At 36.8% G+C, this 72,089-nt stretch overlaps 1 protein-coding gene across 1 annotated transcript; it reads left to right on the forward strand.

The window, feature by feature from the left end:
- The first annotated feature begins 30,970 nt into the window (after positions 1-30,970).
- On the forward strand, positions 30,971-40,382 carry LOC131038493 (TOM1-like protein 1). The gene is made up of 3 exons (XM_057970930.1): positions 30,971-31,726; positions 33,473-33,730; positions 39,748-40,382. Exons 1-3 carry the CDS (start codon positions 31,223-31,225, stop codon positions 40,156-40,158), a joined length of 1,173 nt encoding a protein of 390 aa, XP_057826913.1. The 5' UTR covers positions 30,971-31,222; the 3' UTR covers positions 40,159-40,382.
- The last annotated feature ends 31,707 nt before the right edge of the window (positions 40,383-72,089 follow it).

Genomic DNA, 72,089 nt, shown 5'->3' on the forward strand with positions numbered 1-72,089 from the left:
CCTCCAAATTAGGCTATGTGAAGAATTGTTGTTCATTAAAACCTCCTAATTAGGCTATGTGAAGAATTATTGTTCATTAAAACCTCCTAATTAGGCTATGTGAAAAATTGTTGTTTATTTGCATATTAAGAAATCCTACAGAAATCATTGTTTAGACTCCATAAAGCCCACATGCAACAATAGATCCTCAAGTAAAACCTGCATGCAACAACAAATCAACACTTAAAACTTGCATGCAAATGGATTCATATAATTATTAGATTTTGCATGTTCACATCGGGCTCACCAAGAAAATGTGAGGTAGGAAAATAGGGGAAAGCATCAAAAGCATAAACATTAGGCAACCACAAACCTAATTGCTAATAAAATCCAATCCTAGAACACTCAATAAAGGAACAAAAGCATAACACTAAAACAAAGTTGCAAACCATCCCAATGTGTTGCAATCATTGACCTCCATTGTTATTCTTTCTCCTCCAAATAATGTGGGCTTCACCTAAAAGTGCAAAGCATAATTTAAAGCAAAGTTGCAAAGTGAAAGTGACAGCATGAGGGTACTCGAATTGTGGTTGTTAAAATGATTGAGAAAAGAGTGCTCAATTTATAGACAATTTATCTTCAAAATGACATGAGAAAATCAAGGCAAATGGAATAGGAAAATTGATTCAAAAATGGTATAATTGATATGACAAAATATGACAAATTGCTATGACAAATTGAAGAGAGATTTATGACAAATTAGCCTTAAAATTTGTTCATTGATTTATGACAAATTGAGCACAAAAATAGCTTCATGATTTGAGCAAAAGATGGAGATAAATTAGTGGACAAATGGTAGGATAAATTATAGGAAATGGGAAGCATGAATTAGGGATGACAAATTATGACAAAATTAGGAGAAAATTAAGGGAGATAAATGTGGGAATAATTAATAATTTTTCATTTATTATTAGCCCACAAAAGAGAAATTAGCCAATTAAATAAAATATTTAATTGTGACACAAGACATAGGGTAAATGAATAGGATGTTGGAAAGGATTAATAATTAAAGAATTATTAAACCCTAAAAAGGAGAAAAGGAATGAAATAGGTCAAAACAATGTCATGACACAACTAATCCGATAAATGAATGATGACGATCATGATCAAGAAGATAATTGACAAGGAATAAAAGTTGATTAAATTGATAATGACAGAGACCAATGATAAATTGATCAAAATTGACAAGGTTGATTTGATAAAGGATGATTGATAAAGGACTGATGACAAATCGATCAAGATTGACAAAAATTGATGGAAATGGACAAATATTGATAATGACAAATGATGATTGATTAACATTAAAAGTCGATCATTATCATGAAATGACAATTGAGAATGACATTGATAAGACCCAAATTGAAACAATTGAATAGGATCGAATAGGAAGAGAAAGTAGAAGAATGACATGATATTGACAAATGATAAAGACCAAATGTGCAACATAGAGGAAGTATTAGTAAGATGTGAAAAACCTAAAAGAAGGTACCGTGAACATGTTAAAGTATGACGCCCCAAGCGTTGACCATTTTTAGATGCCTACATAGAGATAAAGCGAGCTTTGAGCAAAGGAAATCGAGCATTATCAGAAAGATAGATTTTCTGCTCAAATGGCTCCAGTTGAAGGAAGCAGTTGGAAATAGGTGGTGGTCAGATTGTCTCATTACAGAAGGTTTTTATCCTCCAAAAGATCTAGAAGAGATAGCAGTGGAGAGTATTCAAGTTATCCCTCGATAATCATCAAGGCAAATTGGGTGAAGGAGGCAAAGAAAGAACATAATTCTTCCAAGAAGGAAGCCTAACCATCCACCTCCACCTTCGAGTAGGTGGTTTGTGACTATGTGGATCGCAGCTTATTAGAAGAATGATAACTTAGGCTGCTTCTAGTAGTAGGGTTTATAGTTGATTAGAGATAGCGACAAATTTTTTGGGGTTTTGCCTACTTAACTTCTATCGTATATTATAGTCATATCAATGTTGTAGATTCGGTTACTTTAGCTATGTCAGTTTTGGTTTGTAGGGAAGGACTTGCTCTTCTAAACTTGACAAGAACTGCTTCTAAATATCTCTGTGATACGATATATACTTCTATTATAAAATTATGCTTAGTAATTATACTTCATGCAGATGCTTTCTTTGAGAATTGGATTTGAATTATATGGTTGTGGTCATTTCCTTCGTGGCTTTTATTCATATGATTTGTAGATGATTGTCTTATCTTTCGTTGTTAAGGGCTTCTAGCTAGTAATAATGTTTTTTAAACAACTTGCGGCTCAGATTACAAAGGTTTTTTGCATCTATAGATTTGTTGAATGATGGTTCATATGATGAAAATTGAATGATAAATATATTATGTTTTTGGCATATTAATATTATGATAGAGTAAATTAAAATTATAGAGTTTTACCTGTTTGTAATCATATTAATCTTATAGTTTTGGACATAATATAATGCAATTTGAATTAGAGGCTTTGAATGTATGTTTTATCTTTGGGTTTCTTAAGATGTTGTGAGATAGGTTGAAGCTACACCTTGTCAGGATGATTTCTCACATAAGGTAAGTAAGGAGGTAACATGTTTGTGTCATTCCATATAATGGTTTAAATAAAGGATGAGATGTGATGAATACAATCTATTAATGGCATTATGGATTATTAGTAATTCCGGGGTAAATAGAACTTCTAGAACATATGTGTTTTTTGGTATAAAATTAATTTCACAGTAACGATTGGTTTAGAATCTCCGAGTTCAATTATATGTGTGAGATCTATTAGAAGACCTTTATGCTAATGTGGTATTTCAGTTTTATAAGTGGTTGAAAGAGAGATTAAAGCTCTTTTGGTCAGGAGGATTTCTTCAAAAGGTAAATAAGCAATACAAGTAATTTCTAACTTCCTCACTTTTTCGGCTTCAGCCTGTTACCCATCAAAAAAAAATGTCTATCTTTATCTAAACTTAGCCTCCCTATAATAATTATCTAAAGAAATGTGAAATCCATAATACTTATCTTACTTTCTAAATTAAAAAAAATTAAAAATAAACTCTTCCTCGCTTTATGCACCTTCTTCCATATTTTTAATTATAAAATTATTTTTAAAATAGAAAATTCTAATATCGAATATGTAAGATTTTTATATTATCCTTACACCTAATTTTTATCTTTTACTTCTCATGTGGAAAAACTTGTATTCATATATTTATTTCCCAAGTCTTAAAACTCTAATTTAAGAACTTCCACCATGAAAAGCTAAATTTCCTATTTTAATTTGCTCTATCCGTGAAAATAGAGGAATTTTTTTTTTTAAACTTCTAAAATTTAGATAAGTAAAAACTTTGTCATATTAAGGTTCTTACTTTTCTTTATAATGGTTATCTTTCCATATAGAATATAGTATTAGTTTTATATACAAGGTTTTTTTTGTTTTTAAATTACTTTTTGTCCTTTCAAAATAAATTGATAATTTTAGGAATAATTTCATATTAAATGAAATTTATAAAGTATTTTAAGTTTATGAATATAATTTTATTTATAAATTTTTTTATTTTTTTTCTATTTGATTCTTTTTTGAAAAGTATACATATTAATTATATATTTATTATTTGAGTTTCTAAAATATTTAATATATTGATAAAAGTATTTTTTTATAATAATAATATGAATTCTACTTCAATATATTTAGAAGTTAAAGAAAGCTTATTAAATAAATAAGTAATAATTAATACAAATTTATCAAATAGGGTCGTGATACAAGGATTCTAAATCTAAGGGTAGCCAATTTTCCAAGATGATTTTTGTGAACTCCTCTTTTTGTGGGATCAAACAAAATAAATTATTGGGAGAAGTTGCTTAGTAGGTGCAAAAGTAATCTAGAAAACTGGAAAGGTAAGTGGTTGTCTTCTCCAGGGAGATTCACCAAGATTAAATTCATTCTCTCAACTATCCCTATTTTCTCCATGACTTGTCTTAAACTCCCAAAGGTTGTGGAAGATGATCTAATCCAGAAAATGAGAAATTTCTTTTGGAATGGTGTGGGAGAACATAACAAGTTGCCTTAGTTGCTTGGGATAAAATCTATCTACCTAAGGATGTTGGCGGAACTGGAATTAGATAGCTATCCATTATGAACATTGTCATGGGGGATAAGCTGGTTTGGACAATATGCAACAACGGTGATAAAAAATGGGTTGAGATTCTTAGAAATAAATACTTAGATTATGTTGAACCCCAAAGGATTCTCATAACCCTAAACCTACCAAGGGGCTCGACAATCTAGAAGTATGCAGTGGAATGTAGAGACATTATTAGTAAACATGTTTCCTAGGATATTGGAAATGGACGAAATGGTTCCTTTTGGAATGACTCTTGGGGGGGGGCATTCTCGACCACAACCATAACCTAGAAGAAGCCAAAGAAGTTACTTTAAGACAACTGGGGAGAAAAGTTTGTGATTATGGTTATATGTCTAAACATAATGGAATGAACACCTGGGTTTGGCGTTCTATGGACAACCTCAATATTAGACAAGAGCATAAGGATCTTCTAAAGACTCTCCTAAGGGATTAAATTATCACGCCCTCAGGAAATAAGGACATTATCAGATGATGTGGATCTAAATATGGAAAATACAAGGTTAGTCTCGGGTATAAACTAAAGGAAGCAGATATTGCTAAGCAAGACTAGCCAACCAAACTAATTTGGAATAAACATTGTCCCTTGAAGGATGGAGTCTTTGCCTGGATGACGGTGCAAAAAAAATCCCTCACTTTTGACAAATTAATAAATTTGGTATTCAAGGGGATGACATATGTGTCTTATGTTTGAATAACTCGGAATCGGTGGATCATTTAATTTTGAGTTGTGAATACTCGACCAAATGTTGGTGGCATTTCATGAGAAAATTAAGCTGGTGCAACCTGATGCCTTTGGGGATTGATGATTGGTTTAGAATGTGGCTCGGTAAGTCCACAAAGGTTGTGTTTGGAGATATATGGTATATATTGCACTCATTACTAATTTGGGAAATTTGGAAAGGACGCAATCGCAAAAAATTTCAAGACAAAAATATGGAGTCGGAGAGACTATGCCAGAAGATTGAAGCACAACTTGTGGAACTTGTTAATGAAGCAGCTAAATTGAAAACACTCAAGAAGAACATATACACCGGATAGGACAACAAAATTAAACTAACCTTTCCTAGCCTCTCCATCCCATCATTGTTTGGAGGCAGCAACCATGGTGAGGTAGTTGATCCTAGATCTACCACACATTGGTGTGTTCCAGAACCAGGGTGGGTGAAAGTCAATTTTGATGGGGCGTCTTTGGGAAATCCTAGTGCAAGTGGTATTGGATGCATATTTAGGTATGACAATGGTATTTCCATGAGGGAGGTGGTAGAACATATTGGGCATACAACAAACAATGTGGCAGAATTTCATGCGGCTATGAGAGGGCTTCAAATTGGATTAAAATGGGGGTAAAATATGTCCATTTGGAAGGAGACTCTTTAACTGTTGTTAATGCAATTATTAGGTTTTGAATCAAATGCTTTGCCTAATTAAAATCATGTTAGATAGTTTGGATGATTTCAAGGTGAGCCACATATACATGGAGGGAATTGAGCTGGCAAACAAGTTGGGTAAGGAGGTTGTGATGAAAGGACAAACACAACATTGAGATCTGATAGAAAAGACTTGATATTTACATAATGGTCAGATTTGGAGGCGATATACTATAATGGCTAAATATGATATCCATCCCATCCCCTCTCATGATGACACTTGTGTACTTGTTATAAAATAGAAATAATCTTTTGTACCGAGATGGATTAATATTTGAGGAAAAGGACACTAGAAATGAGGAATAATTTCAAATCACACTTTGATAAGTGTAACACACACATGGGGATTTGTGTGAAAGAACAATGCAATTAAGGTAAATGATATGGTAGATGATCTACTCGTGAGTTGTGATCATTTCAATTAATGACAATGGATTGTATATAGGGTAAGATGTCTAAACCCCCATGCATTAGCACTATTACCTAAAATTGGCTTGTTGAGATGGAGAGAGTGAGAGGTAGAAGAACTTAGGCATGTGGACACACCCATCTTGTTGGAGGCTACGAAACACCAAATGGCCTTCTTCAGTATAGTCATAGATAAAAGGTTGCTCTCTATTTTGGTAACAAAACATCTACTCATTCTTCATTCCACCAAGAGGGTGCTTGGCGAGGAGTTTCTGTGAGCTTATCATCGCTACTGGGTAAACTTTGATATCCTGGAGATGTTTGTTGTTGTGTTGATATACATGGGTGTGAGTAAAGCTATAACTAAAAAGGTTTTCCATATGGTTTTTCGGCACTCATTTCTGGGAGAAATTGGTGTTGTTTTGGATAATGTTGATGATAGACTGCATTTGCCCCCTCCACAGAACTGCTATATGTCTATTGGAAGGGGAATTGAGGTGAATAAATATGTTGTTGTTTAGACCCTAAATCATGAAAGGCTAGTGGATGAGTGGGGTGTGAATGATTGCAACATAGCCTTCCTATTGCATGTCACTGGCATTCTCTCAAATTTTGGCAATGCATAGAGGAATAGTAATGTGGAAGCAGAGGGCTTGAGTGGGTACCAAGATATTGGCCTTCTAAAGAACGGAGAAGAGGCCCCTGGTAATGACTAGGCCTTGGGCCATGGAGAAGAATGGATATCGAATGACCATCACAATGTTGATGAAGTGGCTGACTTTGAAGCTCATGTGGACTATGGTATGAAGTGTCTTGTGGTGGCAAGAGCAGTGATGGCACGTAGGATGGAGGAGCTAGATGATGACTTGGAAGAGGAGGATGCAGTAGTAGATACAGAAGATGCATAACTCTCACCCTTGTTGTTACATGTAGGGTCGGGCCATTTTTTTCTTTCTTGGCCTTGATATAATTGTTATACTCTTATGCGATATGATAGGCAATAGATTTGTTTTCCCTTTTTTGTCTTGTTTGGGCAAAAATTCTATAGTTAGGAGCTATGAGCAACATATTTTGTCTATGGTTGCCCATTGTTCTAGTGTCCCTTGCTCACTATGCCCAATTTTGTAATGTTCTGGGCTTCATGGATAGACAATTACAACAAGTAGTCTGAAAGGGTGTAGATGTTTTAGTCTGTGGGTGCTGGTAATAGACTTGATATGTAATTAAAACTTTTTATTTTAATACAAAGGTTGTTTCCCCTAGTAGCTATTTAATTATAAAAATAAAATAAAAAAATCCTTGAAAACTTTAGAAAAATAAAATAACTTTAATATATATATATTTCTATATATCTATATGTATGTAGTGATCTAGAATGGAGATCTTAAATACACCTAGCTAAAACTTGGCCCTATGAAGAAGATACCTACCTTTTTATATTAACTTTATTATTTCTGATAAATACACATCAACAAATTATACCTCTCCACATTTATTACATGTTACAAAATTTAATATCCTTTCTTTATTTTATTTTTTGATCGGTAATATTTATGATTTTATTAAAGATAACTAAAATAGTACATGAAAAACCCTCATCCACCCAAAAAACCACCCTACCAAAACCATGTTGTTCTTCAAATAGAAACATAAAAACCCTTCCCCACAACCACTGTAAAAAAGAAGTCCAATTACATCGTGCCAAAAATGGCATATACTGTGCAACAGAAAAACTAAAATCAACTTAATCTAAAATGAAATATTTAGTACCAAGAGGTACCCTTGTTCACCGTATTTCATCTATTAGTCTTCACTCAGCAACATTTGGTGCACTCGAAGCATCCCCCAACTTGTTCAATCCGCCAACCGCACTGCCCAACTCGTTTTGTCTTTCTAACTCTACTGAAAGAAGCTTGGTAATCAGCCGCCTCCTCCACACCTCGTCCAACATCCTAGCTTCCTCTCTCGCTTGTCTGATAATTTCTTCAAACTCCATTATCTGAACATAGATTACTAGACCTTCCCACCCTCTCCTCACATCATCTCTAAACTGGCTTTGACCTCCTCACGGTATCGTAGGAAAGGAATCTTCATGTGTCGAGCCCGAAGCTCTGCATTTTCCTCTGGAATACCTTCAAAGATATTGAAACCCCAACTCGAGACAACCCACTCCAACAAAGACTCCATGTTTAGAATATAATCACTCGGGAATATCATCCTCATCACCTTTCTAACCTCCTCACATGAATAGCCCAAGTCAAGTCCCTAAACCATGATTAAACAGTAGATGTCTACCCTCGAATGATATCTCTTGCCAATCACCGCCACCTCCTCACTAAGAACCAGTTGAACAACCTTCAAAAATAGGGGATCTCTCACCAAAAACATGTTCTCAAGCCTCTTCGCAAGAACAGGACCCTAGAATGCAGGCATCAACTTCGAAGATTTCAGGGTGAAATTAGCTTCCATGTTGGAGGCCTCACCAAACCGTTGAGTTCTACAAAAAAACCGTAATCTTCCCCACCAAACACACTCAACTACCACATTGAATGACTGTAAATTCCAACTTTAGCAATTAAGAAGGCACGCACCACAACCGCTGCCATTGCAGAAATATTCAATATTAATTGCATGTAAAGCATGATCCAGTCTCAACACCTTGAATAAGATGCAGGCCACATGTTGCACATATCAAGTATGCGAAAGTACTATCCTTGGAAGGTTGACTTAACTCCATAGCACATTGTTTTCATTACCATCCCACCACCTCACCTCACCCTTGGACAACTCACAAGCCACGTTTGACAGACCGTCAACAAGAACATTTCCACTTCATTTTACATGGGAACACAAAAGTCTTGGAAAGATTTTAATTTTGCACCGATAATGGTGATGAACTTATTCAATTTCTAGCATAGGGTGTCACCTTTCATAAGAGAATTAACCACCACTTGGGAATCCCCCTCCAAGTGGACTTTTGAAGCTTTCATATTCACTACCAATTCAGTAGCTAACAAAGTCGCTTGTACCTCAACTTCATTGTTAGTTCCATCCTATAATCTTTTAGCACCTTTGAAGAGAATATTCCCTTCATCATCACAAGCCACACACCCCGCTCCTAAGATTCCTGGATTCCCCCTAGAAGCCCCATCAAAATTAATCTTCACCCAGCCCCTCTAAGGTTTTGACCAACTCACCTCTTCGATTCCAAGAACATTGCACAAAGGATTAACCCTAGGGAGCCCATGAATGGGTCTGAGCATAAATAAGACGCCACCTGGCTTGAATGAAACTCACCCAGACCATACATATGTTTCACAAAATTATGATTAACTGTTGATGTAGATACCACTTCATATATAGCCCTCTCCACCCTGCCATAAACTCTATCAAACAATTTCACTTTATCCTGAAATACTCGTCTATTTCTTTCTTTCCATAGTTCCTAGATAATAATGGAAGGCAAGACCGTCCATACATTCGATAAGGCTAACTTTCTGTGCTCCGAAAACCAACTTTTAAATAGATTAAATATATTATCTGGAAGAGGAGTTTGCCACCCTAGTTTTCCTAATAAGAATTTCCACACACCTTGAGCCAAATCACATTGTAACAATAAATGATCCAACGATTCTTCTTTTCTTTACACATTACACACTGGAACGGGCCGTTGAATCCCAATCTCAACATTCTGTCTCTCGTTAGAGTCCTCCTTTTCAGAACCAACCAGGCAAAAACCCCAGCCTTAGGAAGACACTTAGAACTCCAACATAACTTCAAAGGCCAATCTGGTTGGATCTCTGCATTCTCAATAATGTTGTAGCCAATTTTGACTTAATAGTTTCCTGATTTTGAACCACACCATTTGATAACATCATCTTTTGGACCAAGTACTAGAGAGTACTCATCCAAAATATTATGAAACATTAGTTTTTGTTGAGATATAATGGTAACACATCAATATCTTTCTACTGTCACACATCCACTCTGTTACACCATTCTATAAACAATTAATCCTTAACTTTTGTGCCCCACATGGCCTCAAACCCCTGTTTGATTTGAGCTATATCCCCCTTAATAAACAAGGTTGGTTTGCCATCCCATGAATCCGTCTAGAAATTGGCTTTCTTCCCATTCCCTAGTTGCCAAGTGATATGCTCTGTGATCACTTTCCTAGAAGACAGTAAAAAATTCCACACTGCAGATCCTCTCAGAGGATCATGAATAGTAAAGATTCTTTCTCTACCTAATGAGTCCAGATATTTATGTTTCAGGATTTGGACCCATTTTTTATTAGGTTTATCATACATATGCCATATCAATTTAGCATCCATAGCTTCATTCAAATAGCACCACTTTCTCAAACATGTACCTCCTGCCAGTCTTGGTTGACACACTTTATCCCATGCAACCAAAGGAATTTTATCTTGTTCACTCTTGTCATTCCAAAAGAATTTCCTCATGAAATGATTAATACTTCTTACAATTTTGTATAGGACTTTAAAACACATCATGGAGTAAATCGGCATTGCAGATAAAACTAATTTTAACAATAATAACCTACCAGCCGATGTAAGCCATTTACACTTCTAACCATCTAATTTGTTAACATGGCTATCCAGAAGTCTATGCCACATATTCATCCTATTTGGTCCCCCAAACAATGGGGTTCCCAAGAATCTACCCGAGAGTGAGCCAACTTTGACACCCACAATTCTAACTATTTCTCTTTGCATTCTTAGATCAATATTAAAGAAGAATATGTTTGAATTGTTCTAGTTAACCTACTGCCTAGACGCCTCATAGAAAACATTAAGAGTTTTTTTGATGATACGAGCTTCCTTTAGCGAGGCATCTCCAAAGAGGATTGTATCATCAGCGAATTGTTGATGAGTGAACGTGTCAACTCCATCAACAACAAGAACACCTTTCCACTTGCTCTCACATCTCAACTATTGAATAAATCTATCCAGAGCCTCAACAAACAAAATGAAGAGAAAGGGGGAGAGAGGATCCCCCTGCCTCAGACCTCGAGATGCTTGAAATAATCCTTGCGGGCTTCCATTGACTAATACAGAAATCCATGACCCATCAATACACGCCTTCACCCAATTGATCCAGTGGGAAGAGAAGTCAAACCTCTCCAGAATGCGAAAGAGGAACTCCTAGTCCATCGTATCATAAGCTTTTTTAATATCCATATTGATTAACATCCACTCAACCTTTTCTTTCCTAATTGAATGAATAGCTTCATGTGCTATAATGATGTCTTCCACAATAGATCTACCTGGGACAAAGCCACTTTGCTCCTCCAAAATAATAAACTTCAAAAAAGGTTTCAGTTTGTTCATAATAACTTTAGCAATCACCTTATATAACACATTACAAAGAGAAATAGGTTTGAAGTCCCCAAAGGAGTTTGGTTTCTCAACTTTGGGGATCAAAGTAAGAAAAGTATAATTTAGTTCTTTCTCAACTTTAACATTAACCCTTGCCTCTTCTACCACCTGCCAGACATCATGACCAACCACATCCCAGAACTGTTGGTAAAAAAACACAGGAAACCCATCCGACCCTGGAGCCTTGTGATCTGATTTATGAAAACCTTGTCTCCCACCATCGAAAAAATAGACTGTCTCACCTCTTCAAACAAAATGGGTTTGCAAAGGAATTGGTTCTTATTCTCAGAAATGACATGTGGAATGTTATCCAAAAGAGTGTCTTGGTACCGAGAGTCTAAATTTTGATTCTTTGAAAGTAATTTTGTGAAAAATCCACCGCTTCCTTGTTAATGTCCTCCATTTTATCTAAAACAACATTTTCTATGTTCTTGATTGAGGTCAACTTGTTCTAAGATCTCCTGACCTTAACTGAATTATGAAAAAACTTTGTGTTTTTGTCACCATCCTTTAACCATCCTTCTCAAGACTTTTGTTTCCAGTACACCTCTTCTCTGGCCAGAATTTCATTGTATTTGGATTTAAGGGACTTTTCCTTGTTGAATGCTTCCAATGTCATTCCTTGGTCCATGATAGTCAACTCTAGGTCTTTAAGCTCTACCTCAATTTCACTCCTATTCACAAAAATATTCTCAAACTTAACCCTGTTCTATTCCTTCAACTTCCCTTTGAGATACTGCAACTTTTTGAAGAACTTGAAAGCCCAGGATCCGTTGGTCATTGGAGCTTCTCGCCACCAAGAAATTGTTAACTCTTTCAGCATGGAATCATGTAGCCACATCTTTTCAAATTTAAAGGGACAACGAATTGGAGCACTATTTAGACAAATCAAAAGCTCAATACGAAAAATGGTCAGAAGCAACTATCAGATTAACCCAAGCTTCGAAAATTAGGGGTTTAGAAGCCCAATTACCTCCCAAAAAGAATCTATCTAATTTTTCAACTATGTTCTCCCTACCAACTCTATGGTTTGACCAGGTGAAGTCCCCTTTGTTAGTCTTGACTTCTCGCAAACCATTATCGAAAACAAAGTTTTGAAAGCCCACTTGAGAGGCAGTAATTCCCACCTTACCTCCTTTCTTATCTTCAAATTCCAAAATAGTGTTGAAATCACCCCCAAGCACCACCAAGTCCTAAGATAGATTGCTCAAAATCACCGACATTTGTTTCCATGTTTCTAGTTGCAAATTAGCTATTGCTAGGCCATAGACATTAATCAGAAAGAAGTCGCAGTTAATGCCAAAAGAATCAACTTTGCATAATTGCCACAACTGTGAATTTATTAGTTCCTCCACCTGAATGAGAGTAGGGTTCTAGATGATGCCAAGCCCACCTGAGGAACCCACAACACTCTATAAAATCCATGCCCAAGACCTTCAGGCATTCATCCATCCAACAACCTCCTCCAAATTCAACTTGGTTTCTTGTAGACAGACAAGATCTGGTTTCATCTGTTCAAGCCCACGCTTGATTAGATGACACTTGTCAAGGGCATTACATCCCCTGACATTCCATCTAATGAGTTTCATTTTCCTTCAGTAAGGGGGCCTCCCTTCCCTACTGAAAGTTTGGATTGACCTTTAGCATTCCTAGCCATCACAATCCGAATTATATTGGGTTTTTGTCCCCTGGACTTCTTTTCACCTATAGCAGCTTTGTCAAGTTGAGAATCAGACTGCTGGATGGTCTGGCTCTCCCAAATGTCCTCTTCATCAAAAGCTCCCTAATCTTCCTCCTCATCTTCCCAAGCAATAACTTCTCCCCCTTCACCTTACCCAGTCCATGTTTCATTAACCAAGTTGGCACACTGCACCTGTTCTTGCAACCATTCACATTTTGTGGGTCTAACCTTCTGGGATCCTTCAATACTCGCATCAAGTAGATTAATAGCAGCTTCAACCTTATTTAGGGCTTGTTCCACTAACTATGTGGCATCCAATTGATTTTCAAACTGTATCCCTCCTTTCTTGTCATCCATTTGTAAATTTCCTGCAATTGGTCCAAAGTCCCCCTTCTCTGGAACCAGAGAAGCTGAAGCCCCAACATCTAGTATGTGTGCCTGGCCTGGCTCCTTATTCACCCCAACAAATTGTGCCTCTCTATCTTCAGGTGAGGACTCAACTGACTTGCACTTAGGACCTATCAAGCAGATCTCCTTTGAATGTCCATCCTTGTTACACACTGAACACTTTTCCAGTTGATCTTCAATCTTAATCTATTGCAACCAATAATCCACATTTGTATTTATTTCTATCCATGTTGGTAGTGGGAAGTGAGGCTTCCAACCAACATAGATTCTCGCGTACCAGCTAAATTCTTCCTTTTCAATAGCTTCATCTGATTTGAGATAGAACCCTAATTTATTCCCAATCATTTGGAAGATCTCCTCGTTCCAATACTCCCTTGGAAGATTATATAGTCGTAACCAGACATGGACCTCTTCCACAAAGGCCTTAATAGGATTGAAGTTTGGTTCCCAGTCTCTGATGTAAATACCTCTGCCTCCTAGGAAAAAAGGCCCATTATTAAGAACCTAATTCTTGTCTTTGTTATTTTATGTAATGACCAGAAAAAAGCCATTTGGCATCATCTTAATCTCCACATTGAAGGGCCACTTCTCCTCACACCATTTCTTAATACGACACATAGCCGACCAGTCCCTAAAGCATTTCAGAAAAAAAAAAACCCTCTTTTTTAAAAAATGCCACTGAATCATTCCAACTTTTGCAATCCAGAAAGGACAACTTTTGGGATTCCACTGGTTTAGGTTTTACTTTTTCTATTGGCTCCAATCTGTGAATCTTCTTCGGCCTCCATTCCTTTTCATGGATCTTCTGTCAGTTCGTCTAGGTACTTGTCGTATTGGAACTATGACAATTGAGGTTGTGGTGATGATCACTTATGGGTTGAGGAAAATCCTTTCTCCATCTACCGTGCATCCTTGCATCTGTACCAAACCCTGACACTCTATTCTGATCCTCCCAAGCCCACTAATGTTTCGTCCATGCTCTGAAAATGGGATTCGCAAAGAATCTAGGCCTGTCATTCTACCTGAAATCCCTAAACTCTCTGGGTTGCAGCCCCAATCTCCTACGCGATGACATAGTCATTTCACGGGTCTACTCTGAACTAATCATTATATGGTTTTATTCTTTTTTTTATTTTATTATATAATTATTCAATATATTTAAAAACCAATAAAAACTAAATATACATTATAATAGACACTTTTATTCCTCACATTAATATACCCAATACCCATCGCCAACCACTACCCCAAACAAACCTACCTAAATAAAATATACTATATTAATAAAAATATGGAAAAATTAAAAAAAACAACAAATGACAAATAATATCACTTATAATAATATCAAGTTATAGAAATGATGGCCGACTTATATTTATTTGCTATTGACATTGTTTAAACAACTCTTCATAATAAATATGTATAAACATTATCATACGACAAAGGCTTCCAATTGTATTGAAAAATAATGTATAAATATCTTTAATCTTCATAGTAGCAAATTTGTCTTAGTATGAGACATCACAAATTTTCCACAATCTCAAACATTGAATCTAATTGTGAAATCAAAATGATTCCACCAATAATTATCCAACTCATCTCCAATAGCTGCTATATTGTAATCCCATGTTATCCCAAGATTCTAGGTTAGTCTTAAAGAAGAGCTATCATGTTGATGTTGCCCCACTAATGATAATAATCTAATTCTAGTGCAACTAAAAAAGAAATCTGCTTAACCAAATAACATAAATTTATGCATATCTACTCAAGGAATCTCCTAAATGAAATTAATCATTTGTTATTAAGAGATTCATAAAGAGGATGCTAGCCAAACCAAATATGAAATTAGTTGTCCAAGGAATGTCATTGCAGAAAAAAGATTGATATCACATTATTGACACTTTATGTCCAAATGTAAAAAGAATGAATTTGAACACACCTACACATCCACCCCGCTACAATCCACAAAGTGACATCTAAAGATATGCATGTCATCTCCAAGAAGTAATTGTAGTGATCATCACTTGTCAAGGTGAAAGAAATTAATGAATAAATTAAGTCTTACAAAACTCTCTCAACTAGTTTTATCAAATATTTAAAGAGCTCACAATCAATCTACCCATAAATTCTACCAACCAAACTCAACTATGCGATACTCAACTACTAGTGAGAAGAGAGAATTTCACTCATTTGTATATCATGAATTGTAGCCTAGTGAAAACTAATTGGAAATTGGATAACAAAAACATCACCGAATGCAGGGCCACAACTCCAATCTATTGGAATTACACACTCAGAGGAGAATAGTTGATGTTGTCATTGATGGCAACCAACTACTAACATGGTTCACACGTTACACTAGCAACATACATCATTTATCGGCACCGACAGGCACTACAAGTTTATTCACATCGACATCTAGTCTACACCGACAATAGATCACACTGACACTATAAGCCGACATAGAAATAATATTGTTTTGTATTGTAATATTATTTGTATAGCCGACATGATGTATTGTAAAAACATATATGTATGAGATCTTGTAGGTCATTTTAAAAGGTAATTAGGTAATGAATGTAAGCGGTATATGAGAGCAAATAACTATATATGCATTATGATGTAATTATTTTATGAGCGAATAAAAGAAGAGCATAGAGAAGCAAGTTTTATGGCAAAGGTATCTGACAGAGCTTAAACCGGTACTAAATCCAGCATTGCAGATGCTATTTTGAGCACTACATTGTCATTGGATTTAACCATCCAATTGTAGTCAATGGGACTCCTTTTTGTGATTGAGCAGTGAGCTCTAGGTTGTTGGCCTTCCTACATGTGTAGGCCCCTATTGTATAAGTAATATTTATTCATATTGGCCAGTGAGTAAATATTGTGGGTCACAAATCCCGCCAAGGTTTTTCCCCTATCGGGTTTCCTCGCCAAAAATATATATGTTATGGTGTGAATTGATGGTTATACTTTTGTTTTTCTTTACTGCATTATTATTTGCTTACCAGTATATTAATTTGGGTTATAAAGTTGCAAACAAGTTTAAATCCTTTCTAAACCAGTTAGACATGATTCACCCCCCCCCCCCCCCCCCCTCTCAGTGTCTTTGGGACTGATCAAGTATCTAACATAATCCTATCTCAATATCATAATGTTGGACTCTACACCTTGATCCCAAATCCTATACTCAACTTCAATTTCATCATTGAAATCAGAAGGAACTCCGTCGTCCAACTCAAAAAAAGGATTATCACAAGTCAAGTCAGCATCTACCTCAGCCAAAAGATTATCAATAGACTAAAGAATATCTTTAATTCCAAAATCATACCTATATTCCCATAGGTCCAAACTCCTATTATCTAATTTTTTGGGACAATGGTCTAGATGGTAGGTCTCCTATATGCTATCAAGTTTCATATTCACCTCCTTGATTTTTTAGTCCTTCCTTTGTTTTCCTACTCCTTGAAATGATTAGTGACAACAATCTAATTTTCTACTTCTTGTAAGGCTCTTTGCACATCTATCAATTTAGCCTTTGTTCTCTTAAAGCCTTATCTACAACCTTAGTAGCCATATCTCTATCACTTATCCCATGCAAGTAAGTTGTCTTGATTTCTTCCATTGTGTTTTTCATTCTTTGCAAATCAACAAGAGAAATATTACACTCATCTTGGCCTCTTGACACATTTTGAATTATATTTTTCACATTCCAATGTGTGCTATCCATACTAGATAATTTTTTTACCTCATGTTCAACAAATAATAAGAAATTGCTTTTCCAATCTTGATCACACAATGATGAGCTACTATTATGTTTTGCGAAGAAATAGGAATTCCTTTCAATTGTGCTTCCATGGTTGCCTCTTCCCTTTCTCTTCAATGGAAAGCTAAGAATCCAAGTCATCAAGGTCATTAGGACTTTGCTCTAGACTAGCTTCAAGCATAATTTTTATATATTTATGTTCAATAGAAATAATTCCTTCAATTTCATCCTCAATGCATGACTCTTGAGATGAAGGAGGAGTAGCATTAGAATAAAAAGGAACTTTTTCTCCATAGAATCATTCTAAAAGTCAAACCAAAAACCACTCATGCCATTGAAATGAAAGAAAGAATTATATTCCCTTTTGTCTTCAGCATGCCCATTATTAAAAAATGTATTCAATTTTATTTATTTTAGATGGATCCTCATGCATTATCTTAGCATTAATACCTCCTTAAAACTCCATGTCATAGTCCTCATGAGTCAAGAAACCATTCTCATTTGTAATAGAAGAAGCATATGAAGAATAAACCACTTAATCTTCTTGCATATTGCTGCAAACTTCCTAGACCAAAAGCATATTGGAATTTTTATCGTACTCATTAACTGTGATGTCTAGATAGGTAATTAGGAAAGATGTCTATTTCACCTCTTTTTCCTCTTTTATTAAATTACTTTTGCATTAGTGATTAGGCTCCCAAATCCTATTGCATGAAAAGTAGAGAGTTTATCTTCTTAATTCATTTTTGTTTCCTCTCCCGCAACCTTACAATAGAAGATTCATTTTCACTAATTGAAAGGAAACTTGCAACCTCATAAAGACAATTTCCACATAACCTAATTGAAAAATCAAGAAAATAAACACTTAGAATCCACATGTAAATAATAGACAACATAACCATCAAATAATGACATAAGATATACCTTGGGAAAACTCTCACGAGGGATAAACCCAACCTCCAAAAGCATTTATCATCTATATATTATCAACAATGCAACATTACAAATACAATCACAAAAGATTTTGAAACCCCAACCATCAACAAACACTCTATGTGAAAAATCATGTAACCACACATCTCATGCCATGCTTCCAATCTCCACAAATCCTAACCTGGCTAACCCAAACAACTACCCTTATGGTTGCTTTTATAGACACAAGCTCCCACAAAACCACCAAGTGGTATTACATAAAAAACCATGTGCTAAAACCATGGGCTACCTACCCCATTGACCCCACATCTAATATTGGGTACTTTATTAAATTTACCTTCCCCAATATTAAATAATAATATAATATCCCAATGTTACAATACAACTCATCAAGTGGCCTTGAGAAATTTTCCAAAGGAATCTCTACACTTTACATGTCCATGTGCAACTCACATATATTTTTTTTATTACAATTATAAATACTATCATGCAAGGTGTACTACACCTATTTTCCTAACATTCTCCCACTTGTTACAATATACATTGCATAAGAGGCAATAAGTAAGCACAAACATGAACAAGGGAAGAATCCCTCTAGCCACATATACCATCAAGGAATCAAAGTGCTCCATGTGCTCCATCAAGATATGTGGAATGAGAAGCAAAGTGACCACCATCTCATGCATGAATTCTCTCACCCTTCACCATGCCACTGCTACTGCACATATGAGGCCATCCAAAGAGAAAGCCACACAATCTGCCACAATGAATCATAAGTCCTGCCTCAACTAATATCCCAAACACAAACACTCAATACAAAGGTATAAAATACATCAACAGTTGTCAAGGACCAATAACCATAGATGAAATAACACCCACAACAAGTGCTAACACATTCAACAATCCATACCTCCAAGGTATACAAACATATCAAGTGAATCTCATATCATCGACATATACAACCCATAACATGCAACCATAAGCTCCAAGTGCCATACCTATCACATACACAACTAGAAACTCCCACTACATAGGTAATGTCAAATCTAAAATTAATCAATTAATAACATCACATAGAAAGTGTAACCATAACCATGCAGTATCAAGGAACATTCACAACTATATGTATAACATGCAAACTAATAAATTACAAGTGCAACTCTCACAACAAGTCTCCAATGCTCTCTCATGTTCTCCACAACCAACAAAAGAAAAGGATGAAGAAACCTCCACATCATCTCCCACATGACAACAGAGGAACACAAACTAGTGATCACATAACTCCAAACCAATGTAATGTGAAATTGAATATCCAAGAAGATAACCAAGACCAAAGAGAAACACTACAAATCAAAACCTGTAGCATGTCCTTCTACATACACCTCTAAATGCCAACCGTGTCAAGTATGATCTCCTCCATAAAACCCCAAAGAGAATAGCATAAGCAACACCCAAACCCATTCAACCTCTTAGACCAAACAAACATATATATTACATAAACAACATAGATGTAAACCTCCCATAACCAAGAAGATCAAACCAATACCATTCCCAACCCTAGGGATAAGGCCAATAATCCATCTCCTAAAATCAAAATCAATGAATGTCATCATATTAACAACTCAAATGCATAAGGAGATAACCAGTGCCAACCATCTCTCAAATTGAAGCCTCTAGAACTAACCATCTATATAAAGCTCAAGATCCATATCTATGAAAGATAAACATAAAAATAATGCACCTGGAAGGAACAATGGGAAATAATTCTCAAGTGGTAAATCACTAAGTAGACCAAGAGTGGGGAATGATAATGCTCATCAAGCTATCCAAGTCATAATGACCACACTAACAACAATCTCCTCTCAAGTTCATACCAAGTGAATTCTCCCCGGTCTTCCTACTAAAACCATCAACCATCTCAACACATGTCTCTAATCACAAGAGTATAAACCAAAATCACCTATGTCTCCATGTATCCATGAGCACCTATAACCAATCAATCTATGCCAAACTCCAAATGCAACATAGCACCATTATGAGTGAATCAAGCAAATGATCATGTACTCAGTACAAGTATAAGAACCGCCAAGATCAATGTTAAATCTCCAACCATACAATCAAGAACATAAGCATGATAAAATGATCTAACCATCCCTTTTTAGGAGATAAAATGCTCCATATGATCATATCAAATAACCATATTATGACAAAACTCTATTTTAGAATCAAGATTGCACCATGACATAATATCAACCATCCTCTCAAACAAGGATAGCATGTCAAATGAAAGCATAAACCACACCTCAATGAAAGAACTTTGCACGAGTCCTCCAAGATGTCTGCATCTTCAAATATCATAAAGATCACCATCTCGTACAAGTGTACCTGCAAATATGAAAGACCCTTCTGCAACAACAAGATCTAAGATATTCTCCAACATTTTCACACTAAGAAGATCATCCACCATCCAATGGTGAATATACATCATTGCCACAAGCTCCCATTGAACCATGATACCACACTCTCCATAGCATTGTGATAACCATATCCTAAATGAAGATCATCCAGGTTTACACACATGCAAATGAAATGTCAATAACATCAAGTGTAACCATGAACTCCAAGCCAAGAAGATATAAAATCACCAACAAATAAATAGGAACCAATCCTACACTTCCACATCATCACTATCAATAGATCCCACTAAAAGTGTAAATAAGATATCCATGACATCATGATAAAACCATCCTCTAACATGAGAATCAACCAAAGCCATCTAAAAATTAAATAACTCAAAGTGCACATCATGAGCTCCAAAAAGCCAAAGTAACCATGATCCTCAAACAAGAAGATACACCACCATAACCAATCAAGAATCCAATAAAATCTTCACCAATTAAAGCATCTACAAATTCAATCATGTCACGCCAAAATCCCTAAGCATAAGGAACATCTATTACATCATGTTCACATCTATTGAAACAAGCATCTAACTTCCAATGTGTCTAACTTGTAAGCATAAAATAGTCAACAACATAGGTCCTCGATCATGACTATACTTGGTAACAACATCTCTCCTCCTTAACATGAGAACAAAATAAAAAAAAACTAAGTGACTGAACCAAGCCACCAATCTGAATATGCATCAACAACGAAAGGTCTATGGGCATAGACAACCCATATCAAAGACATATATGCAACTTGTAAGTATAGACCACCTATAAATCTGCACAACTTGTAGACCCAATAATGCAACATACACACCCAAACCAAATACTGATAACCATGTCAGCATAAGAGCAATTTGAGATACAATATTGAGTGTACAATGACATAAAATCTAAATCTCTAAGACTAACCATGTCACAAACTCATAATGTCACCATGGTCAAAAGAACTCATAACCAACTCAATCAAAATATCAGCAAATAAATCATGTCACACGTATTCCAAACTCAATCCATTGTGTAGCACTCTCAATGGGCTTTTTGTCGACTATTTGAAGTCCAAAATCTAACTCTATATGCTCAAGTTATGACCTATCGAAATCAAAAGAGAACTCTTCACTTCCAATTGAAATTTCATTGCCCAAACATCAAAATTTGGAAAAACTAATCATACCATAGCATAGTGCTCTTAGTAACCTTTTCAACAACTATAAGAAGTTAAAAAATTGACACTCTTGGGAAAAGTTATGCTTTGTAGAAAAAAATAGCATATTGGGCTATATTTGCAATAATGGACTCCAAATAAATTTTCCAATATGCCATAAAAAATCTTTTTCAAATTTTTTAATAATAAAATATATAATCCCCGAACCTGAACATCTATCAAACATGGCATATAAAATATTGCTGGGTGGATAAATTTTTTCAAAGTTTTTAATTTTAAAACTTTATAAAAAAAGGCTTTTAAACTTTAATGGTAGAAATATTTTTATTTTATTTTATTTTATTTTATGATTTTTAATAAAATATATTTGGGATCCCTTATGGGAGGCTAGGGCCACACCCCATGGGGAGTGTTAGGCCCAATATGGAAAGCTAATGTATTGAGAGGGGAGGGGTGAATCAATACTTCAAAACTTTTCTTGAATAATAACTTTACTGTTATGCATAAACATAATAGTGCAATAACATAAAATAAAGTTAAAGCAAATAGATAACAATCATACATGATTCACTCCATAACACATATATTTTGGTTACGCAAAAACTCTTGGTTAGAGAGAAAAACTGCGGTGGGGATGGCACCCACAACTTCACTACTGCAATTATAAAGAGTGCTCGGTTAGAGCTACATTTTAGCTATTTCTGATAGCTTACCCTGTTAGGAGTAACAAGATCTGTTAGATCTACCTTGCTAAAGGACTTTACAACATTTAATCTGAATGCTGCACCTGGTTAGAGGCTTTACAATTTATAGACTTGATTAGAGTCTTTTACCCTATTAAAGGTTTCTCTTTCAAATTCACAATATTACAATAAAATCATTACAAATATCTGCAACTTTACATCTGAAATGTTATAGCAGATTCTATGTGCTCAGAATAGATTACCTTGCTTATAGCATACCTCGGTAACCCATGTAGTAACTCGGTAAACCCTTTTGTTTACTCTGTTCTTCGACTGTTCTTTGAAAACCTTCTCGGTGACCTCTGTGTCTCTGTAACAGTCTTCTTACACACATATACACCCTTAACTCATGCTGTATAAATAGATCTCTTACGATGGTGATCCAATTCATTGCTTCGATCTTACAAACATGATTCCTCGAATGAATAACTAAACAAATTATTTCATTGGTTAGATTGATCTCAAAATCATACACAATCTTCTGGTGCAATTTCCAATGTAATAACGGTTCGATGTGCCTTGATCTTGTAACACGTTTTCATATGCATGTCCGGGTTCAATGTATCTGGTAACACGTTTCACTCAGTGTATGTCAACTCGGTGTGTCATCTTTACTACTCGGTAGCCATGAAAAGATACTCGGTAGACAGCTCGGTGTGTACTGCGTTCTATGACTACTTTCTTCTGTAACCGACTAGACTGTGCATACCGACTTCTCTGTGTATACCGACTCAATGATTCAGTAGTGCTAACCGACTAGAGTATATAGTATGACTTTGAATATAAAAACTAATGGCAACTTGATAAGTAGTAACAATCTCCCCTTTTGACATTAGTTGAGATGTTTGACAAAAACTACTTTCAAAGTCATAACTCAAAAATCTTTATACATTGCAAAATGACTATACTTGACAATATATACAATAGTCAATGAAATAGTATATTCAGATGTACTCCCCTTATCATTATACTGTACATAGCTCTGATTTTGCATGCTTGGTTCTGTGCTTGTGTGCTCTGCTTACTGTCCTTGGATACTCTGCATACTCTGCTCGATATACTCCCCCTGTATACAATACTCCGAATACTATATCAAAACTGTATCACCAAAACTGTATCACTCCCTCAATATATTATATTACTCCCCTTATATGGTATCACTCCCCCTTTTTGACAAACATCAAAAACTTAATTTCCATCCGAGGGTGGTAACTGATCAAAAATAGATTTATACTTTTTCCGGGCGTCGATGAGAGCGACAGAGAGGGCATCCTTTACACTTTCCATTAAAGAATTTTGTGCTTGAATATCAACCAATAGGGATATTAAGCCATCAAGAGTGCTTCCCTCTTGTGTAGTAGATAGGCGTGTAGCTCGGTTAATATGTTCTTGAACTGATGAAAGATAAGGAAGGAATAATGTCTGGAGTGTCATTATATCCATCCTGATCTTATGTTCTTCATTTCTTAGTTCCAATTGTTGAGCCATGAGCTGTTGAAGCTTTGTATACAAATTCTGAACTGAATTGGGCTCTGTGGTCAACTTATTTGAGAGATTGGTGATCTCTTTCTCAATTGCATCAGTTTTATTCTTGATATCTTTAATGAATATAGAAAATGTGCAAAGTTTCTGAAATAAATAAAGAATATGCTTGAGTTGAGGGGACAACTCAGCAATGAATTTGACAAGCTTGACTTTCCCAATAGCTAGAGCTTTGTGTACCTCTTCTATCATTTTTGCAGTAAGCTCCTTGTCTTTTAACTTGCTCAAGTACTCAGATGCATCAACTCCAGATGTTTCTATTTGATTAAGGAGTTCATCCAGTTGAATGTGGATGGCTGCATCGGTTGACATTGTAGCTGAAGGTAGCATATCTGTCAGCAGTGTCTTCACCTTCTGAAGTACTTTATTCTTCTTTTGAATGGCCATCTGTTTTTCTTGTTCGGCCTTTGCTTTGCATAGTTCACCGAAATCAATAAGTGCTTGCCCCTTTAATTTTGAGATATCCACATTGGGCAACACTATTGGTTTAGATAAATCCACTTTGAAACTATGCTTTTTCACCTTCTTCTCTTTACCTTTCATTGGGTGGACCAAGACAATAGCTTGAGAGGCTTGTTGACCCTCGGTAGGTTGCTCGGTAGAGGCAACACTTTGGTCGATTCCTGTAGCCGCTATGGTGTCTTTTGGTGTCTCGGTACTGGGTGTCTCAACTACTACATTTTCAGTGCTCGAGGGTGCTTGAGAGGTCTGTTCTTGAGTTGTACCTTCTGCTGCTTCAGACTAGTGACCTTCGGTGCCTTGTGTTGTACCCTAAGGAGCTTCGGTAGAGACAGGTTGATTGATCGGTGGGTAAGGCTGAACTTGTTCTAAAATGGATTCACTAGATACAAGTTTTGCATATGTAGTGCCTTCTATCATTTCCTGCTCCGGTGCTTCTGCATCCATGACATCTTCATCAATTTGAATAGTGTCAGTCGGGTCTTGCTTGGTAGCATCAGGACCTTGTTCGGTGACATCAGGATCGTGTTCGGTGACATCAACAATTTCAACTTTAGATTGTTCACCAACATCCTTGATTTTGAAGATTTCCTGCCATTTTGCTTTTGTCTCATTTTCTACATCAATATATAGCCCATTCATCAGTTTTAAGGCTCTTTGTTTGACAAGAAATTTTGAATTGTAGGTTGTCAAATGTTCCTTTATTTCTGCTACAGACATATCAGGAAATAGATGGACTAGACTTCTTTCTCTAATTTGTTTCTCTGAGTCCATTGCATATTTCCACCTATTATCAATATGCAAGTAAAGTTCATTTGGAAGTGACTTTACTAGTTCTAATGGAGCTAGCCGAAACTTTAGAAGTGTGCAGATGACAACTTCTTCAATTTGTCTCTTCTCATCATTATTCCTAGTCTCATACTTGACATATCTAAATCCTCCAAATCCACCATATTCTTTTAGATTGGCATAGAAGTTTTCAACACTATGTATATTTACCTTCTTTGCTCTTTACAATCTAGAATTTGTTTGCATCTTTGGATTCTGTATCACTAGACTCTTTTGCCAAAATGAGTCTCCAAGTAGATTTCTTGTAGGTCTTGGTTACCTTGGGAGCAGTAACACTCTTTTGTTTCTTACTCGGTGATACAGCTGATGCTCTAGTGTTAGGTCTCTTTGTTGGAGATGGAGTCGGTAGGGCCTTTGAAGTGTCCAGTTTCTTTCTTTTCAACACTTTACCCTTAGGCAATTCAATGCTCAGTGTTATACCTGCCTCTTGAGCTTCAGATTCCTCTTCGGTGATGGCAAGAGTGCCTTTGACAGGTGTGGAGGAAGAATCTTCTCCAAATTTCTCAGATAATGCCTTAATCATCTTTGTTGCTTTTCTTGTAGCCTTGGGTACTACAATGCTCATTTTTACTTTTCCCTTCACCTCTTCATAGGTTCCATACCTCAGCTCGATAGCATGCCTTGGTAATGTAAGATATGCATCAATTTGTTGTTGTGTGATATCAAAGTCAATCTCATAACCCATTGGTGGCAAAGATTGAGTTCTTGGTTCCACAACATTCACATAACAGTAATCAGTATCTACCTCAAAGCATATATCATCTTTATAATTCTCTACCAGCTGGGGTGGAATCCGGTACCTGTTGTGCATCTTCTCTTGAAATTTGTTGAAGTAGTCATCCATTATATCATTGAAATTATCTCCCAACTTCTTGATAAAGTCATTAATCTGATGGGTGATTGGTCAGTGTAGCTCCCAAACTACTTTACCGACTGATGGAAAGAATTTCTCAAAGTAGAAAAACATGCATACAAGAAGTGAACCAAACTTCAGTGTATTTGCCGAGTTGTTCTTCTTCGGCTTCCTTATTATGTTCAGGTTCTCAAACAAGTTCTTCAATAACACTTCACATAAGTCAACTTTCATTCCCTTTTTCACAATTTTATAGGCTAAGTCAACTGCTGCACAGGGTACACTATTTTCCCTTGCTGATTGGAAGAAACAGTAACCAATTACTCTAATGGCAAACTTAAGTTTTGCATCAGTGACATTGTTCAGTTTCAGTCCTCTATAATCAGATTCTACTTAGGTTAAACTGATTAACTCCTTCTGTGATATCATCTTCTGAGCTCGTGCATGATCATAGATAGGATAACCGGTGATCACATGAATAATTTCCTTGGTGATTTTGAATGGTTTCTCTTCTAGCCACATGAAATCATCATGAACTCTGCTCAAAACAAACTTAACCCATTGGGGCTTGAACACACGAGGGTAGGTTAGGGCTTCAGTCAATCCCTTGATTCTGATGTGTTCATACTTGCTGTTTAATACACCATCGGTACATAATTCATCATAGGTGTCTCTAATCTCAACATGACCGAGTTCTTCAACACGACATTTGGTGAAGAATCTCACATCTTCAACTAATAAGACTCGATCCGGGATGAGTGAAAAGGCGGTTTTGTCATCCGGTTCAGAGGCGACTTTAGGAGTCAAAGTGTATTTCAGTGAGGGCTTCTCTACATTCTTGACAACTATGGGATCTTGGATCTTGGGCACCATTGTAGATTTCAGGTAAAAACTTAGCAAACTATCCTTAGGGTTTGACGGTTTACAAATGACAAACGCTTCACACTCAACAGATAATAACAATTTGATAAGATCGATAAGCTAGCTTAACAACGTGATGAGATTTGATGTAAATACCTTGAATTTGCTTAGAATGAGGTTTGATCGCCTTGGAATCGCTCTGCTCTACTCTTTCGAAAACTTGGTAAGTGTAAATAACCGTGAAAATACTTTTAAGTACACAAAATACCTTATCGGGCTCCGTGCGGGTTAGGTCAAAGATATTAAATGCACTCGGTTCACCTTTTAACCGATTTACTCTCTTTTTTTTGTTTTAACCGAGTAACCAAATTTCCTTCATTTACCGACTTGACAGGCTTCCTGTAAAGTACTTTTGATAGAATTTCAAACTTACTAATGCATCTTAACTATGTAGATTTTGAATTTAGTACATAGTAGAATAGGAACTGTTATGATTTTAACCTTCAGAGAATGCAGTCCCTTCATACCTTTTCTGATTAATTTGGAATAGGTGCACCTAACTCGGTAGGTAAGGTGCTTTCTTCATTTGACACAATTTCCTTATTTTTCCAAATCATCTTTAATTTCTCTTTTATTTCTTCAATGTCTCCTCTAGGTTGATCTCTGCAATCTCCAGCTAAATGTCCAACTTTGTGACAATGAAAACATACCATACCAGGATTTCTCCATGATCTTCGGTTGTTCATTCCAAACCTTATAAAACAGTTGGCACTTATATGTCCATATCTTCCACAACATTCACACCATATCCTTGTGTTGTAATCCCATGGTACTGCTGCATATTGTCTGCAAGGATCTGTGTGAGTTCGGTAACCTCTAGTGTTTGCTCGATGTGTAGACCACATGTAGTTCTTTTGCTTAAGCCAGCACTTCTCAGTACTATGTCCATATCTATTGCAGTTTCTATAAAACCCTTTGTATTTTGCCTTCTGATAGTTGTTAACAAACTTTGTCCTACATTGGTTAAATGTGTGACCATATTTATTGCAATTGTAACAATAACCATTGGACTTAGTGATATTCAGTTGCTTACCTTTTCTGATTTGGCACATGTTGGCAGTATGACCTTGATTTCCACAGTAGTAGCAAATAGGCTTATTTCTTTTGATGTTATTCATGTTTCCAAATTGCTTTGATGATTCTCCTCTCTCGGTAGTATGAATTCCTTTGTAACCAATTCCTGCATCTTTGTTGGGTCTTCTTGTATTCAATTGCTCATCCAACATCTTTGATGCTTCATAACTCTTCTTCAGCGTTTCTTTGGATTTCTTCTCCGTTTCAAGTTCATCAGTCAACCTTGATACTTCAAGTTTCAATGCTTGATTCTCATCATTCTTCAGAATTGCTTCATGACGTGCATAACCTAGTTGATCTGTCATATTTTGTTGAATCCCAGTCAACCTTATGATTTCATCATTTTTATCAGATACTAAGACTTCAAGTTGTTGTTTCTCTCTCTATAGATCTCTTGCTTTATCCTCAGCTATCCTCAATGCATCTAGATTTTCAGTCATCTGTGTACTGAAATGTTCATGTTCTCTTTTCATTTCTTTTAGTTGATCAACCAATGCTTTGTTCTTTTCTTTCAATACTCCAATCATTTCTTCAGTCTCTTCAGATATACTGTTCTCAGATGATGTCTCAATTTGTTCCACTAACTCTTGAGAATCCTGCAAGTCATTAGATAATCTTCTTCTTACTTTCAGAGATTTTTGCATTTGCCTTTGCATGTCTGCAATCACTTGATTAGCATGATCCAGCTCTTCTTGCAGATATACAATCCTCCGAGATTGTTTATAGCCTTCCATTGATAAGATCTTTCTCTTTAGGTGGTTAAACCCTTTTCCAAGATTCAAGCTTTGATACCAATTGTTAGGCCCAATATGGAAAGCTAATGTACTGAGAGGAGAGGGGTGAATCAGTACTTCAAAACTTTTCTTGAATAATAACTTTACTATTATGCATAAATAGAATGGTGCAGTAACATAAAATAAAGTTAAAGCAAATAGATAACAATCATACATGATTCACTCCATAACACATATATTTTGGTTATGCAGAAACTCTTGGTTAGAGAGAAAAACTGCGGTGGGGATGGCACCCACAACTTCACTACTGCAAGAATAAAGAGTGCTTGGTTAGAGCTACATTTTAGCTATTTCTGATAGCTTACCCTGTTAGGAGTAACAAGATCTGTTAGATCTACCTTGCTAAAGGATTTTACAACATTTAATCTGAATGCTGCACCTGGTTAGAGGCTTTACAATTTATAGACTTGATTAGAGTCTTTTACCCTATTAAAGGTTTCTCTTTCAAATTCACAATATTACAATAAAATCATTACAAATATCTGCAACTTTACATCTGAAATGTTATAGCAGATTCTATGTGCTCAGAATAGATTACCTTGCTTATAGCATACCTCGGTAACCCATATAGTAACTCGGTAAACCCTTCTGTTTACTCTGTTCTTCGACTGTTCTCTGAAAACCTTCTCGGTGACCTCTGTGTCTCTGTAACAGTCTTCTTACACACATATACACCCTTAACTCATGCTGTATAAATAGATCTCTTACGATGGTGATCCAATTCATTGCTTCGATCTTACAAACATGATTCCTCGAATGAATAACTAAACAAATTATTTCATTGGTTAGATTGATCTCAAAATCATACACAATCTTCTGGTGCAATTTCCAATGTAATAACGGTTCGATGTGCCTCGATCTTGTAACACATTTTCATATGCATGTCCAGGTTCAATGTATCTGGTAACACGTTTCACTTAGTGTATGTCAACTCGGTGTGTCATCTTTACTGCTCGGTAGCCATGAAAAGATACTCGGTAGACAGCTCGGTGTGTACTGCGTTCTGTGACTGCTTTCTTCTGTAACCGACTAGACTGTGCATACCGACTTCTCTGTGTATACCGACTCAATGATTCAGTAGTGCTAACCGACTAGAGTATATAGTATGACTTTGAATATAAAAACTAATGGCAACTTGATAAGTAGTAACAGGGAGGCCCTTAGTGGTACCCTGGTACCAAATTTGCATCCCGTCGGTGTGAATCACTAGCTAGGGAGGAATCTTTCACCCCGAAACTGGCCTTTCTAAGAGGCTTTGCGTCCTTGAGACGTTGAGATGGAACAAGTTCCAATCTCTAGAATCACGAAGGTTTCAATCCAAAAGAAAGAATAAACTCAACATAGCTCCATTTAGCCTCTTATTGCTCTTTAATAACCTTGTGAAAAACTCTTCATATCCACCCTTTTAGCTTCCTCCTCTCTTCGCATTTCCCTTTTTTTAATTTCTCACTTTAGCTTGTGAAATAATAAAGTGGCCTACTTATAATTTCTTAGTGACATAAAGTGGTCACTTAACTTAAGAATTAATGACCTCATGAAATAATTAAAACTTTTAATTATTTAATTATATTTCTAAGCCAACTAAAAAAGAAAACATTAGAAAAACAAACCACTAAAATATTTATATTAAATTTGTTACTTATGATAAATACACACTAACAAATTATACCTCTCCACATTTATTACATATTACAAAATTAATATCTTTATTTTATTTTATAATATAATTATTCTATATATTTAAATAATAATTTAAAATAAATATACATCATAGACACTTTTATTCGTCACATTAATATACCCAATGCCCATCCCCAACCACTACCCTAAACAAACCTACCAAAACAAAATATATTATTTAATTAAAAAATTGAAAAAAAAAAACCCAAAAAACAAACAAAACTTGAAAAAAAATCGTACAACTACACATTACACGGTTATCGATGGAAAAAATGTGAAACGTTCTCCACACGCGCTTTTGAGAGCTTCCCTTGTTCTCGAAGGCGTCTAGCTCTAAAAATATTGACTTTCCAAATCCTTATAAACGATAACGAACTCCCAAATGCCCACGAAACTCGTGGAGACAAAAGAAAATCATCCCATTTTTGCATAAGACCGATTTGGATTGCAGATCGGACAGAGAGAAAACAGAAGAGAATAGCACAGAGAATTAAGATTGGATGGAGAAATTCAATGCCTTCGGCGAGAAGCTCTTGGTTGGGGGAGCGGAGGTGGGGCGAAAGATGAGCGCAGGCATGAGCAGCATGAGCGGAAAAATGAAGGAACTTCTGCAGGTTGCAACCCCTGCGGACAAGATTGTGGAGGAGGCCACCAACATGCAGCTTCAGGAGCCCGATTGGGCCGCCAATCTCAGGATCTGTGACATGGTCAACGCCTCCAAGCTCACCGGCCAGGATGTAGCCCGGGCTATCAAGAAGCGGTTCGCCGTCAAGAACCCCATGGTTCAGTACCTTGCCCTTATTCTCCTTGAGACCTGCGCCATGAACTGTGACAAGATGTTCTCTGAAATTGCTTCCGAGAAGGTCCTCGATGACATGGTCAAGCTCATTGACGATCCCCACACTATCACCAGCAATCGGAACAAGGTCTTGCAGTTGATTCAGGCATGGGGAGAGTCTGATAACGAGCTTCGCTATTTGCCCGTTTTTGAGGAGACTTATAAGGTTCTCAATTTGCCTATGCAACCCTCCTTTTTTGAATTTTTTTTTTTTGTGCCCCAGGTTCTCAATTGGGGTTTTATGGTCCTAAACATTTAAAATGATTTTTTCAATTTCGTTTTTTTTTTGAAACTTTTTCATGCTAGCTGAATATCTATTTCGGGTTTGAATGGGTGTTAGAGTGTATGAGATTCCATCTGTGGGCAAGGGTTTTGGCTTCGTGGCCTGGAATATGAGTAAACAAGGCCTTGCCAATCCACGTACGCTGGAGTATTTGTCAGGCAACCAGAGGTCAGGTGATGTTTCCAAACGCAGGGAGTCTTGATTTGAATATTAAATTTGTGCTGCTCAAATACATGCCCATGTTTATTAGCCGTCCAAGATGATATTGACTGGTGGGCCAGATCTCTAACAGGCGATACATTTTGGCAGTCTTTGTCAGCCGATTCCTTTGACCCAAAGACTGCACTTTTTTGCATGAGGAATCATCCCAGCCATGAGAAAATCCCAGTAGACTTAGCTCAGAGGGTTCGCTCAACCAGCTAGCTCGGTTATGCTTGTAGTGAGCACAACTGGAAAGCTAAAACATTGAATTTTTCGAATTCGATTGTCTTAAAATTGATGTTTGCTAATTTCTGTGCATAACCTCGAGAACACCAAGGAGAGCACCCCCTTCATCTGGGGAAAAGTCAGAGCTTACGTCATCACCGATCATGCTTTCTAATATGGTCAAATATCCCAAGCTTGAGGGTTGGAGGGAAAAGTTTTGGTTTGTTTAATTCTTTAATCTACCAACGGAATGTACAACACATGCCAGATGTATGTCACACAACTCGTTTTAGGGTTGGTCAAACTATTGAATGAATGAATGAAGGAATTTTAATGACGTCCACGAGACCCAACAGTCTAAGGGACCAAGATGAAACACGCTAGCCCGTTTTCAAGTTCTTTTCTATGTTGGCTCTCTTGCTATGGATCTTTATTAGGAAACTCGCTGTTTTGTGAATTCTTGTCTCTTCAAAAGGCTCATTCAAGCTGTCCACCTTTAATTCGTTAACAAACTGATTGCGGATATGATCATATGCTGCACATTATTTGATGAAATGCCATTCTATTTCCTCTGCCCTCTTACTGCAGAAAATGCATGTCCTTTCTTCCCAGTCCTCTTTGGGGACCTTCCATCTACCAGTTTCACATCTCAAATGATGAGACCCCATCCTTAACTGTGCAATTAGAATTTTGGCCTTTCTGTTGATCGCGGATCTCAAATACACTTTTTCATCGTGTTCCCAGGTGGGGTTAAACTCTTTGATATAGTATGCTTTTTTTCCTACCTAGCTGATTTGTTCACATAACATTCCTAAATTTTTCTACCACCCACTTTTTAATCTCTTCTTTAGTGTTAGGACAGTCATGATGATTTATGTTCCACTTGTTCAACCACTTGTTCAACCACTTGCTAGATATTATATGTCTTTTTCAGTTTTGGCTGTTAAATATTAAGTTGTTTACATGCAATTACATAGATACCCTTCAGATACTGGTAGCTTTTTGAAACATAAATGATAAATAATTTGTACAATCATATGTTTGTACATTTACATATACATAGCCATGTGACTATGAGCGATACATGTCTTAACATTGTCGAATTTAGATAGAATACAATCAAGATTAGGGTTGCAATTTCTACTAAATGAGAATGTCTTAGTGTGTACAGTAGTAGTAACACTACATTTTTGTACATTGCAGAGCTTGAAATCAAGAGGGTTAAGGTTTCCCGGACGAGACAGTGAGACTTTGCCTCCAACATTCACTGGCAGTTTCTCCGATATGGGCACTCAGTCATCCACTGTACCTGATCAACAGCAGGAATTCAATGATGTTTTTATTCCTCAGAGCAGGAACTTGACAGATGAGCAAAAAAAAGAGGTGCTTGATGTAGCGAGAAACAGCATTGAACTTCTATCAACTGTTTTGAGTAGCTCTCCTCAACAAGAGGCACTTAAGGTAACTTTAATTTAGTTGAATGGTGCACTTCACGTCTGGCTGTATCTATTTTATATTGGTCTATATTCTATGTCCCAAAGCAAATATTTGTGTTTTGCAAGTTTCAGCTATCACTCTCTTAATCTTGTCCGCATGCTTAGCTTACAAGTCTTAAAGTTATTTATTAGTTTCATAAAATGAGAATCCTGGGAGTTGGATAGCATCAGACTATGATTACTAGCATTCATTTTGATCTTTACATGAGAAGGCTCTGCAGCTTTTTAACTCCATATTTCTGTACCCATATTTTAGAACCTCAAATGTTATCCGCTGCATGCCCTATTGCATGACTATGCACTACTGTGGAGTATTTTTTACAATTGCCTAATGGTTCAAATGAAAAATGTATTTAATGACTAAAAATTACTAGAAAATTTTATTGTAGCTTTGGGATCTAGTAGTTGTGTTAGTATTAATCCAATCATTTATATCCTACAATAAAAATATCTAGCTCATAATAACCAATCCTCAAGTTGTTTTTGGATAAAGGTTTAAATTGTATGTTAGTGGAAAAAGGGTCTTAAACTACATTAAAGATACATAACTGATGTTTAATACTTGCATGCAAGTAAGAAGCTATCCGCTAATAAAACAGTCTAAACTAAAATCATGCATTCAGATTTTTAGTTTTTTGCAATGCATGCCATTCATATATTGCCTTTCAGATCTTGGTACTTGTTTCCAGTTCATGCATACTTTTTCTATATGCATTCGAGTAAGTTTTTGCCTGAATATTAAGTAGTTTGCATTCTCTAAATAGTTGAAGTAGGTTTGCATTTTCTTTTTCTTTTTCTGGGCACCCTTTTCATCAAAAGGGGATCCCTTTGCTCTATGTGCCATTGTTGCCTTATGGTTTTAAACTTTTAATGTATGTGTTGTCTCTCCCATGTTTTCTTTGACTTATGTACAGTGGTTATTATTCAGTAATAAATTGCACAATTATGCTAGCATTGTCTTCTTTTTATCCTAGATTAGGCTCCTCCTCCTCCATTTTCTAAGGTAGATTGATTTCGTCAGTACTGTCCTGTTTTTCTTTCTCTATTCGATCAGACCCCCCTGTCTGTCCACATCATCAGCTCCAAAATTTTGTTATATTACCTGAAAGCCATATCCAACCATTACTATTTGATTTTCATCCAGATCTTTTAATTTTTAAACTTTACTTGCTAACTTCCTGTTATTTGCTAAAGTCCCCACACTCCTCTTGACTATATGTTTTTAAGTTTCTTTGTTGTTTTCTGGAATCCTTCCTAAACTGTCTAGCTTGGGTTTTTGGTTTCAGCAATGGGACATTTGCTTGCCAGATAACCATACTCATGGCAAGTGCTGCATCTAAAATGGACACACATGATTTTCTGGTTAAATTGATTACAAAATGTTTGACTTGAAGGCAACACTCTTTGGGAGTGGTTGATCCAGATCAAACTCCATATAGAATCATGCATATGTGCCGCTTCTCTGTCCAAGACTCCAAACTCACTTGAGAGAAGTAAATATAATTTCCCATGGAATCTTACAACACTTGAAGCATGTATTCAGTCCTAGCTCGTGTGGAAGGACTATGAACAGCAATAAATCAAATAAATATGAAGAATAAAACCGTAAAAGATTAAATGCTATCTCAATCTTAACTAACACCTCAAATTAGAGTGAGAAAACATACAATTATAAATGAAATAAAACAAGCATCCATAGTTTCTGTTGCACCGAATGCTGGTTATGCTCCAAGATTGTTGGTTGGATGGTATGTGGTTGCTTGTTCTTGACAATATAATGTGTGCATCATGAAAATGGCTTAGGAAGACTGAATCTATAGACTTCTAGGTAGAGAGATCAATGGTGGAGATCTTTCAAAAGAAGGTCAATGATGTAGATCAAGTTGGTTGAGTAGTTGGGAGATAGAGGTGTAGGAAAAATAATAATTATAATATTTTCTTTTTGATTTTTGGGATATGGTTATGAAAGGTTGGTGGAGAATAAATCTTTTTATTAAGTTTAGCTGGTAGAGAGGAAAATACAGATTTAATAAATTACTTTTTATTAAGTCATGTGCAAAGGGGAAAGGGGTTTAGGTTATTAGGACTTAGGAAAGTGAAATAGGCCTAGGGAAAATGGGCAAATAATTAAATAAATTATGATATTTTCTTTTAACTTAATAGACAAATGGGTATGTGATAGGTGATGTTAAGGAGATGTGTATTTTTTATGTGTCTACATTTTGTTGCTCTTTGAGATGGCATTGCGACTGAGTAAGGAAATGTCATTTCAAAGAAGAATAAAACAGAGTGGATTGGCGAGAGATTGACCAGTGGCATGATGCACTGGTCATTAGAATTATGGTAGTGGCAACAACAGGGGTAGGTTGCTCCCTCAAGGGGATGGGTGGGTTTGAAGAACATGGGTAGTGGCACCATGATATGATAGACCATGATGCCATGGCAAAATGTCGCAAGGACTGTTCCAAATGCAAACAAATGATAATACACACAAGCAAGCATATACAAATGATGTAAAGAAAAACAAACAAGTTGCCCCCCGACAATCTGAAAACTGATTGATTGATTGATCAATGATGACGATAGCATTGTTAACGATATTATCAATGCAAGGGATTGCTTAGAGAGGGGATAAGAGGAACATTAGGATGCCATGTCATCAGTTTGTACACCTGCTATTTTAGGTTTGTACAATACAGCTAGAAGAGGGAAAACCTTACTTTAATCAACTTTGGTGTTAGGACTGCTGCATTTACATCAGGGTTTTTTCTTGATATTGTCAATCAATGCCAGCTGATATCACATCCATGTTAAGGAAATCATCACTTTTTCATGCTTAAGGCTGATGATTCATCCCAGCTGTATGGAGTCAAATTTGCAGTGTTAGTAGATGCCTGATTAGGGATAGCTGCATATTTTCTATTTTTTTGCCATTTTTAGTTGAAACTCTGCAGCCTTTGGGCTTTTTGTTGTAACTTCTATATGATATATATGCACATTGACAATGAAAGCTGTTAAATTTTGTCAATTTAGGTCTAATGACATGTATTAAGGTTTTATAATGTCTGTGATAAATGCCTCATCAATGTTGTTATATGAATATTTGAAATTTTCTTATATTAAATAAATTTCCTTCTCTTTTAATAGCTGTCCTTTGCCATCCCCCAAAAAGTGGCCTCCCAAAACATGCTCCCTTTTCATGTACTGTACCTCCCCCAGAAACTTGGGAGAACTTATTTTATATTTCCTAACCACGAAGAAAGGTGATGAGACAGAGGGTTTGGAACATGCCAAGAATTAGAATACACTGTTACAGACATATTGGCTCTAGCAACGATGAGAAGTCCTCTTACTTGATTTATGAGTGCAATCTATTTGTAATTGCAGATTAAGTCTATGATAATTATCAGATATGTATATGTCGGATTTGACTTTATGGTTTGAATACTAGGTAGCTTTTTTGTTAAAAAATAAACCAAACAGTTACTTTTTTGGCAATCAGTCAATGCATTAAATATATGTTGGATCTGACTTGATGGTTTGAATATACTTAGGTAGCTTTTTTGTTAAAACATAAACCAAACAGTTAGTTTTTTGGCAATCAGTCAGTGCATTAAATGTAATTAAATTGTGACCTGAGTAAAGTCAACATGTCGTCACTGATTTTTGCTGGGAGAGGGGCTGAATGGTGCATCAGCATCCAATGGAATTAATGGTAAGTCAATTGGAAAATGTGGGATGCAACCACAGGTCTGGGAACAGAAATAGGGATGTGATTTTGAAACAGGGAATGAGTATTTAAATATTAGTATCTAACATTTAAGGGTATGGGTACAGCCTTACAGGGATGCAGTCCTCCCCATCAAATCCAAGTTTCGCGCTAACAAAGATGGTGATGACTTTTTATGCCCTTAAGACCAGAGTAGTCTGTAGGACCAATCAAAGTGTGTAAAGGCTACCTGTGAAATTTTATCCTGGAGTTGTTGATTTTGTTATCATCTTTTTATTGGACTTGTCTCAGTTGAATTGTCATGTAAAGGATTGATGAATGATAAGCAAAATTATATCAAACTTAGAGGAAAACATATTTCTTAACATCCCACTAGATCAAACTTGGCTAGTTACGATAACTCGGGTAGGTGTTTACATTCAAATAAAATCTCCACATTGTGTTTGGTTATCCCCATTTAGGATTTCATGCACTTGGAAATGATTCCAAACATCTGTGTATTGATGACTGACATCATTATATAATATGCATCTTAGAAGAAGCATGCTTCATTATCTATTTCTAATTCTTAAGTGAAGCTTACAAAATGGTTTTTCCCAAGACTTTTTGGTGTTCATATACTGGATTCACTACGTATGGTTCATGCGAGGACATCTTACTTAGTTTTGCAATAGTTGTTTACCTTAGTTTCAGGTCTTACGATAGGGTCCTGTGCAGATGCCTGGTTAATATTTTTAAGCAGGGACTCCTTAAATATTATATGAGTTTTTTTTTGGAGCCAATGGTTCCATGGTTTCTTTTTTCCTGCTTATTTTAATCAATTACCAAATTTTAATATTTTTATAATGCTTGAAGTTTGAACTGACCGATTTGGGTTTGGTTAGGTGGATTCAGTACTCAAGTTTAGCAAATTCTTTTTTGGGTTGGGTTCGTCTGTACAAAAAACAATTAAAAATCATAACTATTTGCAGCCTAAAATCATGAATGAAGTTCCACAATCATCATATAATGAACAAAATCATTATAAAAATTAGATTTGCTACTTGAATCAGTTAAACTCTGTTGTCATGATGAATATGCATTCATTGCTCATTATTAAAATTATATGTCAAAGCCCAATGGGGCGAATTAAGGAATATTGTTGGTCCCTTATAATCATAGACTAAGTCCATCTTAATTTATATTAAAATACTTAGTCAAATTAAAATAATAGAAGGCTTTTAGACCATGTCACCAAGAATATGCCTAGCATAATGTTTATTTCACACCCTAATCACTTATTGGAAGATGAGAAGGGAAAATTCTGAACAAAGCAAACCTCATTCTCTGTTGTTTAACACATGGATCTGTCTCCTTGATTGGGGGTATGTGATTTAGGACACACCATGCTTGGTTGAAAGGCCAAATCGTCAATTCATAGGGATAAAGTGTCATTTAGTCTCCCATTCACTAATAAGGACATGGTAGGGATGTGGGAAGGGGGAGGCAAAATAAGCCGTGGATAAACTCTTGATTGTCTGTTTCTTTTCTTTAGCACCAATTGCAATCTTAGTTTCCTACTCGAGAAAAGCAAACAAAAATTGAAAAACTCGTCAAACTGCAGGGATTTATTTTGGGTTCTGCAAAATTCTTGAAATTTGTTCTGGGTTCATCAAGAATGAACTCGCAGAGGAAATGGTGTACCCTGGCAGAACCCCTCATCCAGATTGATCCAGAATATAACTGGGTTTAAACCTGACTTGGGCCTGCAGGGCATGAACTGTAAACGTAGATTTTGAAGATAAATCTGAAAGCAAATGAGAAAAGGGAGGGAAATACGCAACCAGGTAGTTAAGCAGTGGCTGCATAACTTTAGTTTGAACTTTCAAATGCTATACTATATCTGCTCCACTAGTGTAGGAAAAGATTCCACCTGTACCTTAATTATGTATGCAGCTATGGGACCGTGCTATTAGTTTAGAGTTTGAAAGCCTTTCTTCAGTTAACTGGGGTATAGCTCAAGCGAGTTAGTTCTACAAAGTTTAGTTTTGGAACCTTTCTTCAGTAAAGTTGGGGGCAGTTTTTTCATTAAAAGTCTTACTGATTGGTTCCTTTCCTTGAACTCTGTGAACTCATGGAGATTACTAAGTTGGTCACTGAAAAACACTACTTTTGTATATTATGCTATATTTGCTTTCATCTTTTAAACTTCATTATTAGTCCCGTTTTTGCAGCCTGGAGTTGATGTCAACTAACAATTACATTTTGTGCAGGATGACCTTACATCTACATTGGTAGAGCAATGCAGACAATCACAGTTCACTGTACAGAGATTAGTGGAGAGCGCTGGGGATGCTGAATCCTTCCTTTATGAGGCATTGAATGTCAATGATGAAATCCAGCATGTCCTTTCCAAGTATGAAGAAATGATAAAAGCTTTGAAACCAGAGCCTGCACATGTTTCTGAACCTGCGTCCATACCTGTTGTGGTGGAAGAGGAAGATTTACCTGGAGCTACCCATGAAGAAGCTCTCATTAGGAATCACACCCCCAAGTCCTCAAGCAGTCAACCTAGATTTGTTGAGGATGATGCAATGGCAGATCTAGATGATATGATATTCGGTAGGAAGAGTGGAAAATCTGGTGGGCATGATCCTCATAAAGATGAAGAGAGTCTTATTTAGGTTTCTGTCTCAGTTTTTTTTCACAGCACTATTTTCATCTTGTGTATATTTAGATTTTGAGCTTCTATGTATTGAAGAATGGGGGCATCTTATTGTAAATGATTGCATAACTTTCTATAATCTTTGATTCATACATTCTGGTTATTGTTGACTTATGTAGGTAATAATAATTATTTAAGGACAGGCTGTATTTTCTCAAATACAGTCTCCTGCTTGTTCATGAATTGTTATTGCCTTAAATGTGATTGAGGAACTTGTCATCTGTGTTGTGGGAAACTCAACTCATATTACTTTCTAGCGTTTCAAATTCCTGCTAGTGATGCATAGAAAATAATAAATCAATCACACAAATCATCTTGTTTGTTGGGCAGACAGGACTAGGTTGTATCTTTTCCATCTGTTTATAATCTTAGAAACTGCTTTCTATTGCAAACCAAAATTAATTTTTTTAACAAATAACATCAGAGACTTTTTCAGGAATTTCAAGTGCTACATGTTTAGGACATCTTGCATATAAATATCTCCTAGTATAAATAGACAGGAATCTCAAATCAGGTTTAGGTATTATCGGTTCCTTTCTGTCTTTTGCAAAGGAGTGCTACTTAGGATTTTAATTACAGTACTGCATTTCCATCTCTGATTACATTGAAGGAGCCTCAAATGCTCCTTCAAATTCGGTAAAATGTTTGATGTTTCCTTGTCATATTAAAAGATAAGGGATCAAATGTCCAAGTCCTTTGTATGGTTTTATACTATGTGGTGTAATTACAGTTCTTCTGGGCCATGTATAGCACTCACGGATTTTATTTACAGTCACAAGATGCGAGGAATCAAAAAATTTCATTAGTTATTTTCCTCTATGTTCGGGATTGACGAATGTGCAGATGTCTTAAAAGTCTGTCAGTTAAAGATGGTTTTTGAGCAGATGTGATCAAGGGATCAGATTGGTTTCATTAAAAGATGGCATTTGAGCAGATATGAGATAAGCTCTTTAAAATCTGCTTGTAATTCTTAACTGCTCCATGAACTTAAATTGTTTCTGTTTTTAGCCTTCCTTTGAAGTGGCTCCTCTCCATTATACCATGCATTCAAATAATTTTTGAGAATTTATCGGTTATATCAAAGATGATGGTATGATAACCAATACAAGCTGAATGTAAATTATAGTGCATGTTTTTTAATGTCTCTCCATTACGGTATGTTGGGTGATTTGGTTCTATGCTGTTTATGCTCAAGTATGGATCAATCCTGTTATGTTTGAATGTGGTCATCGTCTGGTAAACCTGTTCAAGTTGAAGGTAAAGATAATGGTTGTTTTCTTGTTTTTGTCGAGTAACAATATGTGGAGCTTTTTTATTTTTAGGTGTTAGTGGTTTGGATCTATGTTGTTGTGTTTTGTTGACCATTCAAGTGAATTGAGTCCTCAAGAAATGCATGCCTTTGTTTCATGCTGAAACAATTAATCAGGTCAGAGGAGTTGGAGGCATAAGTATAATCCATATCAAATAAAAAAATCAGTGCCTGAAAAATTGAGAGTCTACCCTGTAAGATAACGGCTATGGATGAGCAAATTAAAAGCTGGCAAGTAGAGATTCTTAACCCCTCAAGCCAATCTAGCCTCTCAGTCCTACAGTCATCTAGCACTGGTATGGAGAAAGGGGCTCCCCAGCTGATTCAACAGTCGATCTAGCTTTGCAGTAGTGTCGGTAGCAGCTTGAGGACCCGTTTACCTGCTTTCTTCTATTTTGTGGCTCTTTGTGGACTGGGAAAAGTGTATATTCTCGTGTTCCAAAAAACTCTGTTAGCCACAATCAAGCGTCTTTCATGCATGTTCAAGGGATTTTTTTGGGGTAAGTTGCTCACTTCAAACATATATTGATGAAAATAAAAATAATGTAAATTAAGACACATCAATACAAGCAAGCGCTTAACTCTAGATAAATTAGAAATTAAATAAATAAAACAAACTTGATGAAGATATGTTGTGACATATGTTAGAGAATGATTCATTAATGTATTCCTATATATTGATTCATTAATGTATTAGTAGATTAATCCTTGATTGATACTCTAGCTGACTTCTGTAAATATAAAATTGACCTTTCTACCAACTATTCAAGCATCATGTGTGGATATGAAATTCACCTTGATTGATACAATAGCCGACTTCTGTAACTATAAAATTGACATTTCGGCCAACTATGCAAGCCTCATGTGTGGATATAAAATTCACCTTGATTGATACTCTAGCTGACGTCTGTAACTAGCTTCTTCATTTATACTCTACATGACTTCTGTAACTATAAATTGACCTCTCGACCGTTCAAGCCTTACGTGGATGTGAAATCGGACGACGAATCTTAACTTTGTTGATTCTAAGTCTTGAATTTTGTGTGCCTTGATGTTCGCACTTGTGGTTTAAGGTAAGAATTTGCTAGGCTAGAAGTATTCTCCTTTGACCTAATTTTTTCTATAAATTCAATGGACTGATAAAAAACAAGCAAAAAATATAGCGATGTCTAAATTGTTGGTGTCAGAAGATGATGCAATGTTGATGCTTTATAATAATTTTTGTTTGATCAATGCAATGGAACTAGCCATTGATTTGCTCAAGGGTTTGGTGAACCACTTTTTCAAGGATGAATCAAAATGTCAGTAATATCTTAAGGATGTAGAACAAGATCCCTGGAATCCCTCGTGAATAATAAATTGGATGAAGTGTTGTTTAAATGTTTGTTTTGGAGAATCGTTTTGTTCAAGTAGAAGGGGAGAAAAAGTAGGATGATAATTTAAACCAGCTAAATTATATAAGCAGAACCATCATTAAAAACAATTCTGCAAGCATAAGCCTTCTGCTGGAGTATTTTAAAAGAGATGAGTTAAGAGACTTTTGTGTGGAAACCCGACCAGGATAATTAAAAAAATCTCAAGGGAAAGCAAAGGAAACTTTTTTTAGGAATAGAATGGAGAAGATTGGAAAGCAAAGGAAACTTTTTTTAGGAATAGAATGGAGAAGATTGGCTGATGAAAATCTCAAATTCATGCAAGAAAAATGGGAAGTGGTAGAGGCAATCATTGAATTTAGAAACTTAAATTTGTCTGTTTTGTTATTTCTTTGCTGTTTTCTATTGGGTGCGGTTCCTAATCCTTTGATTGGTTTGGTCTAGTTGCTCTTTTTTTGTTTTTTCTTCTTTTCTTATCTTATGTGTTTTTATTGTATCATCTTTTAATTTTTGGGGTGGGTTATGGAAATTCTGTTTTCCATTATTAATGCATTAGAAAAGATAATCTTTGAGTAATCATGTAGATTAGATTTTATGGTTTGAAGTGAATTAGATTTTGTTTTGAAATTCTAACACAGTATGCGATTTAACAAATATCATGTTCAAGTAGGTACATATCAACTAGTTGGAGGGAGTCAACTTGGATCATTTTTAAATTTGGATTTTAATAGTTTAGGGTTCATTTTTGCACTCAAATAATTGTTTTGGTTCATTGTGTATTTGTTTCGGGATAACATGTGGATAAAATGAGAATCGAGCCAACTTGGTTAACATTTCTTTGGGTAGATAAATAAGGTGAGATTCCCGTTACTTGCGAACTTTTATGATTGTAGAAAGGACAACTTGGTCAAAATGAGCCCAAAACAAATGAAAAAAATGCAGGGTATGCAATTTTTACCATTATAGTTTGCCCTTTGATTTGCAAGTGAATTGGTATGAAGATGCATGTCAAGTAAAACAAATAGTTAAAATACAAATGAATAGTTAGACACTTGTAAAAATGATATAGACAATGATATCAATTTGGTGCATTCTTTGTAATGAATGCTACATCTTGAAGCATGTAATTTTTATTAATGAGTATCTTTTGTCAAGCTTTCAAAAAATAATTATTACTTAAAATTTCAATGGGCAATAATTGACAATAAAGGGGTAAAAATTAATTCAAAATAGAAGTACATCAAAAGAAGGCCAACTGCCCAGCCAAGAGAAGACTACAAAGACCTATCGTGATTCACAAGTTGATCCAACATGTGAGACAACTCAGGAGATAGTTGTCCCCTATCCCCAATAGACCAAACCTCCATAAAGTCAGATGCCCATTTGGCAAGACAATCAACCACCTCATTCCATTCCCTGGGAATGTGAATGAAAGTGACTGTCTCAAAGAAGTTACAAAACAAAAGAATCTGCCGAATAATAATCTGAAGTCACCACTATTTGGGAATTAGATTCAACTACAATCCGTTGCCAGCGAAGAGAACAACACCGCTCCACCGCAACCAAAATAGCTAGAGCCTCCAGATAATAATTCGTGCGAACTTCTTTATAGATAGAAAAAAGAAACTGGACTTGCCCAAAACTATCACATCCCACACTGCCAATACCGACATGTCTTGGATTGCCCCTAGAAGACCCATCGATATTAATTTTGAAAACACTGGGAGGGTTCTAGTGACCCACTCTAGAAATCTTTCGTAAAGGATGACGACACCGATTTCTCATAACTTGCCGAGCTGACTGCGAACCAGAATCAGGAGCATCCCCCTGAAGCGGGAACTTAAACCGGTTACAAATATCAATCTCCCAAGGAGCCGGGCCTCCAACAAGGTCACACTTAGTCGAAACAGTTTCTCGAAGAGAATGAAGAATTTTTACATGTTGAACAACTAACCTAGCATCTTGGAAAATCCTATGATTCCTCTTCAACTAGATGTGCCAAATAATAAAAGAGGGTCCTAAAGACCAGTAAACTTGAAGATATGGGGTACGAGCAAGAGCCTGGCCCTATCTATCCCAAAATTCAACAAAAGAAGAAACAAGCCAACAGGGACGGTTCCAACACTCCCACCAGGAGTGCCAAATCTTCCTAGAGAAGGAGCACTCAAAGAAAAGATGAGAGGCAGACTCCTCATTGTCACAGTAAAGAACACACATAGAAGACCCATAGAAACCTCACTTACACAAATTATCCCAAGTAATACATCAATTTTGGACAAGCAACCATAGAAAGATGTTACATTTGAGCCAAGAAAATTTATTCCACACATGCTTCCACCAAGACACTGTTAACAAGTTCTGATTCCAATTGTTAGAATGAACTGGAGGAATACTGAGAGGAGGAGGGGGGTGAATCAGTTTTCCACAAGTTAGACAATTATTGCAAATTATAAACCTTCTACTAGAGCACAATGAAAACAACACAGTGAAAGATAAAGCATGAAAGTACAAAACACACAACACCAATATTTTTGACGTGGAAAACCCGGTTAAGGGAAAAACCACGGTGGGAAACCCTAGGCATAGTTAGATAATACTTCTGCAGCAGTATGTGAAATATTACAATGGGGATTGCACTTGCAATCAGACCAACCGCTTAGAGTACACTGCTCAACACAAAAGGGAAGTCTCATCGACTTACATAAACATCGGATTACAATCCAGAGGAAATGAACTGTGGAAATAGCATCTCCTAATGCTTGATACAGTTCCGGTTAAGCACAGATGTCTGCCCTGCAATACCAAACTCTCCTCAAACCTTCGTTGAATGATATAACCTTGTTCGCACATAATGTAGACATAACCATACCATACAAATTACATGAATATATCACCTATATATACAGATCATAAACCTTGATAAACAAGGTCGGCTAAACCTTAAACCCATAACCCATAATTACAAAAATTACATCACATGATACCAGACCAATATTATGATTTACATTACATAGCATGGACCTAATTCAAATTCCCAAACAATTATAACCACTAGAAATTTCGCCAAGACCAAATGCATCATGTTTCACCAACCAGTAGAAACCCTCAGTGCCAATAACACATAATAACCAACTTGATACAAATAGAATCACCAAATCATCACGCTAGCCAATGCGAAGCCACCAAACAATTAGGACACGATCAAGAACACCTTCAGCTCATTATGAACCATTTCTAGAAGCCAGACCAAAACCACTTAGCCATTTCATCAAATATCACCAACCAGCACTATCAACTGGGACCAAGAATATCAACCGACAAATCAAAACATAAACAATAGCTTCTGGAGCACCAAATCAAGAACTAATTGAATATGACAAACATATAATCATCCTCAATAACCATCCAAAACTGAATCCAACAATCTGATCATATCGGATCAGAATCTCTGATAAACTCAGCCAAAACCATGTCAAACTGGAACAGTTCAACAACCAACCAGAGCAGGTCAGAAACCAACCGGACCAATGTTGACATCAATGACAACACATAATCAATTCCTGCATAATGCGAACAATCTCCCCCTTTGGCATTGATGGCAACACTGAATGTGAAAAACATCCAAGTGTCAAGAAATGCCAACAATCTCCTAAAATTGATCTGAAATATCTCTCCCCCTAAGATTTTTTGTTTTTCACATGAACACCTCTCCCCCTTTGACATCAATGACAAAGGGCTGATGCCAAACCAAATAGCTGACTACTCCCCCTGAGCAACAACATCATCCCATCAACCTAGATCATAGGATATTTTTGATAAGCTCACCGGATTGATGCATCCCTGCATCACTAAGTCTCTTCCAGAGTGGTGGTGACCCCCAACTGATCTTTGAGATATTCAAAAGTGTCGTTAGGCAACGGTTTAGTTAGAATATCTGCAATTTGTTCCTTAGTGGGTACATAAACCAATCCGACTAACTTTTCTTCAACCTTTTCCTTCAAAAAATTATACCTTATAGAAACATGTTTTGATTTGGAATGAAATACCGGATTCTTTGACATATCAATAGTAGCTGTATTATTATAGTGAATAACAATAGGCTCATCATAACTTACCCTTATATCCTTCAACATTTGCTTCATCCATAAGATCTGAGTGCAATTAGTTGCAATAACTACATACTCAGCTTCAATAGTAGATAATGAAGTGCATGATTGTTTCTTGCTAAGCCATGAGACCAACTTCTTCCCAAGAAAGAATGCACCACTTGTAGTGCTCTTTCGGTTATCAACATCTCTTGCCCAATCAAAGTCTGTATTGGCACATAATTTGAAATCATCATCATTTGGATACCATAACCCATAATCTGTTGTTCCTGCCAAATATCTGAATATCCTTTTAACAACAATATCATGACTTTCTCTTGGATTTGACTAAAATCTAGAAGCAATGCAAACAACATTCATTATATCCGGCTTGGTCTGAGTTAAGTACAATAATCCACCAATAATTGATTTGTATCTACTTGGGTTCACTCTAGGAGATTCATCTTCTTTTGACAATTTGCAATCAGTTATCATAGGGGTTCCAACAGGTTTTTAGTTTTCAAGTCCAAATTTCTTTAGCAATTCTTTCACATATTTAGTTTGACAAATGAATATACCTTTATCAGTCTGAGTGATTTGCAAACCTAAGAAAAATTTCATCTCTCCAATCATAGACATTTCAAATTCATTCTTCATGTCATCAGTAAATTTCATGCATAAACTTTATTCTCCTCCAAAAATGATATCATCAACAAAGACTTCAATGATCATTATATCATCATGGTCAATCTTATAGTATAAGTTACTATCAACATTACCTTTGCTAAATCTGAGCTTTGAAAGATATTTATCCAATCTAGCATACCAGGCTCTAGGGGCTTGTTTCAATCCATATAAGGCTTTCTTCAATGTGCAAACCATGTCCTTGTCCTCTGATAATGAAAATCCATCAGGCTGCTCAATGTAGACTTCTTCAAGATCTCCATTTAGAAATGCACATTTGACATCCATCTGATATACCTTGTAGTTCTTGTGTGCAACATAGGCAAGAAATAGTCTCATTGCTTCAATCCTTGCAACTAGAGCATAAGTTTCATCATAATCAATTCCTTCTTGCTGTGAGTAACCTTTGCAAACCAATCTAGCTTTGTTTCTTACAACCTGACCTCCCTCATTTAGTTTGTTCCTGAAAACCCATTTAGTTCCAATAACATTTTTATCTTTAGGCCTAGGAACCAATTCCCATGTATTATTCTTTTCTATCCGATTCAATTCCTCTTCCATTGCTTTCATCCAATTCTAATCTTTACATGCTTCAATAAACGATTCTGGTTCAATTTGAGAAATTAAACATACCTCATTAGCAAATAACCTTCTTCTTGTCATCACACCTTTCCTCTTATCTCCAATGATCTGATCTTCAGAATGATTCAACTTAACATACCTGGGAGTCTTTGGATTATCTTGACTTTCTGACTCTTTATGCTCTTCAACAATTACTGTACAATTTTTTGATGTTATCGTGGCAACTGGATCAATGCTCTGAACTGATTCTTGCACTACCGGTTTTGATCTGACAATTTCATCTTCCGGTCCATAGTCATATGATCTAATCTGACTATTGCTTTGCTCATCCACTCTGACATTTATGCTTTCCATTATCCTACACAATCTTTTATTAAAACATCTATATGCTTTTCTCTTAGTAGAATAACCCAAAAATATTCCTTCATCACATCTAGGATCGAATTTCCCTAATGCATCATCTCTTCTAATATAGCATTTACTTCCAAAAATTCTGAAATACTTGACAATAGGAGTATGACCGAACCATAATTCATAAGGAGTCTTACCGGTATCACCTTTTATGTGTACTCTATTGAAAGTGTATACCGCAGTATTGACAACTTCTCTCCAATAAATATTAGACGATTTGGCTTCCATCATCATTGACCTTGCAACATCTAAGATAGTTTTGTTCTTCCTTTCCACTATTCCATTCTGCTGTGGAGTTCTAGGTGTAGATAATTGTCTTCGGATTCCATGTTTCTCACAAAAATGTTGAACTCACCGTATGTAAATTCACCACCTTGATTTGATCTTAAGCATTTTATCTTCAATCCTATTTTTGTCTCAACCATAACTTTGAAAATTTTGAATTTCTCAAGAGCTTTTGATTTTTCTTTCAAAAATGCAACCCACATAATTCTAGAGTAATCATCAATAAGCAACATAAAGTATCTATCTCCTTGAAAGATTTTAGTCCTTGCCGAACCACACATATCAATATGAATAATATCAATAATTTCATTAGATCTATCATGTATGCTTTTGAAAGAAGTTATGATTTGCTTACCCATTTGACATTCTCTACATACTAGATTATGAGGCTTGATAATCTTGGGCAAATCTCTGACAACTTGGGTTGAACTGATCTTTACTATGCAATCAAAATGCACATGACACATCCTTTTATGCCAAAGACAACTTTCATCAATCTGAGAAATCAAGCAAGCCTTCTCACCAGAGTTCAAATGAAAGATATTTCCTTTGGTCTGAGTTTTGGATGCAATTTCCAATCTAGATCTATTGTTAATATTGCATTTTCCATCTTTAAATTGCAAATAAAATCCTCTATCCACCATCTGTCCTACACTGATCAAGAGATTATGCTTCAAACCTTCAACATAATAAACATTATCAGTATTAGTCTTACCATCCAGGGATTTTGTCCATTTTCCTTTGATCCTGCATGCCTTGTTGTCTCCAAATCTGACTAGTCGACCATCAAATTCTTGCAGAGTTAGAAATTTCCTCTTATCACCGATCATGTGATGTGAGCAACCAATGTCTATAACCCATTCATCTTTCTCTTCAATTTTAGCAGCTAGAGCTTTCTCCTCAGTATGAGTTGTATCATTGACAGGTTCCGGAGATTAATCCTTGATAGCAATAAAGACCCAATCTTTACCTGAGCATCCATTACCGAATCCACTCACAGGTTCATCATCATCAGAATAATCAGTAATACCAAAATCATCATCACCAACATAATAACATGATTTGTCCTTATTCCTTCTATATTTAGATTTGATCTGATAGTCAGGATTAGGTTTAGAAGTCCTCATAAATCTTTCATGATTCCTAGCAGCTCTTTCAGGACATCTAGAAGCAAAATGACCAGTCTTATTTCATGAAAAACATTTAAAAGGAACTTTTCCTACGTACTTACTTCCAACTGGTCCTTTAGGGATTCTTCTGGCAATTAGGGCTTCCAACTCTTCAAGTTCTCTGTCTTCTCTTTCAATGTCTTCAACCTCCTTAAAATATAACTCCTTCCAATCTATCTTCTGCTTACTAGAGGCAAATGCTTTAAATGCAGTCTGTGTTTTAGTAGCATTCTGATCTCCAAGCTCCTTAAGTTCAAAAGCAGTCAATTTCCCAGGTAATGTATCTCTGGTAATAGGGGTATTTGACATTGTCCAAAGTTCATTTATTGTAGTAGCATTCATCTTGTAAGCCGGAGGTAGAACTCTCAGAATTTTTGAAATAATCTCATCCTCATTAATTGTTCCACCGCAACATTCGATTCCCATGACAATCTCATTCACTCTATCCATGAAAGAATTTATCTTCTCATCTTCTTCCATCTTCAAATTTTCATATCTCACCTGGAAACCTTCAAGTTTTGTAATCCTTATTGCTTGGTCGCCTTCATATAGAGTTTAAAGCTTCAACCATATCTGTTTTGCATTTTCCAGCTCTATGACACTCAACAATTTCTCATCAGATAAGGAACTTAACAATGCTTCTTTTTCTCTGACATCATTATCAACATTCTTCTGTTCATCAGGAGGTGTCGAAGTTCCAGAAATAGGATCATGAGTTGTATAACCTTTTTCTGTTATCTCCCAAACTTCAGCTCCAAGACATCTCAAATGAATCTTCATTCACTCCTTCTATAATTTATAATTTGTACCATCAAATCTGGGACTCTCCTTTCGATAGGGATTAAATGTAGAACTTGATGCCATTAGATCTCCTCAAGCAATTAAGATTCTGCAAAGAGGACCTCGCTTTGATACCAATTGTTTTGATTAAGTAAAAACAAGTTTTTTAAAGGAACCCGAACATTTTACATTTCAAGAAATAGATAAAGCATTAAAGCAAAAAAGAACCGTGCCTGATCACCCCAACAAAAAATAGATCCCATCCAAACCAAAAAGGGATCTCAAAACACATAGAGCCACACAAAGACAACAAAAGGATAGCAAAAGGACAACACAAAGACAAAGACAAAGACTGAGACAACTAACTATTTTTCATAATATCTTCTGCATGAACCACCATCTACTTCATGTTGTCCGCAGAGGTCTTCAAATCATCCAACTCTCGTCCCTTGATGTCACCCTGATTTCTTGTGTTGGCCCTAGTTCTCTTCTCATGACCTTTTTTCTCCATCTGGTCCTTGTCGCCCTCTTTGTCTTTAATGTTATCAAATCTGTTAATCAGAATATTCATATTGTCCACAGAGGCTTTAAGAATCTGGAAATTCTGTTCAGCTATCCTCTTCATAGTTAATTCCATCTTGTCGACTCTATTGCCCAGATTATTCATGGTAGTTTCCAGCCCGTTTTCCTCTCTATTCCCTTCTATTTCCTTAACCTTCTTTTCAGTTTCAAGAATTTTACCGGCCATGTTTTCAATAGCTTCAACATTTTTGATTGCCACCGCTAATTCTTTTACATTTTCATAAAGAGGCTTTTCGCCTATCGTGACATTTTTAATAACATTAATATCATTCTTCAGGCTGCCGATATATTTCACAATTCTGCTAGTAGTATCACAAAATCCCTTAATACTATCATTATCCCCATGACAATCACTAGGATTTCCCCTTTTATTCTCTTGGCCATCATTCTGCAATCCTTGAGTACTCAAATCCTCACCACGACCCACATCCAGAATCTCATCCCCCTCCCTACCCTTCACATTGTCATTTTTTTCCTCCTCTGCATACTCATCAGAAGCTATCAAAATCTGTTTTTTATCTTTGTTAACTCCCCTACTAGTATACTTGTTCCTCTGGGTTTGTTTTCCCATTCCCTTACCTTTCTTTCTTTTGATGAATTTTTCCTCAAAGGACTCATCCTCGGAGTCAGAGATATCAGAATCAACCACAATCCTCTTTCTTTTCCCCTTATTCCTCCCCTTTTTGCTAAGCTCCTCTGACTCACCTTCAGTTTCCGAGTCAAAGTTGAAACCACTATACTCACTTTTAGTGTCATCATCCCTGGTATTTTTACCTCTAATTTGTTTCTCTATGCATTTCCCTTTCAGCAATTTGTACACTAAAACCATAAGACTATGATGAAGAGCATGGTCACCCTGAGGGTCTTTCTGCATTTCTTTAATGGTGTGATCTATTGAACAAGATAAATAATAGGGCAAGCTTACCTTTTCACCATGGCGGAAGTGGTTGAGCAAAACGAAATGGTGCCCATAAGCTCTCGTAAATATTCCATCCAACGTAATGTAGGTTATGGTTGCAAACAACACGAACCTCCATGGCCTACATATGCATTTTGGGGAGTGATTGGAGTTATCCACCTTCACCAATTTCTTCTTTTCGCCATCCGTGATAGGAAATCTATCCGATGCCTTATCAGAGACGCTACGATCTCTATAGAACTTAATACCATCTGTCACCATCCTCGTAGCTTCTGCAATAATATCTTCATCCACCGTCATCATCTGGGTGCCCACCAAAACTTTGCCATTCTTCGAATTCTTTATAAAATGCTTGGTAATTGTTGGGTCTTTACCACAGAGCCTCTCCATGACCACACTTAAGCCCCCCTCCTGTAAAATCTCCCAAACCTCTGTGTTCTTCTTCCAATCCGAACATGAGGTTGGTTCAAACCTTTTTTTGTTCCCTCCCATTTTTCCTTCAAAATCACTGGAATTCCTAATCTCTGCTCTGATTTTTCTTCTCTGGTTTCTATTATTGCTCTGAAAAACAACCCATAATTTGTGCCCTGTTAATATGATAAGACTATTAAATAAATGCTCATCACTGCCGCTGTGAGCCTTCATCGAAAAAAGGGGGAAGAGCATTAGGAATTATGATTGATGATGCCACGTTGCCTCATCTGGATACGGTCCAGATCGAACAAGGATTTCGCCTCACACGCAAGTTTACTCTCCCCATTAATGGTAATGATTTCCTCAGTTTAGCAGGCCAGGTTGGCTGCACAGTCAGTACACGAGTTAGCTTCCCTGTACACATGTGTGAAAACACACATATCAAAGGTTTCACTTATTTTCTTCGCTGCTTTAATAGCATTGTTTATTGACCAAGAAGGCGGGAACACCTTATTCAAACAATTTATGATATTCAAAGAGTCACCTTCACACCATACTCTGGTACAATTGGCTTCCTTTGCTAGCACCATCCCATGATAAGCCGCCATAGCCTCAACAACATGATTAGTTTGACTTCCAATAGGGATACATTTAATGGTTTTGCATTTTCCCCATTCATCCCTTAAAACCACTCCACACCCCGCATTGCCAGGGTTACCCTTTGAAGCGCCATCAAAGTTGATTTTCATCCAACCATGAGGAGGGATTTCCCATTTCACACCTTCTCTAGGATTAGCCTGAAAGATGTCTCTTCCCTTTAATCTCCAATTCTTGAAGATAATATGATCATCCTGATCTTGGGGATTGGCTATTCCACCTATGATGTTAATATACTCCACTATATTTGGTTTGATTTTCTCAAAAAATATTTGAGCCTTAGATGCCTTCTCTCTGAACACTCTTTCATTTCTCTCTTTCCATATTCCCCAACATATATGGGGTAAAGCAAGTCTCCATGACAAAATTATAGTCTTATTCCTTGAGGGATGATGCCAAGAATTAAAAACCTCTTGGATAGATTCCAGAAAGACCCAACTGATATTGAAGTAATCCAGACATATAGCCCAGATATCAGCAGAGAAGGGACAGTGGAAGAACAAGTGGTTAATGGTTTCCTCATTCTGCATACAAAGAAAAAAAACACTAGGCATACATATTCCTCTTATTTTGAGGTTATCAATAGTCAAAATTTTATCTTGAAGGACAGTCCAGAAAAAAATATTAATTTTGGGAATTAGGCCTTTCACCCAAGCCTTAGCCCAGCAAGGACTCTCCAAATTAGAAAAATGCTGATTATAGAGAGAGGCTTTGATACCAATTGTTAACAAGTTTCGATTCCAATTGTTAGAATGAACCAAAGGAAAACTGAGAAGGGGGGGGGGGGGGGTGAATTAGTTTTCCACAAGTTAAACAATTATTGCAAATTATAAACCTTCTACCAGAGCACAATGAAAACAACATAGTGAAAGATAAAGCATGAAAGTACAAAACACACAACACCAATATTTTTGACGTGAAAAACCCGTTTAAGGGAAAAACCATGATGGGAAACCCTAGGTACAGTCAAATAATACTTTTGCAACAATATGTGAAATATTACAATGGGGATTGCACTTGCAATCAGGCCAACCGCATAGAGCGCACTGCTCAACAGAAAAGGGAAGTCTCACTGACTTACATAAGCATTAGAATACAATCTGGAGGAAATAAACTGTGGAAATAGCATCTCCTAATGCTTGATACAGTTTCGGTTAAGCACAAATGTCTGCCCTGCAATACCAAACTCTTCTCAAACCTTTGCTGAATGATATAACCTTGTTCGCACATAAAACTCTCTCTGATAATGTAGACATAACCATACCATGCAAATTACATGAATATATCACCTATATATACAGATCATCAACCTTGATAAACAAGGTCGGCTAAACCTTAAACCCATAACGCATAATTACAAAAATTACATCACACGATACCATTAGACCAATATTATGATTTACATTACATAGCATGGACCTAATTCAAATTCTCAAACAATTATAACCATCGGAAATTCTGCCAAGACCAAATACAATACGTTTCACCAACCGGTAGAAACCCTCAGTGTCAATAACAAAGAATAACCAATTGGATCCAAATAGGATCACCAAATCATTGCGCCAGCCAATGCGAAGCCACCAAACAATTAGGACATGATCAAGAACACCTTCAGCACGTTATGAACCATTTCTAGAAGCCGGACCAAGACCACTTAGCCATTTCATCAAATATCACCAACCGGTACTGTCAACCGGGACCAAGAATATCAACTGGAAAAACAAAACATAAATGATAGCTTCCGGAGCACCAAATCATGAACCACCTGAATATGACAAGCATATAATCATCCTGAATAACCATCCAAAACCGAATCCAACAATCTGATCATACCGGATTAGAATCTGTGATAAACTCAACCAAAACCATGTCAAACATGAACAAGTCAACAACCAACCGGAGCAGGTCACTAACCAACTAGACAAGTGTTGACATCAATGACAACACAATCAATTCCCACATAATGCCAACAAACACCTCATCACCGCCATAATTTTGACGGGCCGACTTTATGTAGCCTGCAATAATTGAATATTTCCCAGAAGAGTCATTACCCCATGTTAAAGTATTTGGTCCCAGCAAGGAGTTACAATCTCGAGAGGCAAGAATATGAGCCAACTCTCGCCGAGAGTCCTCTGAACCCCCAAGTGGCCACTCACTAGAATCCTTCCATCTATACCCAACAACCAACCCAAAAGTCTGAATAGATTTATAATTCCAAACCGTAGTCCAACTAGTCGCCACATGGATGTCATAAAGAGGCTATAAATGAGGGTACATAGACAATATGGGGGGATTACCATCCCAAGAGTCTAGCCAGAAAAGAGCCTCTGAGCCCTTGTTGCAAATCCAAAAAAGCCCAGTTTTAATAAGATGGGCCCTAGTTTTCAGACTGCCAAATCATAGATCCCTTGCCCTCCGACTGGTAGCAAGGAACATTCCAACTATCCATGGGACCTAAATACTTATGAGTGATGATACAAGCCCACACCTGATGCTGGTTGGTACACCACTGCTAGTAGAGCTTTGCCGCAAGAACATGGCTATGCAAGACCGTAGACCAAAGGCTAAGGCCACCCTCAACTTTAGGCTGACAAACGTAATCCCACTTAACCAAGCTCCACTTAGAAGAATGCAGATTACCACCCCAAAGAAATTGATGAGACAAAGCATCAAATTCCTTAAGGAAATACATAGGAGCAGCCTGAACAAAACCCTAGTAAAAAGGAAGAGCCCGAATCACAAATTGGAGAGTAACTCAAGCAATAGTAGAGAGCCACCTGTGAGTCCAATGGTTAACCTTCCGGTGCAACTTATCTAACAAGTCCTGCCAAAAGGGCCTTAGTTGCTGGCTAACAAGAGGAATCTCCAGATAGATGAAGGGGAGAGAACCAATTGGGAACCTCAAAATATTAGCAATTCTTCTCTACATAGGTTCAGGGGTATTGAAAAAGAAGATAGAAGACTTGTGATCATTCACCCACCGGCACAAAGCAACTAAATAAACATCCAAGGAATTCCTTATAGACTCCACCTCTTGAATGCAAGAAACCCCAATAAGAGAAGTGTCATCCACAAACTACAGATGAGAAATCTTAGGTAATCCAACACCCCAATCCCACCCCCAGATCAAATCCTGAGAAAGCCAAGACTTAAAGAAGTGCCTAAGGCCCTCAACCATAATCATAAACAAGTAAGGGGAAAGAGGATCACCTTGCTAGAAACCCCTAGAAGCACCAAATAACTGCGAAGGCTCCCTATTGATAAGAATAGAAAAAGAAGCAGAGGTCACACAAATCATAATCCAATTGACCCATTCCAAATTGAAGCTGAAGGCCAGGATAATTTGACACAAAAATCTCCATCTAACCCTATCATAAACTTTGACCATATCCAATTTGATAAACCTAACCTCTTCCTAGACATTGCCATGGAATGAATGGCTTTAGAAGCAATAACAACCCCATCCAAAATTTGTCTGCCAACCCAAAAACCTCTCACTCATCAGAGATCAATGAAGGAAGCCAAATTTTTAGTCTTTCAACAATCAATTTAGTGACAATTTTATACATAACATTGCAAAGAGCAATGGGACGAAAGAACTCTTGCTGAGTAGCATCCTACTTTTTGGGGATAAGAACTAGGAAGGTAGAATTCAAGGCCCGAAGCATTTTCTCGCTACTATAAGATTCTTGTGTTGGAATCTAAGAACATTGAGAGAGGGGGAGGGGGTGAATCAGTGTTCTGCTGGTTAGAGTAATTTTAACCTTATTAAAAAATCCACTTATTAACCGATATGCATAAAATAAAGTAACAAGAAGTAATATCAATGACACCACATGAATCAACAACATAACATAGATATTTATATGTGGAAAACCTCAAAGAGGAAAAACCACGGTGGGATTGGTGACCCACAATATCTATCCACTGGCCAAATGAATAAATATTACAGGAGGGGCCTGTACATGCAAGAAGGCACACTGCCTAGAGCACACTGCTCATCACAAAAGGAGCCTCACTAACTATAGATCCAAATACTGGATTACAAACAAAAACTGAACTTAGAATGTGCATCTACTATGCTGGATGAGTTCCAGTTAAAGCACTGTATGTACCGGTTATACTATAACCTCCCTTACCGATATCTTAGATCGCTTCCCAATCCTCTAGATTAATAATCAAGACCGATTGCAGATATTTACATTCACATTCTATTGATCAAATTAAAATCACAAAACCTTTCGCATCACTTATCTGTTATATATCCCATATATCCACATCATATAAAATGACCTAACCTGGACTGACTTATACACCCCTTTACATGAATAAACACAAACACCTTATGTCGGCTTACAAACATATCACAAAATATAAGACACATGTCGGCCAAGATAAAATATAAACATAAAACAATATGACTATTGCCGGTTCCATGCTTGCCAGATCAATCTCCTATGTCGGCATTAGAATAATGGTTCCAAGTTTGCCGGTTCCCTGAATGCCAGTTCCTTGAATGCCGGTGTAGTGAATGCCAGTTACCTGATTGGCAGATCTCACATGAAATCTGTTGCCATCAATGGCAACACTTATAACCCGAATGAGTGTCAATTGCCAACAATCTCCCCCTTTAGCATTGATGGCAACACCCATGTGAAAAATGAATCGCTGAAGTGTTGTACTGGTTCCCATCCAAAAACTGATCTCCCAAAACTGATCTCAGAAGACTAGTCCCCCTGAGCTATACATTACTTCTTATGTCCCTAGACATTTTTCACATCCACCTCTCCCCCTTTGACAACAATGCCAAAGATTGAGGCAAAAAGAATAAGAAATGAAATTCCTTTACAAACCAAAATGTGATTATCGGATCTAAATATACTTCAAAATATTTAGATAAGCAATCTTCAAAAATACCAAATAAGTATCCCAACCAGATTTCAAAGTTCCCAAAAGAGATACAAACCCATTCAGAATGCAAGCGTGCAATTCTTTCTTTGTTATGGCTGCCGGTGTGGGCACACTCATCTGTTCCTTACATTCCATCTTATGAAGTAACAAAGTATTTAGCCGGGGAATTACCAAACCTCTCAAATCTCTAGGCTCATTGGATTAACTTGTCTTTTTCCTTCTCCTGGGCTGAAATTTTAGACTCAAAGAAAAATTTGACCATCAACTGTGCTGGTCAATGATTCAGTTGTTGGGATCCAAGAACACTGAGAGAGGGGGGGGGGGGCTGAATCAATGTTCTATCGGAATGGAGAAAAATTAACCTTATTAATACAACAACTCAACAACTGGTAAACATAAAAGCATATAATAATAAACAACAATGCAACCACAAAGATAAACACCATAACACCACACATTTATACGTGGAAAACCTCAAAGAGGAAAAACCACAGTGGGATTGGAGACCCACAATATCTATCCACTGATCAGATGAATAAATATTACAATAAGGGGCCTGCACATGCAAGAAGGCCAACAACCTAGAGCACACTGCTCATCACAAAATGAGTCTCACCGATTGCAAAAAACATCGGACAACAAACCGGAATGAAGATTGAATTGCAAGTATAGCATCTCCCATGCCTAAGTACAGTTCCAGTTAAGCTCAATATCGGAGGCCTTAAACCTCTTCCGAAAACTCAATTTGATTACCTATGATCGACCAAATCCTCTGCATGAATTATTACAACATTGTTCACATCATCCCATACCATACCTGTTATACATTGATCTACAAAGAGATCTTACATCATATTTATACCAACCAAAGAACCTAAACAATTAGGATGACCAACTATAAGATAATACAATAAATTCATAACTTAAACCCACAATCTAATGATCAACCAAGTTGGCCTAAGACCGAAACAACATAATCCAATCAATGGATCCAATAGGTAACACATTGGGAGCATCAACCCACACGTTACATAAACCGGTCCATAACCTAGCAGAATAACCACCAGACCTATTATAGGTCGCCATAAGCCAAATGAAACACCACAAACAACTGGAACATGAACATGATAACCATTAGCATCTGGATAACCTTCTAGAAGGCGCACCAACACCACTTATTCATAATATAAAAAGATCTTCAACAAAGCTCTACCGATGAAACCCTCACCAATAACCAAAAGGCTTACTGGAACAAGTGATAGCTTCCAGATCATCAAATCCCAAATGAACTGAATGTGATACCCATCAGGAACACATGAATGGCCAATCCAAACCAATTCCTCAGACCAAAGCATACCGGAGCATACTTGATCAACATGATCATACCAACCAGAAACCAATCATCCTACTGGGACCAACCAGATACCAGTAAACAACCAAAGAAGCTAGTGTTGACATCAATGACAAAACATCAATGCAACACATAATCAATTCATCCAAATTGCCAACAATATCCCCCTTTGTCATTGATGGCAACACTAGATGTGAAAAAAATCTAAGTGCCAAGAAATGCCAAATAAGTCTCCCCCAATGGAAGACAACCAACAATCTTCGACAACATAATATGACAATGAGGTTTTGAAAGAGATATTTGGCTCTAAACCAAACTCCCCCAATGGGATACAACCAATCTTAAATTTAGTTTCTATTCCTTGTGCCAATAATCTCCCCCTTAGACTGATATCTTTGTTAAGCTCTATTTTACACATAAATATCTCCCCCCCTTTGACATCAATGCCAAAAATCTGACATAAATATCAAAGAAAAATCATAGACCATTGAATCATACAGTTGACTACTCCCTCTGAGTAGTACCATCACCACATCAATCCAGAATGAATGATAGCCCTGATAAAGCATACCAGACTAATGCCAATCGATATCACTCAGGTCTCTACCGGAGGGGTAGAAACCCCTAATTTGTCTCTGAGGTACTCAAATGATTACTTAGGCAAAGGTTTACTGGAGATGTTTGCAATCTGCTCTTTAGTGTTCACATAAACCAATCTAAATTCATTTTCTTCCACCTTTTCCTTCAAAAAGTTATACTTGATAGATATGTGCTTTGTCTTAGAGTGAAATACCAGATTCTTTGATATGTCTATAGCAATAGAGTTATCACAGTGAATAACTACCAGTACATTACAATCTAGCTTTATATCCTTCAACATATGCTTCATCCATAGAACTTGTGTACAGTTAGTAGCAGCAACAATTTACTCAACTTCAACAATAGATAAGGAAATATATGTCTGTTTCTTGCTGATCCATGAAATAAGTTTCTTTCCAAGAAAGAAAGCTTCACCGAATGAGCCTATCCGGTTACCTGTATCACTAGCCCAATATGCATCTGAACATGCTCAAAGTGTAAAGTCATCATAAAACAAAAACCATACCAGAAAATCCTTGAAAATATTTGAAAATCCTAGCTATCGAAGCAAGGATTCAACATAATCAATTCCTTCCTTTTGAGAATATCCATTGCAAACCAATCAAATCTAGTTCCAATAACATCCAAGTCGATGTGTTGTCCCTTTCTAACTGATTCAATTCCTCTTCCATAGCTTTCATCCAACATTCATCCTTACAAGCTTCAATAACTGATGCCAGTACAATTAAAGAAATTAAGCATACCTCATCAACTGCCAACCTTCTTCTTGTCCAATTATCTGATCTTCTGAATGATTCAGCCTTACATACCTAGGAATCTTCTAACTCTCTATTCCTCTTCCCTGATCTTCAGTTACTGTTGAATTTTTTGATACTGCCAGAGTAACCAGTTCTGCATTTTGTTCCAGTATAGGTGTTAACGGTTCAGTTAAGACCATTTCCACTATCGGTTCTTGCTCATAAATTCCAATTTGTCTTCGATTCTGCTCATCCACCTTGACATTAGTGCTCTCCACAATCCTCTGCAATCTTTTGTTATAACATCTATATGATTTGCTTTCATTAGAATAACCAAGAAATATCCCTTCATCACATCTAGGATCAAACTTCCAATGAAATAATCTCTCTTAATACAACATTTAATACCAAAGATTCTGAAATACTTAACTATAGATGTATGACCAAACCAAAACTCATAAAGTGACTTACTAGTAAACCATACTAGATCCTAGATCAAAGATCAAAGATCAAAGATCAAAGATCCAAGATCCAAGATCCAAGATCCAATAAATCTTTGCCGGTTAACCTTCAAAAAGATCTGAAATAGGATATCAGACCACTACTAGGGGCAATGCAAGATCTGTCATGAATTTTCCTCCTTAGTTGCTAGATGAGTTTCCCGCCGGTGTAGGAACATTCTACTCTACCTGTTGAGTAACCGGGGTATATCCTTCAACCAAATGAACATCTGGGGCAATTGATTCTACCGGTTGAGCCTCAAACTTCATAACCCACTTCTTCTCATGCCCCTTTCGAGTGTCATCAACCTTCTTCTTTTCCTTCTCATTAGATTTATCACTTCCTGCTAGTGGGTTCTTGCTTCTGCAAAATCTAGCAATATATCCCACTTCATTGCATGCATAACAAGTGAAATTGTTCTTCTGAATTGCTTTACTGTAACCCTGGCCATTCCTTGACCGACATTGATTAGCCATATATCCAAACTTTCCACATGCATGACATTTCACATTCATTCTACAATATTATGTCCTATGACCATACTTCTTACAATTTGAACATTGACTGAGAACTGTATTATTATTTTGATTTTCTCTATTTCTACAATGTCTTGCCATATGAACAAATATATTGCAAACAAAGCATCTACCATTAAATTTATGTGCATTGGGTTGCCTTACCAGTGACCTCTGATTCCAGTTGACCTTCTGATCTTCATTTCCAGTACCAGAGCTTTCTCCATGCTCAAATACAAGACCTCTAGTGTCTCCAGTGTCCCTCTGATCCTTCAATAATACATCAAGCTTAGCAAAGCTAACCTTGAACTTATCTTTGTATTCATTTGAAATAGTCAGATCATCTCTTAGGATTGTTACCATTCTTTCCAATTCTTGGTCATTGTTATGCGATTGCACCAATTCAGTTCTTAGCACATCATTCTCATGCACCAACCATATGCATTCCTCAGATCTATCCTTCAGAGATATAAAAAGATTTTCTTCATTCTTCTTCTGGTCTTCAATCTCCTTTGACATCCTCATAGTTAGGGGTTGCAATTCATTCTTCATGACCATATTATCTTGACTCAGCTTCTGACATTGTTCCTCAAGGGCATCCTTCTCTTCATCATCCTGATTTTGTAAAATTTCCTTCCTTTTAGCTTGGGCAGATGACAACCTATCCTGCAGAGTAAAAATGAATTCCTTCGTAGATCTCAACTCATCTTGCATCTTCATGTTCCTCAATCTTTAAACATCATAGTCTTCAAGTGCTACTTGAAGTTCCTTCCTTAAACTTATCTCCATAGATTCTGGATACATTATCTTCCTTAAGCCGTTAGACTTACTCTGAGGCACCAAGCTCTAATACCAATTGTTGGGATCCAAGAACACCGAGAGGGGGGGGGGGGGGGGTGAATCGGTGTTCTACCAGAATGGAGAAATTTAACCTTATTAATACAACAACTCAACAACTGGTAAACATAAAAGCATATAACAATAAACAACAATGAAACCACAAAGATAAACACCGTAACGCCACAGATTTATACGTGGAAAACCTCAAAGAGGAAAAACCATGGTGGGATTGGAGACCCACAATATCACTGATCAGATGAATAAATATTACAATAAGGGGCCTGCACATGCAGGAAGGCCAACAATCTAGAGCACACTGCTCATCACAAAAGAAATCTCACTAACTACAAAAAACATCAAACAACAATCCATAATGAAGATTGAACTGCAAGTATAGCATCTCCCATTCCTGAGTACAGTTCTGGTTAAGATCAATACCAGAGGCCTTAAACCTCTTCCACAAACCCAATTCGATCACCTATGATCGACCAAATCCTTGGCATGAATGATTACAACATTTTTCACATCATCCCATACCATACATGTTCTACATTGATCTACAAAGAGATCTTACATCATATTTATACCAGCCTGGGACCTAGACAATTAGGTCAGCCACCTAAAAGATAATACAGTAAATTCATAACTTAAACTCACAATATAATGATAAACCAAGTCGGCCTAAGAACAATTCAACATAATCCAATCAATGGATCCAACTGATAACTCATCGGGAGCATCAACCCACATGTTACATAAACCGGTCGATAACCTAGTAGAATAACCACCGAACCTATAATAGGTCGCCATAAGCCAAATGAAACACCATGAACAACTGGAACATGAACATGATAACCATCAACATCTAGATAACCTTCTTGAAGCCGCACCAACACCACTTATGCATAATATCAAAATATCTTCAATAAAGATCTACCGGTGAAACCCTCACCGATAACCAAAAGGCGTACTAGAACAAGTGATAGCTTCTAGATCATCAAATCCCAAACGAACTAAATGTGATACCCATCAGGAACACATGAATGACCAATCCAAACCAATTCTTTAGACCAAAGCATACCAGATCAACATGAACATACCAAGTAGAAACAAATCATCCTACAGAGACCAACCATATACCGGTAAACAACCAAAGTAGCTAGTGTTGACATCAATGACAAAACATCAATGCAACACATAATTAATTCCTCCAAATTGCCAACATCAGTACCATCAAAACTAACTACAAGTTGTTCCAACTTGTCCTTATCCTCATTAACTTTATTATCCTGGTCTGTTGTTAGTTTTGATGTGTTAGTGCAAGACTGATACATTCGTCTGCATTGATGAAGAGCCCCATCAATCCTTGTCATCTCATCTATTAGCTTAGCCTTGTCAGATGTGATCATGTTATCACAGGTGACCTTCCTGTTGGAGTTGAGAAAGTACAACACCACAGGAGCCCAAATGATCTCTGCAAGCTGAAAAACCTGTTACAAGGAGAAGCAAGGAAGCAAATCACAGAAGAAAGAAATACACAGAAAATATGCTCAAAAAGAGAGAGCTCAATATTCACAAAAAGTGTAATGTAAAAAACCTTCTTCTTACAATGAAAATAATGAACTTAACGTTTAATAGGTCAAGAAACCCTAAAAGGGAAAACCTAGGTTTGCACATAATAATTAATAAAAGAATTAATTATTATGCACCTAAAGTTAGCTTAAGTGTAAAAGAGATAAAGGGAACTTAAATAATTAAACAAATATTGTTTAATTAATCAAGTAAATACCCGAATACTCTAACACCCCCCCTTAAGCTAGACTTAGGGAGAAGCTAAAACCTAGAACAACTACTGAAAGCAATAACGATGGGTCCCGACAACAAGGCCTGATCAGGTACCCAAATACAATGAAATCTCTATGAACTGGAGAAATAGAGAAAACCACATGGGAAAAAACTCTACTCCAAAAAGAGATGGAAAAGAACACCACTGAAGCATGAAGAACCTGCAAACTCTGTCGAAGAATAACTGCTGATTTGAAGAACCTCAATTGAAATAGAACATGACCAAGTAGAGAAGACTGTAATCTGTATGAGTGCCTTCAAATGACACTACTCGAATTAGAGGGAAAACAAGGCAAACAACTGAAATCAAAGATACAGATGGCATGAAAACACCAAAGCCTGAAGAGGTGATCAATCAAACCACGGAAGCATTAGAACCAACAGGACAAACCTCCCCATAATGCGGAAGAGGGAGAGGGATAGGAACACTGAAAAGAACAACCAAGAAGAATTGTATGACGAAGAACCAGGAACATCAAAGGTGCTGAGAAAAGTACATGGTGTTGTGGAAGGAACAATCACTTGACACACATCATGAGGTGAATTCTGTGGAAGGAACACTCACTAGACAAAGGTAGATGGCAAACAAAAGGCAAACATCAACCCCCTCATGGCACTTTATAAGTAGTGAATGTACAATAAGGCACAAGATATGCATGATCCCAGGTAAACAATGCATGATGACACTTTATCTCAGTGCGTTTACATTAATACAAGCTACAATGATAAGAAGACTAGAAATAGAAAGGAGAACCAAAATAGAGACATCATACTCAGAGAAGAGATCCCAAGATCTGAAACAACCACGATATCCACTAGAGTGCTAAAAAGAAAAAAACTAAATAAAATATGCATGGAGCAGAATCTAGAAATAAAACTCATATGGCTGGAAAGTACATAGCACACGCTTTCCAAAAATATAATTTTTTTGAAAAACGGAGTTCGGATGCTCATTCTACATCTCCTGGAGTGCAAAAAAGAGATCTCACTTTGACTAGAAAAAAACACAGTCAAATAGAAAAATTGGAAAAAATTACCAACATAACGAGGTCCGTCTCGGAAATATATTTTTGACACCTATTGGTTTTCGAAAAAACAACTCCGTATGCCCAAGATATGACCAAAAAACCAAACCCCCCTTCAAAACAAGAGGAAGGGGTAGTCTGGTGGCTCTGGCGAGTGGAGGTGGCCAGTGGGTGGCGCTCCGGTGGCTGCCGGGTGGAGCTCCGGTGCTGGGTGGCAGAAGTGGGGCCAACAACGGCGGCCGGGGCGGTTTCCGGTGGCAAGAGTTGAGCGGAGGCGCTGGGAGCTAGTAGGGCCGGGAGGTAGCCAGAGCTGGTGGGCCGTAGGGAGGCTGCCGGGGCTGGTAGGGTCCGATGGGAAGCAGCGGCTACGACAGAGGCGACAGGGAGCTGGCGGTAGGGGCGGAAACCAGGCCGTCGACCGGGAGAAGCGCCGACGGTCAGAAATGGAGCTGTGGGGCCGGAAACCAGGGCGCCGAAGGTGCTGAGTGCCGAAAAATAGGGACACGGAGGATGATGTCGCAGGGCCCGAGGCCAGGGCAGGACTGCGACAGTATCAGGGTTAGGGGACCCCACGGTACCCTGCGTACCATGGGGAACCCCCCCCAAATTTTTTTTTTTGATTTGTTTTGAAAAAAAAACAACTATTGCCTTTTTGATTTTTTTTTTCAACTTTTTTTACAAAAAATCAAATTTCGGCCTGCATGCAGTAAAAAGGCAGAACTTTATTTTTTTTTGAATTTTTTTCTTGATTTACGTGCCAGGGCCGTACGACCTGGATTTGAGAAAAAAAATACTCCCAGAGGCTCAGGAGTCAAAAAAGGTCAAATTTTATATGACCATAGGGGTTTTCGGGCCTTCAGAGCATGATGGTGAGGTCCGTTTAGGCCCAAAGTGCTCAGAAAAAAGGCCTATCGCTAGGTGCATAAAAAAAATTCTGAAACCCCAGATCTGCTTCCAATGCAGAAAATCTCAAAACAAGAACAGATAGCTGTAGATCTGAAGCTTTGATACCATGTTGGAGTTGAGAAAATACAACACCACATGAGCCCAAATGATCTCTGCAAGTTGAAAAACCTGTTACAAGGAGAAGCAAGGAAGCAAATCATAGAAGAAAGAAATACACAGAAAATATGCTCAAAAAGAGAGAGCTCAATATTCACAAAAAGTGTAATGTAAAAAACCTTCTTCTTACAATGAAAAGAATGAAATTAACCTTTAATAGGTCAAGATACCCTAAAAGGGAAAAGCTAGGTTTGCACATAATAATTAATAAAAGAATTAATTATTATGCACCTAAAGTTAGCTTAAGTGTAAAAGAGATAAAGGGAACTTAAATAATTAAACAAATATTATTTAATTAATCAAGTAAATACCCGAATACTCTAACACTTCCTAGTTGCATTATACCTTTCCACCAACTGCCGGTTTGACACTTGCTGAAGAGTTTTATACTCTTTAGCAATGTGCTCAGTCAAACCTTTCAACTTATCGGATGGACTAGCTACCTGATCAGTCTTGCATTTCAGTACAAGCTGCTGCAAAATAGGAATAGCTTGCTCAATAGCCTATTTATCTTCTGACCCTTCCTTCCTTAATTTTTGGGCTGCAATAAACTAATTCAAAACTACTCACCTACTCAATGCTCTTATTTCCAAGATGATCAAAATCTTCTTGACTGGATGAGTCAAGTGCCAACAATGAGGGACCAATAGCCGGTGAAGGTGTCGGTACTTGGACCTCAGTCTGATCAACCCGAACTTCAACCTTCTGATCTAATTTATCCTTTACCTCCTCAGCATTGGTGGCTTTGCCACTTGGTGCAGTTATTTACACTGCATCAACCTCATGAACTTTAACTGTATCAACATCAATTACCCGATGATTATCTACCAGTTTATTGGTATATGAATTGTACCCAGGCAATCTGGATGAAACACATTCTAAAAGGTTTTAAGTTGAAGATAATAGAACCGGTAAGGATTTTCTATGATAACACTAGTGCAATAAATATTTCAAAGAACCTAGTGTTGCATGCTAGAACCAAGCATATAGGGCTAAAATATCATTTCTTGAGAGAGAAAGTGCAGAGTAAAGATGTGCTACTGGAACATGTATCTACTAGGGAACAGCTAGCGGATATCTTTACTAAATCTCTACCTAAGACTACTTTTGAGTATCTTAGAGGTCAGCTAGGGGTTGTGCCCCTACATGAGGTCAATTAAGCCGATGTGGAAGACATCAGTCCCAGAGATTATTGAAGATCTTGAAGCAGGATTGGTGTAGAGTGGAGCTACTCCACAGGGGGAGAAACTTGTTGAAGAACAGTGAAGTATGACATTGTATGTTTTACTTTCACTTTGGCATTGTTGTCAAAGGGGGAGAAGAATTGTATGATTGATAGGAGAAGAACTGTATCCAGTTACCAGTGAAGAAATGGAGACTCAGTTGAAGGAGAGTACATGGAAAAATGTAAACCAAGATTCCTATACTTGCGTATGTGCATTACTCTCAATCATCACAATCAAAGGGTATTGATATTTGTATTGCCATCAATGCCAAAGGGGGAGATTGTTGGCATTTCATGGAGATTGCATTAATGAAGTATAAGTGTTGTTATTGATATCAATTGTAACTAGTAATGGAGTTGTATTACAATCGGTAGTGATGCAGTAATGCAATTGGTAGTTGAGCAGTGATGTAAACCGGTATTACTATTGTAGCAGAGAGATCAACCGACAAACCTTACCTGTTGATATGCCAAACCTTAACCGATGGAGCTTGGTGAATTGGTTGTGTTGATCTATGATCGAATGGTGATCGAATGGTGATTATGCCATGTATGCATGATGCACATGATGAGTTTCAAAGTGGTTTTTGGTGCGTAGAGATAACTATTTTATCTTGGGAATGAGCGAGTACATTGCATGAAGTGGAAACTGCATGATGAGTTACAAGATTCGATGAGCGGTGATCAAGGAGCGATCGAGGTTGTCTAGGACAATGGGCAGATGCTTGCTATGTAATCTAAGAGTCATGTTTTAACCAATTTGTTTGTAATCTCTATGCGATCTTAGGTTTTGTGATGTGTTACTGACCTATTGTTTTGCTTATAAGGTCGATGAGTTGTTTTGTAGTAGCATTGGCAATTTTTAGTTAAGTGTTAGTGTGATTGATTGCCAAACCAGAAGGAGTATCTGCAGAATGATTGAAGGTAAATAGGAGCATAAATATGATCTGATCAAGTAGAGTAGTGCTATTACCAGATCAGAAAAAACCCTATTGTTCTCTAACAATTACAACAGTTAAATCCTTTAATTGGGTAAGCTTTAATAGGCTTTGTGTTTTCTTAATCCTCTAACCAGGTGATCCATTAGCTTGGATTTGAAATCCTCTATTGTGGTTAGTCCTAACAGGGTATTGCCTTTAACAGGATATTATAGTCAATCCCTTAACCGGGCGGTCCTTAACCGAATCTATTCTTAACATGACATTTTTGTAAAGCTTCTAACAAGGCTTGGCTCCTATCAGGGCAAACTTCAAAAGAGTTCAAAATACTTGAAGGTATTCATCCCCACCACGTTTTTTCCCATTTGGGCTTCCACGTAAAAAATAATGGAAAACAAACTAAACTTTCACCAAACTCAAACCCAACTCATAAATCAATCACTGAACTAACCGGTTCAACACTGAACTATAAATTGCAACTGCACTGTCAAGTTTACCAGTTGACTGGAATACCAATATAATAGTGTAACAGATCTGAAACTATGAAACCATTTAACCAAAACATTAAAACACTTTACCAACAATAATAATAACACTTTTAAGATCACTTCCGGTCATCTTAACACATCTAAGTGGCTTTACCAGTTAAAGAGATTAATCATATCAAAACATAACCACAAAAACCATTCACCACTTGACACAATGATTTTTGACATGGAAACCCAAATGGGAAAAACCATGGTGGGGATGAATACCCACAAGTATTCTGAACTTTCTGAAGTTCGCCCTGTTAGGAGCCAAGCCTTGTTAGAAGCTTTATAAAAATGTCCTGTTAGGAATAAATTTGGTTAAGGACCATCCGGTTAAGAGATTGACTACAATACTCTGTTAAAGGAAATACCCTTTTAGGAGTAACCTCGATAGAGGATTTTAAATCCAAGCTAATGGATCACTTGGTTAGAGGATTTAGAAAACACTAAGCCTATTAAAGCTTACCCGATTAAGGGATTTAACTATTGTAATTGTTAAAGAACAATAGGGTTTTTGTTGATCTGGTAATAGCACTACTCTGCTTGATCAAATCCTATTCACACTCCTATTTTCCTTCAATCATTCTGCAGATACTCCTTTTGGTTCGACAATCAATCACACTGACACTTAACCAAAAATTGCCAACACTACTACAAAACAACTCATTGACCTTATAAGAAAAACAATAGGTCGGTAACACATCACAAAACCTAAGATCTCATAGAGATTACAAACAAATCAATTCATACGTGATTGTTAGATTACATAGAAATCATATGCACATTGTCCTAGGCAACCTTAGCCGCTCCTTGATCGCCTCTCATCGAATCCTGTAACTCATCACACGGTTTCCAATTCATGCAATGTACTCACTCATTCCCAAGATAAAACAGTTATCTCTACATGCCAAAAACCACTTTGAAACTCATCATGTGCATCATGCATACGTGGCATAATCATCTCCGATCACCATTTGATCATAGATCAACACAATCGATTCGCCAAGCTCCATCAGTTAGGGTTTGGCATATCAATAGGTAAGGGTTATCAGTTGATCTCTCTGCTACAATAGTAATACCGGTTTCCATCACTGCTCAACTACCAGTTGCATTACTGCATCACTACCGATTGCAATACAACTCCATTACCGGTTACAATTGACATCAATGACAACACTTATACTTCATTAATGCAATCTCCATGAAATGCCAACAACTTCGCCACTTGGTGCAATTATTTCCACTGCCTCAACCTCATGAACTTCAACTGTATCAACATCAATTACCCGAGGATTATCTTCTAGTTTATTTATCTCAACATCCTGTACAAGTGTAACTGCTAGAGGAATGTCTTTAGATGTTTTTTGTTCCAAAATCGGTGGATCTCCACCTATTATACCTTTACCTCACAACCAAAGCCGGTGAAAACCTTTGATAAATCTGCACAGAGAATACTAGAAATCGCTGGAAATTCTCTTAATCGCCTTGATTGCCTTAAAATCATTTTGCTTCACTTTGAGTGCTGTATGATCAGAATGAAGCAACTTATCCCTTTTAATCTGCAAAACCCTACCATTGACATTAATGCATGCTGACAAATGATACTGGATACAAAATCCATTATCTCAGTGCCAGTGAATCTCTAGAGTGTCTTCACCAAGATCTAAAACAAGTTTTCAGACCTCTACCGGGGGCAATGCAAGATCTATCATTAATTTGCCTCCCCCTAAGGCTAAGGCGTTAGTTACTAGATAAGTTTCCTGCCGATGCAGGAACATTCTGCTCTACCAGTTGAGTAATCGAAGAATTTACCTTTGCCGATTGATCTTCAAACTTTCTAATCCACTGTTTAGCATGAGCCTACCGGATCTCATCAACCTTTTTCTTTCCTTTCTCATTTGAAGTGTCATTCCCTTCCAGTGTATTCTTTCTTCTGCAATATTTGGCAATATGTCCTATTTTGTTGCATGCATAGCAAGTAACATTGTTCTTTTGAATTGTCTTGTTGAGTCCTTGACCATTCTTTGACCTACATTGCTTAGCCATATGTCCAAACTTTCCACATGCATAACATCTCACATTCATTCTACAATCTTCTGTCCTATGACCATACTTATTACACTTTGAACACTAGTCAAGAACAACATTATTATTCTAATTTGTTCTATTTCTGCATTGACTTGCTCTATGACCAAACTTATTACAAGCAAAGCGTTTATCATTAAATTTATGTGCATTGGGTTACCTTACTGATGATTTCTGATTCCGATTGTCTAGTGGATTCCCCTAATTTGCAGTACTAGAGCTTTCTCCATGCTCAAATCCAGCACCTCTGGTGTCTCCAGTGTCTCTTTGATCCTTCAATAATTCATCAAGCCTTGCAGAACTGACCCTGGAATTTTCTTTGTATTCATTTGCAACATCCAAATCACTTCTTAGTATTGACATCATTCTTTCCAACTCTTTCTCATTGTTTTGTGATTGCACCAATTCAGTTCTCAACACATCATTCTCATGCGCCAACCTAATGCATTCCTTAGATCTATCTTTCAGTGAC

Source organism: Cryptomeria japonica, chromosome 10, assembly GCF_030272615.1.
Source record: "Cryptomeria japonica chromosome 10, Sugi_1.0, whole genome shotgun sequence".
In the NCBI taxonomy this organism is placed as follows: Eukaryota; Viridiplantae; Streptophyta; class Pinopsida; order Cupressales; family Cupressaceae; genus Cryptomeria; species Cryptomeria japonica.

What these genes read in the sequence shown, in the direction of transcription:
- LOC131038493 (XM_057970930.1), top strand. Translation starts at nt 31,223, where the DNA reads ATGGAGAAATTCAATGCCTTCGGCGAGAAGCTCTTGGTTGGGGGAGCG. An exon ending in TTTTTGAGGAGACTTATAAG is followed by an intron (nt 31,727 to 33,472) that starts GTTCTCAATTTG and finishes TGTACATTGCAG; the next exon opens with AGCTTGAAATCAAGAGGGTT. An exon ending in CTCAACAAGAGGCACTTAAG is followed by an intron (nt 33,731 to 39,747) that starts GTAACTTTAATT and finishes CATTTTGTGCAG; the next exon opens with GATGACCTTACATCTACATT.